Source organism: Crinia signifera, chromosome 1, assembly GCF_055691185.1.
Source record: "Crinia signifera chromosome 1, ASM5569118v1, whole genome shotgun sequence".
NCBI lineage: Eukaryota > Metazoa > Chordata > Amphibia > Anura > Myobatrachidae > Crinia > Crinia signifera.
The window spans coordinates 328,471,641-328,539,202 of NC_139217.1; the positions used below are offsets into that span (position 1 = coordinate 328,471,641).

The 67,562-nt window shown below is 44.8% G+C and overlaps 2 protein-coding genes and 1 long non-coding RNA gene across 3 annotated transcripts in view; 2 read left to right on the forward strand and 1 right to left on the reverse strand.

Moving 5' to 3' along the window:
* LOC146029530 (uncharacterized) overlaps nt 1-3,402 on the forward strand; it is an 11,353-nt gene extending 7,951 nt beyond the window's left edge. The window contains exon 2 of the long non-coding RNA XR_014455361.1: nt 2,110-3,402. This is a non-coding gene — a long non-coding RNA (uncharacterized LOC146029530). The remainder of the gene's footprint in view (nt 1-2,109) is intronic.
* A 21,059-nt stretch (nt 3,403-24,461) lies between these two features.
* ABHD4 (abhydrolase domain containing 4, N-acyl phospholipase B) lies at nt 24,462-40,185 on the reverse strand. Its single transcript, XM_083189402.1, has 7 exons — nt 39,987-40,185; nt 34,743-34,831; nt 31,590-31,962; nt 30,750-30,904; nt 29,285-29,396; nt 29,010-29,196; nt 24,462-27,929 (listed from the first exon to the last, which is right to left on the reverse strand). The coding sequence occupies exons 1-7, from the start codon at nt 40,040-40,042 to the stop codon at nt 27,840-27,842; spliced, it is 1,062 nt and encodes a 353-aa protein (XP_083045528.1). The 5' UTR covers nt 40,043-40,185; the 3' UTR covers nt 24,462-27,839.
* A 9,800-nt stretch (nt 40,186-49,985) lies between these two features.
* DAD1 (defender against cell death 1) lies at nt 49,986-58,932 on the forward strand. The gene is made up of 3 exons (XM_083189413.1): nt 49,986-50,272; nt 52,126-52,281; nt 58,745-58,932. Exons 1-2 carry the CDS (start codon nt 50,062-50,064, stop codon nt 52,254-52,256), a joined length of 342 nt encoding a protein of 113 aa, XP_083045539.1. The 5' UTR covers nt 49,986-50,061; the 3' UTR covers nt 52,257-52,281; nt 58,745-58,932.
* Nucleotides 58,933-67,562: the final 8,630 nt, after the last annotated feature.

Sequence of the window (67,562 nt, forward strand, 5' to 3'; positions counted from 1 at the left end):
GGGTACTTGGACCACATATAGAAAGAACACAAAGAGAGAAAAAAACAGACTGTGCTAAAATAGAAATCAAATGTAATCCAAAAATAAACATAAAGGTATCAGAGCAATTAAAATACAAAATAAAATATAACAATATAATTTCATTTGAAGGTCACTATGGCCAGTATTAGTAATACTATTAGAAATCCAATCACATATAGCATCTACCATTCTTATATATGTGATTATATAACTAATAGTAGAGAAACTTGTATGCTGCATGGGTGTATATTGTGTGTAGATATTTTAGCAATTGTCCGCGTTGATCGCCCGTGCGAATGTGGGGCAGAGAAGCGGCTGTCCTGCAAGGCGTAAGACTTACTTTTACAGAGCGAATGATTTTAAGCTCAATCAGTCCGAGCGCTCTCACAGTGGAGCGAAGCCACCGCCCAGCATATGTAGTCACCACCCCAGTATACGCCCCGGTTACCGCCCAGTTGTGCCCTCGCCAATCCATACGCCCACATTACGACTACTCTGCACGAGTTTGTTCGCTAGCGTATTTCTACTCGTAAGGTCGCGAGTGTGCCCAAACCTACACATGCGCCTTGCGAATGGTACGCATTGTGGCCCTATGTGTGTAAGAGCGATCAGCAAAACAAAATCTATTGTGGGAAGCATAGGGCCTGTGAGCCTGGTTCAGAGGTGGATGCTATGTATGTATGTATATACATATATGTATGTATGTGTGTATGTATATGTATGTGTGTGTGTATGTATGTGTGTATGTATGTATGTATGTAAATATATATATATATATATATATATATATATATATATGTACTGTATGTATGTATGTATATGTATGTGTGTGTATATGTATGTATGCAGGGCCGGCCACTGGAGGACGGCAGTTCGCCCCTCGCCCCCCCCTGCAAAGGGGGTTCATGCCGGCTTCTGACAGGAGTCTGCAGTGGTGTCCTTGCTGCGCGGGTACCTGCGGCGCTGAGTATAAAGCTGGCGGCGGTGGGGGGGTCCCTTCAGTGAATAAGAAATAACTAGTGCTATGCGGCGGTGCGGGAAGCACTTCTGTTTTGAAAACACTGGCCGCACGGCGCACGCTGATTGGCTGAGATTCACGCTGATTGTGCAGTTCTTGATTCTTATGTATCTACATATCTACAGAAAGCCAGAATTGGTTCAAGTGCTAGGAGAAAATCTACCCTATATTATTTCTGTGGAAGGCACCGCGGCAATTGACCCTGTGTTCGTCATCCAGAGTGCCAATCCTTCGCTACTGTATATATCTACAGAAATATACAGTTACCATCTCTACTGGCAGCAATGCTGTGTGCAACTGTGCCCGCCATCGTACAGTTAGATTTACGGGTCTGCGGTAAGGGGTTTCCGGTACTTTCATGCATGCGGAATAGCAAAACTAAATATCAATATATGGACCACCTCCGAATCAGGCCCATTGACAATGGTAGATCTCTGCTAAATATGTGAACTAAAAGTAGATCCCGCATACCTCCCAACATGACCCATTCCAGGAGGGACAAAATGCTCTGCTCCTGGACTTGCTGCCAGTGGTAGTTGTAGAGGTGGGACTGCACCAATGTCACAAATTCAAAAAGGGGAGCCACACCTGCCAGTGAGTCCAGACTGTGGTGTTTGGGGTGGCAGTTGGTGGGGCTCCCCTATCTGAATTGTGGACTGTGCTGCAGCCCTGCAACTGCCACTGACATGAATGTCCAGAAAGAGAGCATCTTGTCTTTCCTGGAATGGGTTATGATGGGAGGTATGATCCCAGGACACAAAAATCTGGCCACCCCTGCTAGAAAACAATGTAACTAGAGTGAAAATTGTGTTCATATAAAACCTCACATTCCCAAAGATTTATAGGGAAATCCTGCCATCAAATAATACATTAGATTCTGATGTGAATGTAATATTTAAAGTGAGAAGTGAAATCACATTTGCCTCAGGTCAGCCATGCAAAAGTTAAAGGAGCTGTGATGTCATAATGGGCCTCAAACCACAAACTGGCCAATCAGGTGGGGTCTGTGAGGTCATAGTGATGTCATAATCAGGGCTGTACTGAGGCTGTCTCACTCATTCACCTCACAGGACTCCGGGCAGTGCGCAGCTCACCAGCAGGAGGACATACTCACATAAGGTTAGTGACTGGACAGAGATAAGGGCAGGTTAGTGCGATGCGGCGGCAGACTCGGAGCGCGACTACTGTAATATATGACTGATCACCTGACCGACAGGACAGTATTGGATAAAAACAAATCTCCCACCTAGGGGGGCAGTACTAAGCAGCCACTAGGGCTGTGCCTGGGACACCTAAGGGCGGTGTCTGGATGATGCTGAATAAACCCTGTATGGAGCGGTTAGGACGTGTCGCAAGGCACAAGGTGTCCTATGCTGCATCAAGTCCCCGTACGGATCCCTACTTATTAATGTGCAGAGGTGGGAGAGATGTATACGGTGCTGTACCCATTACTTTGTTATTATCTGATACTGTTGTTATAGTTATATCATAGTTTGGGCTCCATGTAAGAGTGATACTAAATCCTGGCAGCATATTGTGTTAGTGTCCATGTGATACACAGGATATGCCGCTGGTATTTACCATCACACACAGTATCTTTCCAGCGAGGACCAGCGGTGTCCCCTCCTCCGCTGTATCCTCTGCTGTGTTGCCAGCAGCCTGTTGGCAATGGGTTACTGACTAATGCACATACATGACGGCCGTCTGTGTATGTGTATAGAGATCAGACCCGGTGGGGACATAGGAAACAGAGTTAGAGCTGTCCTATATATATCATTGCAGCCCTAACCCCTTATAGGACCAGAGACGAGTCCTAAAGGGGTTCTGGCTGATTCTTACATGGAGTCCTAATACTAATGGGTAGCTAGCTACCTTGTCTCTTTCCCCCTACCTTGTCTCTCTCGCCCCCTACCTTGTCTGTCTCGCCCCTTTACCTTGTCTGTCTCTCCCCCCTACCTTGTCTCTCCCCCCCATTACTGTGGACATGCGCGTGCCCCCCGGTGCCATCGGGTGCGTTCTTCATCATCTGGGAAAAAAGTTAAAATACAGATTTGGGGTGACAGAAGGGATGACGGGTTATATAAGGTTAGTGGGTGGGTGGTTTGGGCAAACTCTGCAAAGTCTCTTAATGCCTAGAGGGACAGGCAGTCCGTCAGCCATGGGTCCCCAGAGGTTTCCCCCACAGGGGGTTTTTCCTCTCCTGAGTGCTGATGGATGACTCCACCATCTTGTTCCTCTTATAGGACAAGTGTGTAAGAGTTCTGGAACAATCCTGTTCCAGTATTCCCTATTTTATAATGCAGAGCAAAAATAATATATACATTTTACTTAAAATAAAAGTTTGAATTTATTTATTAAATATATTTTGTGTGAATTTGTCTTTATTTATAGTAATAAATGCTCCAAAAGGTCAGGAGGTCGCAGTGAGGGCTGGTGGGTAAATGAGATTAGAGGTGGTAATGGAAAGTAAATGGAGTAGGCTTACACCCTGATCTCTGAGGTAACCATACAAATGGGAGGGGCGTATGGAGTAGGCTTACACCCTGATCACTGAGGTGACCATACAAATGGGAGGGGCTTATGGAGTAGGCTTACACCCTGATCACTGAGGTGACCATACAAATTGGAGGGGCGTATGGAGTAGGCTTACACCCTGATCACTGATGTGACCATGCAAATGGGAGGGGCTTATGGAGTAGGCTTACACCCTGATCACTGAGGTGACCATACAAATGGGAGGGGCGTATGGAGTAGGCTTACACCCTGATCACTGAGGTGACCATACAAATGGGAGGGGCTTATGGAGTAAGTTTACAGCCCGATCACTGAGCTGACCATACAAATGGGCGGGGCTTATGGAGTAGGCTTATACCCCAAACACTGAGGTAACCATACAAATGGGCTGGGCTTATGGAGTAAGTTTACACCCCGATCACTGAGCTGACCATACAAATGGGCGGGGCTTATGGAGTAACGAATCAATGCCTCCGACTAATATGTGCTCAAGGTTTGGTAGGGAAACATTATATTTGTATGTGTTGTATGTGAATAATGCAAGTCGGTTATATGATATATGGGTTATTTACTCCTGATAAATAATAATAATAATAATAATAATAATAATAATAATATATACAAATAAAAACAAGATTTAACAAAGGAAGAAGAAGAAGAAAAAGAAGAAGAATTATATTTCTACAATATTTTCTCCAATTCGGCACAGGACACGTTACAGATAACATGAACGTATTACAGAAGTTTAGGTTTTCAGAGAATACAGAAACAATGAATAAAATACAAAGTTGTGACAGACATTTTGTGTTATCGATGCCAAGGATTATTCCTCCTACGAACATTGGGATTAGGAGAGATCATTGCATAATTATCAGAACCAGTCACGGCTCTTTCTACACAGGAGAGTCCCAGGCGAGGCGGCCATCTTGGACGCACTACGTAGGTTAAAATGTGCAATTAGCAATACATGACAATAGGACATACAATGGTAAAATAAAAAGCAACCTATACCCCTTTCCCATCGCACCTACTGTGATTACCAGGTTCATGCCGGTTTCTTGCCGGTTCGACCCGGTAATTGGTGCGATGTGAAAGGGGTTACTGGGTCCTGCAAAGCGGTAGCAACACTGCAATATGAACCAGTAAAAAAGAAGGGTTCTTACCGGTTCGTTGCCGTGTTGCTTTGTGGTGTGAACAGGTTAATAGGATCGAGTGACTTGTTTCCCGTTCACACCGATGGAGGAGGCAGTGCTTGAAGCAGTGCCAGCACTAAGCGTTGCCTCCTCCACCTCCCCCGATGATGCTCTGCCACGCCCCTGGGTAAGGTCAGCGAACCGGCAATATTGGCAGTTCGCTGAGGGGATGTGAACAGAGTAAAATGCAGGGTTGTCCAGGGACTGAACCGTTTCAAAGTCCCAGTGCGACCCTGCATTTTGTGATGTGAAAGGGGTAGAACAGGATTCACACTGCAGAGGTTCCAATCACAGACAATAATTACATAACTGACCGAAAGTAAAAAAATAAATAAGAAAAACGATATTAATTCCGTGTTACATTTGGAAGATGTTAAACTCTGAATTGCATATACAGGTTGAGTATCCCTTATCCAAAATGCTCGGGACCAGGAGAATTTTGGATAACGGATTATTCCGTATTTCGGAATATTTTAATATTTCATTTATGTATTTTGAAGTATCTTGCATTTATGCTGTATAAACATATAAAATACACACATATATATTTTATTACCACATAAAATACACACAAATATATTTTATTACCACATAAAATACACACAAATATATTTTATTTGTTCAAAAAACAAGGTTTCAAAACATGAAACAAAATGTGTGTACTATCTCAGCACTGAATTTGAATGCCAAGCAATCATTGTCTTGCACATATATAGTGCCAGTTACATATCATGTCCCCAGTGATGCTGTTACAAATGTCTCCAGTGAGTTTTTAGCAAAAAATAAATAAATTTTCACTTTCTGGAATGTCTGGTTTTCGGAATAATTCGGATAACGGATATTCGGATATGGGATACTCGACCTGTAATATAGGCATGACAGGGTATTGTCTAATCGCTGTGCCCAATTATCCACCCAAAAATGACATGACTCTCTTGTTGGATAAAATTGGCCACAGCAGCCATCTTTATTGAAACAATACAAATTTAACAATAACCAAAACATTCCCACGGAAGGTGGTCCCCGAGGCCCTCAATAAATCTATCCACACCTCTAAGCACTTCCAGGAGTTCTTACCCCCAGCCGATAGCGATTGGCTCGAGGGCACCAATTGTCAACACCCAGTGCTCATTAATTAACCTCACCCAGGGGAGTCCAGCCCCCTCATGGGGCCCTCCCCGCCGCATAATTAAGCCTCAATGCCACTAACCTCGAGGACCCCCCTCCGCACAGGCCACTGTGACAAAAAGACATCCTATCAATTATTCTACCTAAAAACTATAAAAAACAGGGAGGGTGGGTGGGAGCTGTTGAGAAAATTCTCCCAGTGACCCCTATTTCCCGCCTGAACCCTGCTCATAAACCCCTCCAACACCCCGTTAAGCCCCTCCCCCTATGACCCTCTCCTTAAACACTCCTCCTATGACTAACCTGCTAGTCAGCTCCCTACAAACCCTGTCAGGGGAGCCTACCCCCAGGCTTTGCCTCCAGTCCGGCTCCTACATGACAGGGTATTGTCTAATCGCTGTGCCCAATTATCCACCCAAAAATGACATGACTCTCTTGTTGGATAAAATTGGCCACAGCAGCCATCTTTATTGAAACAATACAAATTTAACAATAACCAAAACATTCCCACGGAAGGTGGTCCCCGAGGCCCTCAATAAATCTATCCACACCTCTAAGCACTTCCAGGAGTTCTTACCCCCAGCCGATAGCGATTGGCTCGAGGGCACCAATTGTCAACACCCAGTGCTCATTAATTAACCTCACCCAGGGGAGTCCAGCCCCCTCATGGGGCCCTCCCCGCCGCATAATTAAGCCTCAATGCCACTAACCTCGAGGACCCCCCCTCCGCCACCAAGCACGTGGTTAAACCCTTAACCCCGTGCGCCCCCCCCACATCCGGAACGCTGTTTCTATTCCCTCTTGTAGTCCCAAAGACCAAACATCTATCCCCACAGCATTCAGGTGCACACCGTCCCCTCTCCAAAATGCCCCGGCACCCGACTCAAGTTCCCTGTGCCTCACCACCACAGCCCCGTTCCTGGCCATAAAGCGCCCAATCGCCCTGTTAACTTTAATCCGTGCCTTATTGAGCTTATCAGCCGACCGTGCATCCCTCCAATAATGGCGTGGCACAATATCCGACCAAACCGTGATCACTTCCGGAAACATTGCCCATAAACGTAGGAGATCAAACTTGATATCCCGTATCAACTCCCTAAATGGTCTGCCCCCAAGATCATTCCCACCCACATGCAACACTAATATGTCGGGGGCCCTATCGAGCCGAACAAAACGGTGAAATTCCTGCAACACTCCACTCCATACCATACCGCGCTTCCCCAGCCAGCGAACCACTGCCTCCTCTCTATCCAAACCTAGCTGGCGGCCGTTCGGTCTGACATCAGCCCGTAAAGCTCCCCAAAAGACATATGAATGTCCTAAAATCCAAATCAGGCACGGAGGCTGCCCTAAAACAGAAAAGAACACAGTCAACCTCAACAATCCCCTAAACGAACATAAGAACGAAAACGAGATGATTCCCACCGCCCAATACGCTTAATTAACTCATCCCCAAATCCCATTCTAGCAGCCTCAGTTGCAGCCCCAATGCGGAAAGAGTGACCCGCGTATTCCTCCCCCTTGAGGCCCAACGTCCGTAGGACTGCTCTAAACACACTTGTGAACTGGAACCTTGATAGAAAGGATCCATTTGCATGCATCAACAAGGGATCCCTTTCCCTGCCCACCCTGACTTCCTTAAATATCCTCAGGCGTGCCACCGGGCACATATCCGACCCCGGTACAGAGAAGAGAACTACCTTCTTCCCCTTCCCTAACTGATCCGTCTTAGACCTCCTTACCACTAGCTCCACCCTATCCGCGTATAAATCCACATCCTCCTCTAACAAGCCCCCCGGCCTGGACACGCTTGGACTCACTAGCTCACCTATCCGCAGTGCCCCGAAGAAGGCAAGCGAAAAGGCTACCCCGAACAACCTTTCCTCGAAATTGGAACTACAGACCTCCCTTAACTTCATGCCCATATTCTGCAACAACTGGAAGGACACCGGCCTTCTCTGATCCTGCACCACATGTCCTCTCCTCCAACCTTTTAAAGCTTGCGCAATCAGGAAATTCTTAGTGACATCAGGCCTGCCGCCTGCACGAAACCCAAAAGCCAAACCCGCCATGCAGCGCGTGATTTTTGCCACTGACTAACCAATGTCCTTACAATGGCCTATATATAGTAAGACAGCCAACTCGTCATCGTCCTCTTTCAAACCTACTACCTCACGCCATTCCAACCAGCTCCGCCATTCCTGATTATATGCCGACCATGTATTCGGGGCCAAAGATTCCCTGATGAGCTGATCGACTACCCGTCCAGCAGAGCCCAGAGCCGAGTCGGGAACCCGGTCCCCTCCCTGTCCGCCTCTGGTGCCAACTCCCGGAAACGTTCCCACTGTGAACGAGATAAAGAATCCGCAATGCCGTTAGAGACACCGGGAACGTGCCTAGCCACCACCCACAAATTCAAGGCCAGACATTCCAATACTAACTGCTGCAAAATAGTGACCACTGGCGGTGAAGATGCCGACAATTGGTTAATGGCCATGACAACCCCCAAATTATCGCAGTGAAAACAAATCTTCCTATTGCGGAACAACTCCCCCCAAACAACTACTGCAACCAAAATAGGAAACAACTCCAACAATGCCAAGTTTTTGACCATGCCCCTATGCACCCAAGACTCCGGCCACCGGCCTACACACCAATGTCCCTGGCAATATGCCCCAAAACCGCCACTCCCGGCCGCATCTGTGAAGAGGTCTAGCTCAGTAGCCACGCATGTGTCTGACATCCACAAGGCTCTGCCGTTAAAAGCTTCCAAGAAAGTTGCCCACACCCGCAAGTCCCCTTTCAACTCACTACCTAATCTGACAAAATGATGAGGAAGAGCCACCCCTGCTGTCGCTGCTGCCAACCTCCTGCTGAAAATGCGGCCCATAGGCATAATGCGACACGCAAAATTCAATTTACCCAGCAAGGACTGCAATTCCCGCAATCTAATCTTCTTCAACAGCAATGCCCTCCCTACCTCAGCCTTCAAACCCAGCAATTTCTCCTCGGGCAAGCGGCACTCCATATTCTCGTTATCAATGACAATACCCAAAAAACTGATCACAGTCGCAGGGCCCTCCGTCTTACCTGGTGCAAGCGGGACCCCAAAGTCTGCCGACACCCTTTCAACAGTCCTCAACAATAAGTCGCAGACACCGGTCCCCCCAGGACCAATACATAAGAAGTCATCTAGGTAATGAATAACTGAACTGCACCCAGAGACATCCTTAACCACCCACTCCAAAAAAGAACTAAAGGCCTCAAAATAAGCACACGACAAGGAGCAACCCATCGGTAAACATCGATCAACAAAAAACTCCCCGTCCCAACAACATCCCAACAAACGCAAACTGGTTGGGTGAACCGGCAGCAAACGAAATGCCGATTCAATATCAGTCTTTGCCAACCGAGCCCCTTTCCCAAACCGCTTCACCCACTGAACAGCCGCGTCAAACGATGTATAGACCACCGAGCAGATGTCGGGGTCAATGCCATCATTGACCGACGCCCCTTTTGGAAAAGACAAATGGTGTATAAGACGAAACTTGTTCGCCTCCTTTTTAGGCACCACCCCCAATGGAGAGACTATCAAATCTGGCCATGGTGCCGACCCAAAAGGTCCAGCCATACGACCCAGCTGCACCTCCTTAAGCAGTTTTTCCTGCACCACCTCTGGATGCTCCCTTGCAGACTTCAAATTCCTCCTAAAACCCCCTGAAACCTGCACGTCGGAAGGTATCTTAAAACCTTCCCTAAACCCCTCCTCCAACAACACGGCTGTCTGCTGGTCAGGATACCTACGCAGATAGCCCAGCATCCTTTCCAGCCGAACTGGTGTCTCCCCCTTTTGAATTACCGTCCCGTGACTTCCCCCTGAAGCATTTATTTGCACCATGGGTCCCTCCACACGAGGAACATTCGTGCTTAAATTTGCATTTTGCCCCAAACCGGCATGACCCGTCATTGAAGGCAAAGCAGAGTCCCTTCTGCATGGCCGTCCCATTAGTGGCCTCCCTCGCCCCCCCCCCTTCCCCACGAAAGGGCTGCCCGCTTTTCATGGGAGCCGTCACCTTTAACCATAAAGCAATATCTTTATGGTCCCAACGTATGTTAGGGCGCACAGCCTTCCTCTGTCTAAACTGCTCATCGTACCGGAGCCAAGCCAGGCCCCCATACACACGGTACGCCTCCCCTATCGCATCCATGTAACAAAACAAACCTGAACAATTGTCAGGTGCCTTCTCCCCAATCACACTAGCTAAAATAGCAAATGCTTGCAACCAGTTCGTGAATGACCGCGGTATCAGCCGATACCGCCGCCGTTCCTCCTCCTCCTTCTTCTCCTCCTTACGGGGCCTATCCAGATTAAAACGCTCTAAAGGGAGCAGTGAAAATATATCCACGTATTCCCCTTTCCAAATCTTCTCCCTCACCTCCTGCTTCAGGTGGGCCCCCAACGGCCCCTCAAAACATACATACACCTCCCCTTTTGCAGTGTCACTGAGCCTCCCACTCTCCTCCTGCGTCCCCACACTGCCCCCTTCTGCCCCCGCACTACTGCTGCTTTGCTCACCGCCAGATACCGGCACCCCGCTGCTCACCGGCACCCCACTGTTAACCGGCACACTATTGCTGACTGGCACACTATTGCTAGCTGGCGTGCCCGAATTCTGCGGCGCCCACGCCGCCGCCGGGGACGGCCCCGCCCCCTGCCGCAAACCCACCAACCAATCTGCAAAACCACTCAATAATTCAGTAAAGCCCCTGCTCATCTCTCCTTGGAGGGCTAACCCTCCCCCCCCCTGACTCTGCGCTAAAGCATTAACAGACATAGAGACAGACTCACCAGGCTGCCTGGGGGCTGTGAACCCAGCAGCCGCAGGTCCAGTGTCCGGACGAGCCCCAGCCAATGAGGATGGACCAGGTACTTCTCCATCCTCTGCTGACGCTGACATCTCTCTTCTCCTGTCCTCCCGACCCTCAGGTACAGCGCCAGCCGGCGTGACCTCGTTGGAGGCGGAGCCAGCTGTGCGCCGCTCGCTCCGTGTACCAGGCCTGCGTTCCTCAGCCTGTACTTCTGCCCCCCTGGCACGACTCACCCCGCGCTGGGCAGCAGCATGCGCCGCATGCCCCACCGCTCCAGGTCCAGTACCTCGCACCGCCGGATCTTCTTGCACGGGGGGGGGATCCCCCCCGCGCGGAGGGTTCCGCCTGCTGGGTGGATTCCTCCCAGACCTGGTCCTGCGGGCGGAAGGTGCCCGGCCCGCAGCCCGGCCTGGAGGGTCCCTAACGGGGCTCCGTGAACGGCGCTGAACCCTGGGGGACACAGATGGGCTGAAGCGCTCCGGAGGCCTAGACCTCCGAGGCCGTGCACCCGCTGGAGCAGCCTCCTGCGTTGCTGCTCCCAGTCCCCCCAGCAGACCTGACATCTGCTGCTGCAGCCACTCAGCCCCTCTGGTGCCCGCTGCCTCCCTAAGGGCAGCAAGCGCAGCGGATACCTCAGCATCAGCGTTGCCCGGGGAAGCCATGGGAGATGCCAGCGCTGCTTAGCTGTTGAGAAAATTCTCCCAGTGACCCCTATTTCCCACCTGAACCCTGCTTATAAACCCCTCCAACACCCCGTTAAGCCCCTCCCCCTATGACCCTCTCCTTAAACACTCCTCCTATGACTAACCTGCTAGTCAGCTCCCTACAAACCCTGTCAGGGGAGCCTACCCCCAGGCTTTGCCTCCAGTCCGGCTCCTACATGATCCCACGTGGATTGCTGACAGCTCAGGAGTGATAACTGTGGGCTGTGGTAATGGTTCCAGTGATACAGACTGTTCGGTAGGTTGTGTATGTTAGCAGCCTAGCGAACATATGTATGTATGTATGTATGTATGTATGTATGTATGTTTGTGTATGTATGTGCAGTTGCTGATTCTTATATATTCATATCTACAGAAATATACAGTTACCATCTCTACTGGCAGCAATGCCATGTGCAACTGTGCCCGCCATCATACAGTTAGATGTACGGGTCTGCAGTAAGGGGTTTCCGGTACTTTCATGCATGCGGAATAGCAAAACTAAATATCAGTATATGGTCACCTCCGAATCAGGCCCATTGGTAGATCTCCGCTAAATATGTGAACTAAAAGTAGATCCCGGGACACAAAATTATGGCCACCCCTGCTGTAGGGGGAACTGGCAGCCGTTGGAACCGGGTGGAGGTCGGAATTAGCGGGTCCCATGTTATCTTATGGGGAAAACGTTCCAGGTTTGCCTGTCGGTATCTCCGGTTCCCGGGGGGCTAGCGACGCGGGGCTGGTCTCGTTGGAAAGCCCTGACCCTCAGCTACAAAATGGGCCTATTTGGAGAATGGACCTGGAGCTATAGCTCCATCAGGCCCATTGTTAATCCGGCTCTTGCTGTACTATTATCTGAATGGAGGACCTATATGTATGTAATGTACTATATGGGGTGCCTATGTGCTGTACTATTTGAATGGGGGGACCTATGTAATGTATTAGCATTAGCCGGGCAGAAAGAGCTGTGTGCTGCCCGGCTGCTAGATCTAAGGAATTGCTTGTTGCCAAGGGGGATGTCTCACGCCGCTGGACGCACCGAATTGAAAGAAATGACAGCCAGGCAGAGAGCGATGTAAAACTAACAACTAAGGTTGGAAAAACCAAACCAATCGGGCGCAATGAGTAACCTCACCTTTTATAGAAAAAGGGGAGGAAAAACAGGGATGGTATTAGAAAAAGGGAAATTGCACACAACTTATTAGATTCTTAAATGGTATTGATACCAATATCAATGTATATATAGAAGCGTAGTTGGCTGCTCCCAATTACAAATTGGATGGTTTGTAGGGGGACAAGTATAATAGAATCAGATATATGTGATCACTCACATATATCTAGAGAGCGCCACACCAATGGATGTAATCAATATAGATTTATTACTTTTAAAATTATTATAAATCTCTCAATAAAATGTACAGTTTAATAAGTACTCACAAAAATATATAAAAACACAATGGAATAACAATAGATTCGCATACACTCCTGACAAAGTCAATTTAAGGACTGTGTTTAAACAGTAGTATGTCCTTTGATTATCCCTTGATAGGGACTTAGAGCTTTTTATACAATGATAGTTTCATTAAGAGTGATAGAACAGACCTCGATTTCTTTTACTAAAGCCGATGGAATGAATTGTTGGCAATCTCTATTCTGTGTGATTAACAGACAGCTCAAGCTCCCCTGTCAGCGGTCGCCGCCTGTTGACGATCCGCTTATGTGATGTTTGTACAGGGGGCGAGCCGTCCGTCTCCAGCAAGCTGTATAGATTAGCTGTGTGCCGGGAATCACAATTAGTGACACGGTGCGGGACTCACCCAGGTAGATGGAATTACCAGTCGGACGCCGGCTGTTGGTATATGCTGGAAACACTGGGGAGATCACCGCAGGAAGGCAGAAGGAAAAAGCGGCTTGAAGAATTTTGGAGGCAGGTGGTTGTATCTATCACTCCAGTAGTAGCTGTAGGAGGTGTATAGCAATCCTTTACGCGTTTCTCCGCTATAGCAGGGCAGCGGTTTCTTCTGACTTGTCGGACTTGTCCGTATGAAATCATGTATGGGGGCGGGCAGCTGACATCCGGCGATGTCAGCTGCCCGCCCCCTACACATGCGTCACGGCTTTATTACCATGCATACGCCCAGCGTTTGCATGGGAACGCCCATGAAACGCGGGGCGTATGCATAGGGTAATGAGGCTAAGTAGCCCCTCACGCCCCTCTCCGCCCCCTGTGCGGCGTCTAAAAAAAACGTACGGCGAAACCGCTTGCACATGCGCAGAGTGACCTCTGCACATGCGCAGACGAAAAACATCGGCGGTACGACCGCAAGCGGCAAACACCGCACCAACCAGAATAAGGGCCCATATACCCCTTATACAAATCATGCAACACAATAGTAACCCCTTATACTGTACTTGCTTCTTACACATTATGCCACATGGAATGAGACAAAATTCACACCGATTGAGCAAAAATTCACGATATGCCACACAGATTACACACTATACCAGGCATGTCCAAACAGTGGCCCTCCAGCTGTTGTGAAACTACACATCCCAGCATGCCTTGACATAGTTTTTAATTGCAAAACTGTGACAATGCATGATGGGACTTGTAGTTTCACAGCTGGAGGGCCATAGTTTGGACATACCTGCACTATACCAAACAGATTGAGCAATAATGCACAATATGCTTCATAAATAGGGGCATTGCGCGCCAAAGGCGCACATTAAAAATTTACACCATAATGCTCATTACATGTTAAGCCTCACACCATAATCTCCATTACGTATTATGCCAAACACCATAATGCCTATTAAAAATGATGCTACATAAGTGTTGCATACCTACATGTTCATCGCCAGGGGTTCCATGCTCATTGACAGGGGTTCCATGCTCATTGCCATGTGGGATTACATGCTCATTGCCAAGGGGGAATACATGCTCGCGGTAACTGGGGGACAGTCGCCACTGGGCAGAAATGACAGCCATTAACAGCCGGGCAGAGAACAGGGGGCTGCCCGGCTGTATTCAGAGCACTGCATGTCCCGGCTATTTAAAAATAATACCCCTTATATACCAGAAAATGCAGCGAATATGGTCCCAAGATCTTGCAGGGACATTCTGGGACTGGCCCCTTTTACACAAGCCTAGTCCCTGCATTTTCTGGTGTGAGGGGGAGAGAAAACCACCCCCGCCCCCTTTTAAACAACCAGCTAAATCTTCGGAACCAACTGTCTCATTTACATGTAGCCTTCAGATGATTTTGGTCCAGTGAAACTGGCCCGTTTGGTTCCAGAGAAATCTGCCCTCAAACAACATGAACAGCCATAAAATTACATTTCAGAAATGAAAAAAAAATTGTTTTACCTGCAATATCTCTAGAACCAATTAACCCATGTGGACCAGGTATCAGATTGAAGGCCCAGCGATTTGGGTTTGACTTTGACAACCTCAAGTTTCTGTGATGCTGTAGGGCAGACCTGGCCAAAAGGTAGATCACAGCCAAATTAACAAAATACACGTGAACTTGAACATCTGACGTTTCATAACGCCAGCTCCCGGTAGTGCCCCTGATGTCATGACGGCACCGGAGTGCTGTGAAGAGCCCTCTGCAGCTGCTATATATCAGTCTGGCCCCACACCCACATATGCTGGGCTTACCGCTCTGTACCAGCACAGAGGCTCCTCGCAGCACCAAGTACATCCTGAGTGACTCCTGGATGTAGTGTGTGGGGTGTAATTGTCTGATATGGGTGGTACAGTGGCTGCAGGCTGATGCTGCTGGAGTACAGCCGCCGCCTGCTCCGTTAATATGATACAATACCCGAGTGGTTCCGTGCTTGCGTCCTGGTTATCATCGCTGACTAATAGATCCTATAACAGAAGAAAATGGCTGTGCGCTGTCGGACCACAGTGTAACAAATTATGAGCAATCACAAATATTCTGTTCAGGCAGCAGTCAGATGCGGGTACTTGGACCACATATAGAAAGAACACAAAGAGAGAAAAAGACAGACTGTGCTAAAATAGAAATCAAATGTAATCCAAAAATAAACATAAAGGTATCAGAGCAATTAAAATACAAAATAAAATATAACAATATAATTTAATTTGAAGGTCACTATGGCCAGTATTAGTAATACTATTAGTAATCCAATCACATATAGCATCTACCATTCTTATATATGTGATTAAATAACTAATAGTAGAGAAACTTGTATGCTGCATGGGTGTATATTGTGTGCAGGTATTTTAGCAATTGTCCGTGTTGATCGCCCATGCGAATGTGGGGCAGAGAATCGGCTGTCCTGCAAGGCGTAAGACTTACTTTTACCGAGCGAATGATTTTAAGCTCAATCAGTCCGGTGCGGCGGTGCGGGAAGTGCTTCTGTTTTGAAAACACTGGCCGCACGGCGCACGCTGATTGGCTGAGATTCACGCTGATTGTGCAGTTCTTGATTCTTATGTATTTATATCTACAGAAATATACAGTTACCATCTCTACTGGCAGCAATGCCGTGTGCAACTGTGCCTGCCATCGTACAGTTAGATTTACGGGTCTGCGGTAAGGGGTTTCCGGTACTTTCATGCATGCGGAATAGCAAAACTAAATATCAATATATGGGCCACCTCCGAATCAGGCCCATTGACAATGGTAGATCTCTGCTAAATATGTGAACTAAAAGTAGATCGCGCATACCTCCCAACATGACCCATTCCAGGAGGGACAAAATGCTCTGCTCCTGGACTTGCTGCCAGTGGTAGTTGTAGAGGTGGGACTGCACCAATGTCACAAATTCAAAAAGGGGAGCCACACCTGCCAGTGAGTCCAGACTGTGGTGTTTGGGGTGGCAGTTGGTGGGGCTCCCCTATCTGAATTGTGGACTGTGCTGCAGCCCTGCAACTGCCACTGACATGAATGTCCAGAAAGAGAGCATCTTGTCTCTCCTGGAATGGGTTATGATGGGAGGTATGATCCCAGGACACAAAAATCTGGCCACCCCTGCTAGAAAACAATGTAACTACAGTGAAAATTGTGTTCATATAAAACCTCACATTCCCAAAGATTTATAGGGAAATCCTGCCATCAAATAATACATTAGATTCTGATGTGAATGTAATATTTAAAGTGAGAAGTGAAATCACATTTCCCTCAGGTCAGCCATGCAATTGTGATGTCATAATGGGCCTCAAACCACAAACTGGCCAATCAGGTGGGGTCTGTGAGGTCATAGTGATGTCATAATCAGGGCTGTACTGAGGCTGTCTCACTCATTCACCTCCAAGGACTCCGGGCAGTGCGCAGCTCACCAGCAGGAGGACATACTCACATAAGGTTAGTGACTGGACAGAGATAAGGGCAGGTTAGTGCGATGCGGCGGCAGACTCGGAGCGCGACTACTGTAATATATGACTGATCACCTGACCGACAGGACAGTATTGGATAAAAACAAATCTCCCACCTAGGGGGGCAGTACTAAGCAGCCACTAGGGCTGTGCCTGGGACACCTAAGGGCGGTGTCTGGATGATGCTGAATAAACCCTGTATGGAGCGGTTAGGACGTGTCGCAAGGCACAAGGTGTCCTATGCTGCATCAAGTCCCCGTACGGATCCCTACTTATTAATGTGCAGAGGTGGGAGAGATGTATACGGTGCTGTACCCATTACTTTGTTATTATCTGATACTGTTGTTATAGTTATATCATAGTTTGGGCTCCATGTAAGAGTGATACTAAATCCTGGCAGCATATTGTGTTAGTGTCCATGTGATACACAGGATATGCCGCTGGTATTTACCATCACACACAGTATCTTTCCAGCGAGGACCAGCGGTGTCCCCTCCTCCGCTGTATCCTCTGCTGTGTTGCCAGCAGCCTGTTGGCAATGGGTTACTGACTAATGCACATACATGACGGCCGTCTGTGTATGTGTATAGAGATCAGACCCGGTGGGGACATAGGAAACAGAGTTAGAGCTGTCCTATATATATCATTGCAGCCCTAACCCCTTATAGCACCAGAGATGACTCCTAAAGGGGTTCTGGCTGATTCTTACATGGAGTCCTAATACTAATGGGTAGCTAGCTACCTTGTCTCTTTCCCCCTACCTTGTCTCTCTCGCCCCCTACCTTGTCTGTCTCGCCCCTTTACCTTGTCTGTCTCCCCCCCCTACCTTGTCTCTCCCCCCCATTACTGTGGACATGCGCGTGCCCCCCGGTGCCATCGGGTGCGTTCTTCATCATCTGGGAAAAAAGTTAAAATACAGATTTGGGGTGACAGAAGGGATGACGGGTTATATAAGGTTAGTGGGTGGGTGGTTTGGGCAAACTCTGCAAAGTCTCTTAATGCCTAGAGGGACGGGCAGTCCGTCAGCCATGGGTCCCCAGAGGTTTCCCCCACAGGGGGTTTTTCCTCTCCTGAGTGCTGATGGATGACTCCACCATCTTGTTCCTCTTATAGGACAAGTGTGTAAGAGTTCTGGAACAATCCTGTTCCAGTATTCCCTATTTTATAATGCAGAGCAAAAATAATATATACATTTTACTTAAAATAAAAGTTTGAATTTATTTATTAAATATATTTTGTGTGAATTTGTCTTTATTTATATTAATAAATGCTCCAAAACGTCAGGAGGTCGCAGTGAGTGCTGGTGGGTAAATGAGATTAGAGGTGGTAATGGAAAGTAAATGGAGTAGGCTTACACCCTGATCTCTGAGGTAACCATACAAATGGGAGGGGCGTATGGAGTAGGCTTACACCCTGATCACCGAGGTGACCATACAAATGGGAGGGGCTTATGGAGTAGGCTTACACCCTGATCACTGAGGTGACCATACAAATTGGAGGGGCGTATGGAGTAGGCTTACACCCTGATCACTGATGTGACCATACAAATGGGAGGGGCTTATGGAGTAGGTTTACACCCTGATCACTGAGGTGACCATACAAATGGGAGGGGCGTATGGAGTAGGCTTACACCCCGATCACTGAGGTGACCATACAAATGGGCGGGGCTTATGGAGTAGGCTTATACCCCGAACACTGAGGTGACCATACAAATGGGCTGGGCTTATGGAGTAAGTTTACACCTCGATCACTGAGCTGACCATACAAATGGGCGGGGCTTATGGAGTAATGAATCAATGCCTCCGACTAATATGTGCTCAAGGTTTGGTAGGGAAACATTATATTTGTATGTGTTGTATGTGAATAATGCAAGTCGGTTATATGATATATGGGTTATTTACTCCTGATAAATAATAATAATAATAATAATAATAATAATAATAATATATACAAATAAAAACAAGATTTAACAAAGGAAGAAGAAGAAGAAAAAGAAGAAGAATTATATTTCTACAATATTTTCTCCAATTCGGCACAGGACACGTTACAGATAACATGAACGTATTACAGAAGTTTAGGTTTTCAGAGAATACAGAAACAATGAATAAAATACAAAGATGTGACAGACATTTTGTGCTATCGATGCCAAGGATTATTTCTCCTACGAACATTGGGATTAGGAGAGATCATTGCATAATTATCAGAACCAGTCACGGCTCTTTCTACACAGGAGAGTCCCAGGCGAGGCGGCCATCTTGGACGCACTACGTAGGTTAAAATGTGCAATTAGCAATACATGACAATAGGACATACAAGGGTAAAATAAAAAGCAACCTATACCCCTTTCCCATCGCACCTACTGTGATTACCAGGTTAATGCCGGTTTCTTGCCGGTTCGACCCGGTAATTGGTGCGATGTGAAAGGGGTTACTGGGTCCTGCAAAGCGGTAGCAACACTGCAATATGAACCAGTAAAAAAGAAGGGTTCTTACCGGTTCGTTGCCGTGTTGCTTTGCGGTGTGAACAGGTTAATAAGGTCGAGTGACTTGTTTCCCGTTCACACCAATGGAGGAGGCAGTGCTTGGAGCAGCGCCAGCACTAAGCGTTGCCTCCTCCACCTCCCCCGATGATGCTCTGCCATGCCCCTGGGTGAGGTCAGCGAACCGGCAATATTGGCAGTTCGCTGAGGGGATGTGAACAGAGTAAAATGCAGGGTTGTCCAGGGACTGAACCGTTTCAAAGTCCCAGTGCGACCCTGCATTTTGTGATGTGAAAGGGGTAGAACAGGATTCACACTGCAGAGGTTCCAATCACAGACAATAATTACATAACTGACCGAAAGTAAAAAAATAAATAAGAAAAACGATATTAATTCCGTGTTACATTTGGAAGATGTTAAACTCTGAATTGCATATAATATAGGCATGATCCCACGTGGATTGCTGACAGCTCAGGAGTGATAACTGTGGGCTGTGGTAATGGTTCCAGTGATACAGACTGTTCGGTAGGTTGTGTATGTTAGCAGCCTAGCGAACATATGTATGTATGTATGTATGTGTTTGTATATGCAGTTGCTGATTCTTATATATTCATATCTGCAGAAATATACAGTTACCATCTCTACTGGCAGCAATGCCATGTGCAACTGTGCCCGCCATCATACAGTTAGATGTACGGGTCTGCAGCAAGAGGTTTCCGGTACTTTCATGCATGCGGAATAGCAAAACTAAATATCAGTATATGGTCACCTCCGAATCAGGCCCATTGGTAGATCTCCGCTAAATATGTGAACTAAAAGTAGATCCCAGGACACAAAATTATGGCCACCCCTGCTGTAGGGGGAACTGGCAGCCGTTGGAACCGGGTGGAGGTCGGAATTAGCGGGTCCCATGTTATCTTATGGGGAAAACGTTCCAGGTTTGCCTGGCGGTATCTCCGGTTCCCGGGGGGGCAAGCGACGCGGGGCTGGTCTCGTTGGAAAGCCCTGACCCTCAGCTACAAAATGGGCCTATTTGGAGAATGGGCCTGGAGCTATAGCTCCATCAGGCCCATTGTTAATCCGGCTCTGCCCCCCCCCCCTTCCCCGGCAACAAGCATGTATTCCCACATTGCATTGAGCATGAAGCCCCCTTGGCATTGAGCATGAACCCCCTAGCAATGAGCAAGCGGCACTTACTGTATGTGTAAAATATGTAATTGGCATAACGTTTTGTTATATAATATGTAATGGGCATAACGTTTTGTTATATAATGTGTAATGGGCATAACGTTTTGTTATATAGTATGTAATGGGCATTATGGTGTGTGGCCTTATGTGTAATTGGCATTACGGCATGTTGATTTATGTGTAATGGGTATTACGGAGTGTGGTCTAAAGTGTAATACCACGCCCCATTTTGTTATGCCACGCCCCATCCCATGAGGCCACACCCTTTTCGCCGCATGGCTTCGCCGCGCAAAGGTACCATCTGCCTGTAACTTTGGATTTGGGACCACCCTTTACCGTAATTCTACATTCGCCTATGGGGGGGCCTATGTGCTATACTATTATCTGTGTGGAGGACCTATGTGCTGTAATATCTGGGGGGGCTATGTGGGACCTATGTGCTTTATTATCAGGGTGGGGGATTTACGGATCAGATGTCACACACCTGCGATTTTGCCCTGATATTGCCCGATTATCGGCCCAAAGTGCCGAAATCGGATGAAATTGGCCCAAAATTGCATTGTGTAAAGTCACCCCTCTCTGGTCAGGTGAATACACCCCCTTCAAAAAGACCACGCCCCTTGGCGGGCCCCTGTGAGTGCATTTCCCTGGTGGGCCCTTCATGCCCCAGTCCGACACTGTGTGTCCATGTTGTCATTCGTGTAAAAAAAAGTGAAAAACCCCATGTCGACATTTTGACTGTCGACCTAATGCTTGTCGACCAACATACTGTAGACCAAATGATCCCAACCCCACCCAGTGACCAGCTCAAGGAGAACCCCAAATATCTGTTATGTAGTTATTATTAAGCCTTTTTCTTCCCTTTCCCAGCAACATATCACCATCGATGCCTTGTTTCTGGTTGCCCGCTGCAGGAGAGGGCAGACAGGTTAGCACAGTGGGGTGCAGTGCAGGGGCTGAACTAGACAATAAGGGAAATGTGGGGTTGTAGTTGAATGATCACGTCATCATACCCACTGCTATATAATGGCAAGAATACCAGCTTTGTACAGCTTGAGTGAGGCTACAATGACACAATTCAGAATGAATCCCGCTATTGTTTAGCCAGTCCACCCATTTCACTTTGTAAGAAGGCGGCTGGGTAGTGGCCTGCTCAAGAAGACTTACCCACTGTTATGCATTACACAGATGCAGGCACGTGTTATCAGGGTAGGGGCATATGCAAGATCTATGAAATGCCACCCCATTGTGATGGCCTATGCTCTAAATACATGGCCAGATACCAGGCTTCAAAATTTAATAAAGTGGACAGTGATAAACAATCAGCTCCCAACTTTTTCAAACCAGCCTGTCACATGACAGGTACAGTAGGAGCTGATTATCCACTTGATCACTTTTTTGAAGCTTTGTGCATCTGGCCCTCTGCCACTATGCCAAAGTCTACTGCTCGCGTACAATATTGCCTGGAAAACAGATCTTTTTCTGGTGCACCATTTTATGTTCAATATGGTTATTATATTAAAACATAACTTAAATCATAGAATTGAAAAAAACGTAAAGCTGGGTACCCACTAGATCATGGGTCTTCAACTTGTGGCCCTCCAGATGTTGTGAAACTACATGTTCCAACATGCATTGCCACATTTTTTCCTTTCAGAGCATGCCAAAAAACCTCAGGGCATGCTGGGACATGTAGTTCCACAACATCTGGAGGGCCACAGGTTGAAGACCTGCGCACTAGATTATATTCTGATAAACTAATTCCGACAGACCAGAATGACAAATCATTAAAATCAACAAGTGTGTACATACTATGGACCTTATTCTGATTGACTTACAAGGCTGTGAAATGAGCAGCCTTGCGAGTCCACCAGACGCCACCTGCTGCCTGCAGTTCTGGCCGCGCACCCTCCTCACGCCTGAGAATGGATGATTTACAAAATCATCCATTTGCAGGTGGGGAGAAATCATTCGATGGTCGACGCATGCTGTTCAGAGACACTTATATGGTGTCTCTAAACTGTGGGCGCCCTGTGCGAGGACAGGGCGGGCAGCTAACAACCGGTTATGTCAGCTGCCCGTGCCCCACACCCACGTCAGGGCCTCATTAGCATAACGGGAATGCCCATGAAACTCTGGGCATTCCCATATGCTAATGGAGCTCCCTGGCGCCCTCCTAGGGTGTATGCACCCGGTGCACAGAATGTTCGCCGTGGGTGCATAAACCCTGCATCTGCACGCAGCCTGAATTTGCACATGCACAAAAATGCGCAATTACAATAAGGTCCTACATGTGCTCCCACTCTATTGAAACTTATCTTCAAGTCCCCTCTGCATGCAGCTCAAACTGAAGATCTAATGGTCTATTTCACATAAATTATGCAGTGTGCCCGCACTACCTACAAATACAGTATATGTACAGTGTATTTTAGGTAATATTTAGTACTGTCTGATCTATAGAACCTTAGTACAGTATTCCAAGGTTGTTCAAACACACAAATGATTGTGTATTTACAAAGCAGCAGCCTTTGCAAGACACTGCTTCTCAGAGAGTTTGATCTGATTATTTAATGTAAAAACACATGGCCCCTTAAACAGGGTTGCCGACTTGCAGAAAATCCTCTCCGGGAGGAAGCTTTCATTACGAGTTTTGGGGGGGCTTAACTGTGACGTCATTAAGCCCCACCCCCATTATGGCAAATAGCCGAAATAACTGATCTCCATCGAGGGGGCGGGGCTAAAATGACACGATTGTGCCATTTTAGCTCCGCCCCCTCCTCTGAGACCCGCGGATTGCGTTTCGGGAGGGTGGACCCGATTTTCGGGAGACTCCCGCTAATTACATGAGGGTCGGCAACCCTGCTCTTAAATATACCAAGAACTGCAAGTTAAAGAACACATATGTTATCACAAACCTACCTTAAAATATCTTGTTATAACAGTTCCTGAAACGTAACCTGTAAATTAGGGAGGTCTATGCCAGCCCATTTTTTGTAATCCCAAAATTTGGTAAATCCTGGGACTGAATTATAAACATACTGATAGGTGGGTGCTGGCTATGTTCCAAGGAATAAAACTAGCACCATCTTCTAGGCACACACCATCTCCGCTGAGAGTTACCTCCAGTCCTGTCCCACTCTTGCTGCATAAACAATATATAATGATCCACAAATATCTCCAATATACTGTACATGGCACAATGGAGTTATTTTTAAAACCTTGTTCACCAGATAGTAGGGGCAATCTGTGATGCGGCTGCTCTCAGTCACTGATTGGCTGGAAGAACTTCACACAGTGATGATGTCACCGCGCAGTGCACGAACAGCCTATCTGTGACTGAGCGCAACTGCCGTTTTGGATACATCTATTCTATGGAGAGCTAGAGAGTACTGAAACCAAGAAGGTATGTTTTATCCTACTATCCCCCGAACCAGTGTGCTTTGAATCTGGACATATCCTGGTGTATAATAATTAAATCCTGGCTCCATTTGGGACTCAAAAACACTTCACTAGTCTAAATTTAGCAAGACACTTTATAAATTAAATCTAATTTGGTATTTTCTGAAATATTTACACCACACTGTATTACACCATTTATTCAGCATGTAGGTTTTCCATGATGGCATTTGTAAATACAGGAAATGATTTCCTAAAACCATACGCCCTAATCTGCTGGACTTTTGGAGTGTATGACATCATTGCCAACATTATTTGTTTCATTTTCCCAGTTTAAAGCAGGCATATCCAACATGTGACCCTCCAGCTATTGTGAAACTACAAGTCCCATCATGCCTTGCCACAGTTTTTCTATTAGGGAATACTAAAACTATGGCAAGGCATGCTGGGATGTGTAGTTTTACAACAGCTGGAGGGCTGCAGGTTGGACATGCATGGTTTAAAGGGAAAAAACTTGCTGTCCGTCAGATTTTTCTTACATTCTGTACAGGCAATGGATTATATTAGAAGTAGGTGTATAGTATGTCTACAGAAAACCCACTTGACAAATATCTTTACAAGACTTTATTTTAAGTAGAAATGAGTATAAAGTTAATCAAACTTTAAAACGCACCGTTAGTTCTTCAGATTAGAAAGAAAGGAAAAAAAAATATGACAATATATTTTGTTAATCAGATACAAATATTACACTTTGTGCAATACCAGTAACACATATACACTGTATAGCAAATATGTGGTCACTTTCCATACTGGCCTTGTGCGTTTTGTCAACAGAAACTACAATTTAAACAAATATAAATAATTTAATGTTGAGACATAAGTATAACTCCATTAACTGTTCTTGGCAAGTGCTTGTTTTCTGAATTAAATACAGTCCTATGTGCTGCAATGATTTTCCATTGCATATCAAAAACACTTCTGGAATATCCACAATGTACCATTTAACCCTATTTTTCGCATAAAATGAGTCTCAATCTAACCATAAAAACAAACGACTGAGAAAGGGGGAGAAACCACACCCAAACATTAGAACCAATAGCTAAAGTGCTGGGGCTGTGTCCTTTGAAGACAGTTACATTTGTCATAACAGAGTTTGTACAAGTAGCCAATGTGGAGGCAACATAAAGGTATGAAATGTACAAGCTTCTCTGGCAATTATTTATTGACTATGGATGGCACATGATTATCTTGTGGCTAGTATTTTTACACCTATATAAACTCAGAGGGCCAGATGTATCAAGCTTCAAAAAGTGATAAAATGGAGAGTGATAAACAGCCAGCCAATCAGCTCCTATCTGCCATGTTACAGACTGGGGGCCAGATTCTCTAAGCTTCAAAGGTGATAAAACGGAGAGTGAAAATTGTCAAGTAGGAGCTGATTGGCTGGCTGCTTATCACTCTACATTTTATCACTTTTGAAGCTTAGAGAATCTGGTCCTGGGTTTGAAAAATGACAAGCAGCAGCTGATTGGCTGGTTGTTTATCACTCTCCATTTTATCACTTTGTGAAGCTTGATATATCTGGCCGAGAGCGAGATATAGTAGGCCAAATGCACTAAGGGGTAGATTTATTAAGCTCGGTGAAGTGATAAAGTGTCTTCTTTTTATCACCAGCCAATCAGCTCCTACCTTTCATTTTTCAAACCAAGCCTGTAACTTCACAGTTAGGAGCCAATTGGCCGGTGATAAAAAGCAGACATTTTATCACTTCACCGAGCTTCATAAATCTGCCCCCAAGCTTCAAAAAGTGATAGAAATGGAGAGTGATGTACCACCATTCAATCAGCTCCTACCTGCCATGTCACAGGCAGGTTTGAAAAATGCCAGGCAGGAGCGGATTGTCTGGTTGTTTATCACTCTCCATTTTATCACTTTTTGAAGCTTACTGCATCTGACCCAGTGTGTTTTATTCTGAACATTGGGGACTAAAGAGAAATCCCTTCTCTCCCAAGAGGCACATTTAACATCAAAAAAATAATGAACTGAACAAAGGTGTGTTTAATCACCACCAGCATTGTGTGGATATTCATGTTAAGTACTGCACATGTCAATTAGTTCATAGCACAATAGAGCAAATGGACAGTGCACTAGTTGTTCTGATGTAGGGACCGGTAAAACACAGCTATGGCATTATTCATCTTGTAGACAGAGAGCTACTAATCTCACTTTACAACAAAATGAGAGCGTTGTAAGAAAACATTAGGGAGTAAATAGCATTTCCCGGCAATGGAGTAACCAGTTCTGCACAGATGTAGTGGTATAAAAAACAGAACCTTTGTTTTAAAGAGTTTCTCACATTCAAGGCACTCTGTGACAATATCATGCCCTGAGATAGTAAGACATTGCTGGGTTACCTGCTGCTATACAATAGAAAATAACTGCATTGCAGAAGGCAGAGGTGTGATACTGGGCTTGATCCAACAGGTTTTCATTGTGTCCTTCATGTAATGATAAATAATCCAGTCTCACATTATCTGCTTTGACATAATTGCCATTTTAAGAAGGAAATGGAAGTAACTCTAAATGACAACATATTACACTACAGACCATTTACAAAAGATCGCTCTATAGGGAACCTGCTATTTACTTCAACTCTACCTAAGTAAAATGACATGTCAGTGCAGTCCTAGTGGCTTTATATAGGTCAGCTGGGCCTGAAAACATATGGGGTGAAATGTAATAATGTGAGAAAGTGAGAGATTTGGTAAGAAATCTCCAGTTTCTGATGCTCTGATTCTCTCACCGTTTTCACCCATGGTCTTTTTAAATGATGTATTAACCCTTTGAGTGCCTACATCTATTTGAGCGATGTGCAACATATCAGATAAAAATTCCAGCGTCTCTCACATTTGTTATATAAATTCAAATAAAAATGTTGTGTAAAAAAAAAAAAAAAAAACTATTACATTTCCCTTATAAATGTAAAGATTACAGGTCATTATGATGAATAAAAATGTTAGCTTGTCAATTTTTGCACCTATTTGTTCAAATTCTATTGGCACTCAAAGGGTTAATTTCCAGCTTGTTATCGATTCCTGAATCCGTACTTTACATGGCCACTGGCATAGAATATTAAGTCGACACTCTTCTACCGTATTATCTTGTCTTACCGAGTACTTTTCATTCGTCTACACTGCAGCCCTACCTGCTTTTGGTAGTCTGTAAGAAAAACCTTCAGTGTATAAAAGTAGAAGCGAGCACATAAAGGCAATGCAGCACCTTGTATGACCAGACCAGCTGCTGAGAAGTCAGTTACTACGCTCAATGTTACCCTACAAAAAGAATACATTAACAAACATCTATAAAAACTGGACAAAACAAATATTCAAAACAATGGCACAAAACGCATCACTAGCATTGATTACTACAGTAGACAAAACAGGACAAATCGGATACACATGCCTAGCATCTGAAAGAGGTAGTTCTAACATTTAAGGGTTTTGGGGAGACGCAGTCTCCTATACATGCCTTAACCGTCTAGGAGCAAATTATTTTGTGCTTTTTTTTTCCATGAACACGGAGACGGTTATACTAATATAGTCGTAGAAGAAACATCGTACGGGACCATTTGTCATATTTTGGAAAGATTTCAAAATGCTCCTCTGTTAGTTTGCAAGAGGGCACCTAAATATTTCATATTGGCACCTTAAAGTTTAAACAATCATTGTTTAGGATCCTTAGAACAGCAAGTTAATAGTATCAGTGGTTGAGACAGAATGGAGATATCACGTGTGCAGTGGACCAAGGTTATTACAATTGTGGCACTGTAAGAGACCGCCTGCATTCAGCATGTGCCGTAGTCTATCCTCTCAGAAGTACACAGCTCAGAATTAAGTTAGCCTGGCATTTTAGATTTAGTCTTCCGCTTTGGATGCATTTGTCTATAGCATTTTTCAGACTCCTCTCTGAGTGCTGTGAGAAAATATCAGTCCACAGCATCACAAATCTCTTCCACCACAGCATTGAAGACACGAGGCTGGTCTGCATACACATGGTGAGATGCACCTTTGATGGCCTGTGGAGAAGATAGAATTCATTAGAGTACATGAATTAGTGTAGGATGATATTACCACCACTTGGTCTTGAGCTATAGTGAATTGATTTCACTCTGCAATCTTCCTATGTTAATTGTAATGAAATACATTTTATTCAGTATATTTAATTCTCTGCAATGGCAGCAAAGTGGCTTCTGAAAGTGATGGCGAAAGTACACTGCTTATTTTAATCTGCCACTGTACCTTTGGTGCTCAACCAATAAACATGTTGAAGTGCGAGTCTGAACATCATGGAGTCAGTTGGCCCAATGAATATAAAGTGTTTATAATTTCTCATTGGGGCCAGATGCACTAAGCTTCAAAAAGTGGCTGTTTTTTTTTTTAATCACTCCATTTTTATCAATCAGCTTCTAACTGCCATGTTACACACTGTGGGGCAGATGTATTAAGCCTTAGCAAGAGATAAATGCAAGGGTGATAAAGAGAGATAAACATCCAGCCAATCACATCCTAACTGCCATGTTACAGGCTGTGTTTGAAAAAAGTCAGTAAGGAGATGATTGGCTGGACGTTTATCTCTCCTTATCACCCTTGCATTTATCTCTTGTTAAGACTTAATACATCTGCTCCACAGGGTTTGAAAAATGTCAGGCAGGAGCTGATTGGTTGGTTGTTTATCACTCTCCATGTTATCACTTTTTTAAGCTTAGTAAATTAGATTAAGGAACCAGATGCACTAAGTAGTGAAATGCACAAACAAGTATTGAGAACCATGGTCCAATAATTGCAAAAAAAAAAAAAAAAGGCAGCCTTGAAAATTCAGATTTATGGGCAAATGAACTAAACCTTGACAAGAAATAAAGTAGAATGTGATAACGCACCAGCCACCCAGCTGCTGTCATTTTTTTTTTAAACACAGCCTGTGACATGGCAGTTAGGAGCAGGTATTTTGGAACTTTATCTCCATCCACTTTTTATCACTGGAAAGCCTTAGTACATAGGCCCCTTAATGTTAAATAAAATAGCAGAGTTGTTTAAATAGCATCCAATGCTAATGCTAAGGCATATACATTTAATCCATGTCAGCCACTAGCTCTTACCAGTGTATGTACATAAGAATCAGATCGCTGCTCTTTGGCTTTTTCCCCTGAACTGCGATCAATCCAGGTCTCTGCTCCATAGATGAACGTGATGGGGACGTCTTTTGGAATCAAGTGAAATCGGGACATCATTGGACGCTTAGCCCAACCGAACTTCTCCATCATTGTTTTAAAGGCGCTTTCACCACTATCAGTAACATAAAAAGTAGACTTGATTAATGAATAATAGACCAAAAGCATACATTGAAAGTAACCTTTTATGAAGTTCTGCTTACCTGGGTGTCTGGGCATTGCAGTGATAGATATATTCCATAATGGTGTCATCTTCAAAGAACTCCTCAAATTTCCGCTTCAGATCTGGGCGAAATCTCTGCACCAATCTGGGACCTGGAAATCACACACAAATCTTATAATAGGAACTACAAAACAAAAACAAGTGCCTAGGTGAGGAATATCCCAATATACATATGACTCATATGCACAGAAATCCTGTGCGGAGTAGACATATGACCTGAATCAGACCTTATCACTGCTGAGTGAATGCGCCCAGTGATGAGGTAGACGCCGCCCGCTATACTGAAATCCCGCTTGTGAATTAATGTGTATGGCTGAGCAAAAATGGGAAAATTCCATCAAAAAATCATGGGTGAGATTTAATAGGATGAAATATTCAGAAAGTGAGAGATTTGGGAAGAAATCTCCATTTTTTTTTAAAGCGGCAATCATTTACACTTCAAAATCAAACTGGTTTTGCTGTTCAAATGGTTGCCGCTTTAAAAAAACTGGAGATTTCTTACCAAATCTCTCACTTTTTGAATCTCTCATCCTATTCAATATCACCCTAAATGTCTATTCTATTAGTAAAAATAATTACTAGTTACTACCCATTTACAGATAACCCATATATTTTTACCAACAAATAATTTTTTTTTTTTACATATAAACAATACGTATTGGAAAAAAAAGAAATGTAACCAGTTCAGGGAGGCTCAAACAGAAATCCACAGTATTGCAGGTGCAGTGAATAAGTTTCCCCATAGCTCTACGTACTTTTCTTAGAATACATGGGTGAAAGCTCTTTAGCAGCAAATTAACTGCACAAGAAAAAAGGGTCTGTAATGGAGTAATCTTTGGCGTAAAAAGCACATGGCTGCAACCCTTTTCCATGTGGCTAATTTAATCTGGTCCTATAGAGACTAGAGTTCAATCAATCATCCTGCATCTTTCAAAACCAGAGCAGTTCCTCTCCCAGGCCTGGGGTGTCGCTCTCTGCTGTAGTTCTTATAGCACAGGTCTGATAGGCATTCAGTGCTGAAATACAGACCACACTATGCTAAAAGCACCAGAGAAGAGAGCGACACCCACTGGCAGGAAAGAGGAACTGCATGGGTTTTGGAAGATGCAGGGAGTTAGAATGAACACTACTAGACAATAGAACTGTGTTGTCAATTGTAGTGGCTGAACCAATTATATTACAGTAACAAGCAGAAATGTTCTGGAAAGAATAGGTTTTCCTTCTTTGCCTGATCTTTCTTATTATTATTACTAAGAGTTATCTATATAGCGCACACATATCCCACAGGGCTTTCCTGAGAATATTTGGCCATGGTTAAAATGTTAAAATTAAGATATTTGTTTTAATCTGTTGTCATTTGCTACACATTGTTAACCCCCACAAACCCCTTTAATGATGGGCTTTAGATAATACAACATTTCAGAGATAATACAAAGTAAACTAACCCCAAGGTCCTGCTGCTCTCACAACCGCCAAAGGATTGGATCGTCCAAGCACCGCAGCCACAGCTTTCACCCATGCAGGGGGAGAACGCACCTCACTGGGGTCTGTAGGTAGGAGAGGGAAGCCCCAAGGATCAGCAAGAATAAGATGTTTCACTCTGAAATAGGATGAATAAAACACATTGGGAAAACAGCCATTGGAGCAACAGCCGCCAAAGACAAACTGCAGCCAGGAAATATCAGGAACCAGTTGCCTAGTAGACAGTTTAATAACGTTTCAGGTCAATCCACTTAACATAAAATATACAACAGTCCTACAAGTTTTTGAAGGCACCTGTACCTGTTAAACCTGCACTACCACCACCAGAACATGTATTAAATTGCCACTCCCTTGGTGTCTGGCAGCTAATCAATTTAGCTAAACATATTTAATTGTGACCTGTGAGCAGTCACAAGCTGCAATCTTGCCATTATATTATGTACATTTTATACTATGAAATATGCATGACTCAGACTCATTTATAGATTCAAATCTGAAATATCTGTGAAACATTCTGATTAGTCATATAAGTTTCCCTATACTTAATAAGACTACAAGTATATGTCATAGGGCACGAGTTTACCAGATGGACAATTTCTGATGTTTTTAAAGCGGCAATCATTTACAAGGCAAAACCCTTGCCTTGTAAATGATTGCTGCTTTAAAAAAAAAAAAAAAAGGCTGAGATTGGCCCTATTACATTTTCCCCTGATTACCGTATCTACTTTTCTCATCATGGTTTAGAAACAAGAACATGTTCAGTTATGTCAGCTGGAGTTGCCAACAAGCTTTCGCAGTCCTACCTCTGGGGGTATTTGATTGAATAGGAGGCAGCTAGGAATCCACCTAAACTGTGGCCCAGAAGAATCATGTCCTTGATTCCCATTTCTTCTCTCCACTGCTCAATGGAAGAAACAAATTGCTCCTCTGCTCCCTCTGGATCGCTTGGGAAGGTTGGCCGGGAGCTACGGCCAAATCCCAACAAATCAAATGCATGGAGAGCTCGGCGTGAGCTTAGGGGGTCTACGTTTTGTATCCATAGTCCCACTCCCCCTCCAAACCCATGGATCATCACTAAAGGTGTCTTGTCCTTGAGCTCAGGGCTCACTGTCAATGTCCAAATCTTGCTTTGATCGGGGAGAGAAACATAGCGAGCAGAAAACCTGTTCTGGATACCTGAAGAGATGAGAAGAATAATGTCACTGGGGCATTCAGACACATTTACAGATTTGCAGGGGAGGTTTCAAATAATTTATTTATTAACAATTTCTTATACAGCGCACACATGGGGGATTATTCTGGTTCATTTGCAAAGGCAAATTCCTTCTCAAATGGACTAAACCATGTGCACTGCAGAGGGGTGGAGATGTAACATGTGGGTGAGTTATTTTGTTTCTGTGCAGAGAAAATACTGACTGCTTTATTTATACACTGCAATATAGATATTACTTTGAAGTAATCCCCACCAAAATCTAATTCTCTCTGCACACGTTACATCTGCCCCACCTGCAGTGCACATGGCTTTGCCCGTTTGAGGAATGTGCCTTTGCAAGTGAACTAGAAAAAGGGCCATATTCCGCAGCGCTTTACAGAGAATATTTGAACATTCACATTAGTCCCTGCCCCAGTGGAGCTTACAACCTATATTCCCTACCACATGTACACGCACACAGACATTCTAGGGTTAATTTGTTGAGAGCCAATTAGCCTACTAGTATATTTTTAAATATAACATAATATAATAATATAATATAATATAATGAAATAACATACATCTATAATGATACTATATTGTAGCTGAAAGGTCTCCATGTTTAATGCTTTTAAAAACTAAATCTATATAATAAATATTATTATTACATTGTATTTCTAAGTCTAGATATATGAGCTTTTTAAAATAATTGGGAGTGCTTTCAATACCCAGAGTGGTTGAGGCAGCACAAATATTATGAGGGATCGGGCATGCTCAGAGCGGGCTCCTCTGCACTCTACCAAAATGATATCATTCGATCTTTCACTATCTATATTATACTTTCTGTGAACCTCATTCTGTCACGTATATGCAGTTGCCAAATCAGGTCAAACACAAGAATAAATACTAAGTACATATCTAATGCTTGCCAACCACCTTTGAGAACTAGACAAGACATTTAAGGGAAAATATATATATAATTGTCTTCTGTTTTTTAACCCTTCTCTGCAATGTGTAAGGAGTTAAGATGGACAGCCTACATTCACTTTCTGCTACACGAACATACTGCAGTGTAGGCAGATCGAATTGACAGCCCAAGACTGGCCAGACTGGTCTGAGGTCCCATTCTGTACTTGGACAAGGCATATGTTATGCACATATAGTTATACAACTAGAACAACAAGCATATCCTCTCTTACATTATGCAACTAACAACAATACTGTTGTGACGCTTAGTACACAAAACTTTCAGGATTTACATTATAGGCACTAGTGAGCTTTACACAGTTTCAATCTTGTGTAAGCATTGTGCATGTATGCAACACAATCAGATCAAAACCAGTGGCTAACTAGATCTGATAATACATCTATTTAGCTTATACATATGTACATTATTCATATGCAATATACAACATATGGAGTAGACCACAAAACAAAAATATATACTCATTCTATACTGTACTTAGGGCCTGATTCTGGTTGGTTTGCAAAAGCAAACTCCATCTTTAATGGACAAAACCATGTGCACTGCAGGTGGGGCAGCCAGCGAGACACAAAGGGACACGATTCCTGACTGCATGCTACTCCTTAATAGAAGGACACGCATACCGCTCACTTTCACTCCACTCATAAGTACTGTGGATATTTCAAATTGAGAAGAGGGGGTACTCATAAATGAAAAAGTCTAATCAATGGGGTACAGGAGAGAAAAAAAGGTTGGGAGCTACTGTTGTATATCAACCGTCATTGGGCTAAAATGGAGTGTCCTACATTAAGTCTACCCTACCGAAAACAAATTATTTCTGCATGACCTTCCTTGGCAACATCTGTGATTTTAGAAAACAAACTGAACTGGCATCTGACAGCATGGGTGTATAGGTTGTGTATCGCTTTGTGATGGAAAGTTCAGAATGTACCTGAACCCATAACAGTTACATTTAAAATATAAAGTGCTGTATAAAATAAGCAATAATATATACAGCAGCAAGTATATTTATTGTTAAGGGGACTGTAAAATTATTCTTCACCAGGTTGTCACTGGGATCAGGGCAGTGGCATAACTTCCAGAGGCAATGGAGACTCCTGCCTCCGGGATCCAAGTCCTAAAGGGTAAAAGGGCACCTGCTGGTTCAAAGTAGGATCTAACTGTGACTGCTGCTCTTCCAATGGAGCGTTATGGTGCACCCTCTGCTTCTGCACATTTAATCAGCACTGTCCCAGGAGCTCTGCTATCACCTACAATAGGGGAAAGGTCAGTTCCTGCCTGGTACCGCTCAGCCTGCACTGAAGCAAGCAACAGTTCGCCTGCTGCCGCTACTGGACTGTGAGATAGCGTTCATTGGTGCGTTCTGATTCATGCTGCAGAAGGCTGAATTTGGTCAGTGTGACCCTGACCCTACAGCCATTGGCACGTGGTTTTTTTTTTAGGAGAGGGAGGCACCAAATTGAATCTTGCCTCCGGAGGACTGGGATGAACTTACACACCTGGATCAGTGACACCCGATGCAGTGAAAATGTGCAAAAATAGACAGATACTTAATTTAGTTGAAAACAGGGGGGGGGGGGGGAAGACACATAAGAGGGTGCACAGAATAATAAGGACCTGAAACACCTTGCACCCTGGAGGAGAACAGATCAATAAGGAATGTATATTTGGGCAAACTAATTTGGGTTCTGTTCTGCAAAACCTAGAGCTACAAAAAGAGTGCAGAGTGGATTATTTTTATTGTACAAAATCAGAATATACAAAATGGATGTTACTTACATTGAAATATCCTTGACTCCACAGCCTTTAATTTGGACATGGATGTAGGACACCAAGATGGGATCCAGCCAGTTAACCAGCTTTGAGATCTGTGCAGAAAAAAAAGGCAAAATAAGTCTAGTGCAAAATATCATTAAGACACTGAACTTCATATAAGTTTGTATTTTACATAAGGTTCATATTTGCAACACTCTTGTCAAGCAAGAAATGTTAAGCTCTGATTGGTTAGATGTTAGCCATGCCCATCCCACTTCACATCTGATGGATACAAAAGAGCTGTCTGGGCTGCAGTACACATAGCGCTTGGGACTTACTGGTTCATCCCTTGCACTGGGTACTGGACACTTTTCTCATATATTGGGCAAAATAGATATTCCCATTTTTATGAAATTTAGTAATTTCAGAAGTAGTCCTCATCCCCTTGAACTACTATTATGGAGAAAATAATAACTAGTAAGCCCACACAAGGGCATGTGTGAGAGAGAAAGATATGTAGTTTCACTCACTGCCAACAGATAGCAGTGTTTTGGAGACACACAAATGGATACTAGACATATATATAGAAGATGATTGATGTTGATTGATCTTAACTGATCAACATTGATGCAGTGTTTGGAACAGCATGGCCCTCATACCGACACAGTGGAAATAGACTGTGCTGCAGTCTATTTCTACTTTCCATTCCGATGCTGCGCATCAGGATTGGGTGCTGAATAGCATGATGTGCTATGCGATTTGGACTATATAGTCAAAATCGATAGTGCAAATCGCACTGTGTAGCTAGAATAATTTATGCTGTTTTGAAGGCAAAGGGTGGTCACACCAAATATTAATTTGATTTAGATTTATCTTATGTTTTCTCACTTTGCAGTTTGTTAGTTGATATAAATAAACTATTTACAAGTCTAATTTTGATAGCATTCATAATTTGCATTTGTCTCCACCTGCTTAAAACTTTTGCACATTACTGTATTTACAATAATAATATGGACACAGACACACAAAGTAAGGCAAATTCTGCTTTTTCGTGGGCATATTTGGTATGGTGTAATCGACTTTTTGGGGGATACTTCCAGGAAGGTGCAATAGGCTTATGTACATTTGGGGGCTGATAAGTAATGTTTGTGTGGTAGCAAATAAGCAACTAAAGCTTGCAATTTTCAGCCAAAATCGCTGGTCGCTGATGAAAAAACAGTACACTGAGCAATATATTGCAAGTACACTGAGCAATATATTGCTGAGCGATTTTAAGCCAAAATCGCTCAGTGACCAAACGCACCATTTGTACTCAGCTTATGTTATGTTTATGTAGGGGCAAATGGGCCTGGCAATTATTTGGTGAAGAAACAAGTGTGTAATCAGTGCCAAGGTGTATAGCTTAGAAGCGTTTTATTACATTCTCTTTACTAAACTTTGAATGCATTTCCGCAGGCTTGCCTTTAAAAATTTGGTCCAAGGTTTATGTGCTGTGCAACATGCCAGCTTCTAGGTACCTTGTCCTTTCCCTATTTTGCAGGTACACAACATGGCAATACCCAATCACATGCAAAACTGCCCTTACTTATTTAATCACTTGAGTTGACAGACCACTGCCCACTGCTCCCAAGGCTCAGGATCAGTACATTTAAATGCTGAAATAATCTGTGCTGCTTTGCAGTTGATATGGCTCTGATTGACTACAGGTTACTCTAGCCCTGTCTACTTCAACACACATAGATGCAGATGAGGAATGAATACAATTAGTGTCAAACGCACCTAAAAAAGAATAGAAAGGAAAGAAATGGAAAATGTAGAAAACAGATACAGTATCGAACAAGCCAACCTACAGTATGTGTGCACGAGCCTAGCTGCCATAAAACGCCTGGTAGCACGCTAAATGGGTTCTAGGTACCTCAGTATGAAACAATAAGAATAAATTGCAGAGACTATACCAGTCTTTGGGGTTATTCTGGTTGAGGTGCTCGGATGAGAATTCACACCCTTGCGAGTCAACCGTAACCCGCCCTGCGAACGTTGGTTCTCCGGCCCACCATTGGCATGCCAGATTCATCCGCACAGCATGAGAATGGATGTTTTACATAAACATCCATTTGCAGGCCAGGGAAACCTCCCACATGTTTTGATGGTCGCCGACTCTTAGGTCACTTATATATGCGTGCACATTGGGGAGGAAATGGGCGGGCAGCTGACATCCGGTGATTTCAGCTGCACACCCACAGCATGTGCCATGCAAAATAAAGGATATAGGTAGTGTGTGTGCAGGTCAATATAAAAATGCAAAAAGAGTACAGATTTTACAAATTATAACTCATAAGCAAGACCTGTGAATAGTGTTAACCCTTTGAGTGCCAACAATGCTGTGAGAGATCCTCAAAATATCTGGTAGAAACGGTTCTTTATTTGGGTGCAATATTTAACTAAGCTTCAATTAATTGACTTGGCTGTATGTGTATTTTTTTTTAATACTAAAAGAACAGTCGCAGTGAGTGACGCTGGCATTTTTGTCTCTCTCAGCAATGTTGGCACTCAAAGGGTTAAATATCCAAGCACAGAGAACACTACAACTGGTGCCATGTAGTTATCGATATACAAAGTATGTGAACAAAGGTTGGCTCAACAAATTTAGAGAATCTCTGTTTCCTAGTTTACAGGTTCTCAAACTTGGTCCTCAGGATCTCACACAGTGCATGTTTTCTTCTCCTCACAGCAATGCAAGTAAAATAAGTAGCTCCAGCTGTGGATCTTTTAAAATGTGTCAGTGAGTAATGAGTGCACCTACACTGCTAGCTGACCTGGAAAATGTGAACTGTGAGGGGAACCTACAGCAGGAAAGCTCCCATAGATTGGGGTGGCCCTTCGGTCCACTCTGGAAAGGTAGCCAGGTCTTTTGCATCCTCTCCAGGCCTCCGCACCCCCCTTGGCTGCCAACACAAATACCAGCAATCTCTGCGCTTTGGGTAAGGGCTACAGGGATGACAGTTATGAAAATCACATAATCTGATGACATCAGAGTCAGTTCCCAGCCCGTGCACATCACCGTCTCCACTACAGGCTCTCCCAGAGAGAAATAAAAAAAACAAAAGTAGGTAAGTATGGTGTGAGGGCCCGAGTTTGAGAACCACTGCCCTAATTATGGTCATGACAAAATTAAATAATTTAATTTTAACGTCCTAAGATTTTATCTGATTTCTAAACATTTAAGTATATCGCAGAGATTCTGCAAGGGGATGTATGCAAACTTATATTTAGCCACATTTCTGTATTTTAGGACCACCATTAAGGAATCTTGGTTTATGATTGATTTAAAGAGCTACATTGTGCAGCTACGTATTATCCCAACATGACCCTCTCCAGGAGGGACACATTGCTCTGTTTCTGGACTTCTCCCATAATTAATGATTGCCTTACCTGTGTTGAATCACCTTTCTTATCAATTAACCTGTGTGAAACAGGTGATGGCAATCACACATTATGAGGGAAGTCCAGAAACAGAGCAATGTGTCCCTCCTGGAGAGGGTAATGTTGGGAGGTATGCGTATAGCAGACTTGAAGCTAAAGTAATTCTGCCAACACATGCTGAGTCACCATGACTTGTCAAAGGAAACTGCGATACAGTAGGTCAGGATTAGTGTGGATATTTTCCCTTTTGCTCCAGTGTCCTGTGTGATCGGTGCTTCACCAACAACACACCTGACCAGCAGTTACACAATTATAGCATCACATTCCTGAGGAAGATATCTAGGCATCTACATAGACACTTCTGCTTTCCAGGTTGAGAGAACGCAAGGTTTCATTTCTCTATGTGGGGCCTATTTCCTTAAATAATATTTATGAGCTATTTCCAGAACACACCATTACCCACAAAACTAGGGGCCTAATTCAGACCTGTTTGTTAGGCTGCATATACTCACACCTTAGCTAACAGGTAAGGGCAGCCTGCCGCCCCACCAAACGCCTGTCCAGCCGAATCCCCTCCCCAGCATGTGAGGGGATGTGTACTCAAACACATCTCCTCCCATGCAGCCAAAGGGGAGAGAAATCATTCGATGGTTACTGACTATCAAATGATTTTTCTCCAAAACTGGCTGTTATTTCCACCATTGATTGCCAAATATGGGACGGGCACTGATGTCATGTGACATCAGCCGACTGCCCAGAGTAGGCAACACCACACCTGCATTCCCGGGGGAATGGCCAGCATTTTTATGGGGACACCCATAAAATGCTGGGCGTTCCCCTACCCCATCCCCCTGGCTGCCCCCTCTTGAGCAAACGGCACGGGGAGTTTGAAACTATTCAAAGCCATTCGCTCCCAGGGTCTGCACAACCCCTAACATCTGGGAAGGGGCTGAATCAGCCCCTAAGCCTCCATAGGTTTTCATGTGGGCTGCAAAGCTCAGATTTACTAAACATTCTGAAGTTTTGCCCCGATAGATAATGTCATCTCCAGATGGTGTTATTCTATAGTACTCTATTAAGAATATTCTGCAGAAATCACCATGATGGTTCCCCAAACCGCACAGAACGTCACCAGCTCCTGAAGTAGAAGTAGAAGTGGAACGATTGCTTCTGTGATTACTGTATTTCAATTCTTTACACATCACATGGATGGCTTCTTTCTCTGCATTTGATGGCAAGTACTTTCGGGGAAAAAAGTTAATTTCCTATTGCCACGAATAGCAGTGATAAGAAAATCTAATTATCTGGTCTAATTAGATGATGGGTGCACATTGCGTCTGATTGGTCGAATACATCAAAGTCACATCCTTCAATGCAAATTAAGTTAAACTATTGCAACTGTGTTTTTAAAGCAAAATTACATTGTACTGAACACTAGAACAAGATTCTGGTTGCCAACCCTGTAGATAACTTTCTAGAACCACTGAAACATTTTAATAGTATTATCTACACTAAATAACTATATATAGAGCGTATTTGCAATGAGATGTAAATAAGTAAATAAAATCTAATTAAGGTAAGTCCATATGAACAACTGTGTTCCTGGTAGTGTTGTAAATGAACCACCTGTAGCTGTGCGGAAATACATGTTACAGGACAGACAACTACAAGAAGGCTATAAAAGCAGATTCCACAAGCTAAGCATTATATATCCGTATAATGTATTAATACTGTGAGAGTTCCATTCCATCAGCTTGTTTAGATCAATCTGTTGTGTAACGGAGGCCTATCCAGTCCTGCCTGATATATAACTCATCCCCCACTATAAATTAAGGCACCACTTACTGTTCGTCCTCCAGCTGCTCGGCCATCACAGGATCTGTGTCCTGAAGTCCGGGCATTACACAACTGGGAAGAGACAGCTGATCGATTACGGAGAAAAGATAAAAAATTAAGAAAGAGGGCGGGGATAGAGCGCTCAGAATGATTGTAGGCGGCGATAGTAGGTGGGAAAGAAAAAAAGGCGGGGACAAGGATTGATTGACGTGTCTACGAGATACGCCTGCTGTAGTAGGCAAATGGAGTAGGAGGGGGGAGCTGTCATCTGAGAGGGCCCGACCATGGGAGGATCCAGGTACTAGTTATACAAGGGTGTGAGAGGGCGGCAATACTGTCATTGCTTCCTCTTACATCATTACCTGGTAGCAAATCATGCTGTGTCACTCACCGTTCTGCGTTCTAGTGTTTATCTCTGTGAGAGTTCTGACGGACGTAGAGTTATGGAAGTGCACTAAATGCATATAGAAAGTACATTACATTACACACATAACGATACACGATATTCTTGTCCAAACAAAAGATTAGTTTCAAGGTATTGCTAAGGTATTGCTAAGGTATTGCTAAGTTAGCTAAGGTATTGCTAAGAGTATTTGCTAAGTAATTTGGGGGATGATTTAGAAATTCATTATAAAGGGGGAATTCAATTAAGGGTGGGTTTTTTCCTCAGAAGTGGGTATCATCATATAGGGGCCCATTTATGAATGACTGGGTGGAAAATTACCACCCAGGATCGCCAGGATTGTAAAAGGCGAGCCTGTCATCCGAATGTATTATTCCCCGGACGCAGGGACAGGGCTCCGAAAGGAAGCCGTCCATGCGATGTGCTGAACCGGGAGCCGGCAGGTCTACGCATACGTGGTTAGCAGTGACCTTCCCGGCAGCAATGCGGTATGTAGCCCATAGGCTGCAATGGGCTACCGCCATCTCAGAATGGAGATGCAAAGCACCACTGCCAGATGTTGATACATCGGCCAGCTTCGCATCCCCATAGAAACCTATGGGGGATGCGGCCGGCGTCAGTGCAGGAGGGATCGCATTAGGGACCGGAGATTCCTGCTGCTGGACCTCCGTCTTACATTCGGGTGATAGTTAATATTTGCAGCTAACCCCCAAAAACCAGTGTTTTTGAGGATTTTAATATTAAATGATAAATGGGCCCCTTAATCAGGGGACAGAAAGTGAGATGCATTTATATAGAAATCATCACATTTTCCCCATCTATATTTCTTTAGAAATCACTGTCACTTTTTGTTGCACCCCCACAGCAAGTCCGAAAAATTTGCGCTGTCCCTGAAGCAGGTCGCTATGCTCCAGCTGCTCCTCGCACAGCACTCATCTCCAAGTCCTAGCGGGCACCCGCTTTCCGGCCATATCATCTCTGGGTAATTGGGCATACACACAGTTTGATTAAGTCTACTTTTCTATTTGATTTTGCCTATATAAGCAAAATCAAATAGAAATTCCATCGAAATCGAATGCATTCGATTCAATCCCAATGCGCAGTACAGTGGCATCAAAATCGAATAGAAAAATAGACTGTGCAGGCACGACTATATACTATAGTGCAAACCTGTGGGTATTTATTTTTCATAATTTAGTGGTCATTGTGTTGATTCAAAATACCATTTATTAATTGATTTATTTGTGTTATCATTTGCGCCCGATTTAAAACTTTGTCTAATGGTAATGATCTGTACTTACATAGTCTAAATCGAATGCGTACACAGTGCCGTGCGATTCTATTAGGATAGAATTGTGATTGAATAGAAAGTTCATCTCACCATGTGTACACCCTTTGGACATCACCAGCCATCCTTTATTACAGCAGAAAGTGGACCTGACTGCCCTGCAGTAACCAAACTGTGATCCCCAGCACCACTTCGCCACTGTTGAGATTGAATCCATGCATCAGTGCTGGCAAACTCAAAGTGGCCATTAACTACTGCAATTTTGCCCAAATTCAAATGATTCCGACACATTGGGCCAATAAATCAGTTGAAATCGGGCAAATTGTATGCGGTTTAGATCCACTGTCCCATGCATATGGAAGACCCTAGATTGCAAGGTCTGCACGTAGGATCTGTCAGATCATGACAGCCACTAGCAGCACTTGCTGACTTCTCTCATCGGAGAAGCTGCACGAGAGTTTGGGGGCCTCCAGGCTCACATCCCCACCAGAGTGGTTTCTCACTATGAGCCCCTGGAGCTGTCGAGGTACACTGCAATCCAAGGCCACCTGCAGTGAGCTGCTGCCGGTTCGCTGGTGTACCAAATGCCAGTGAGCCCCCACAAGCCTGAAATTCTGAATGACTGGGAGTACACTGCTTACACCTCCCTGTATGTCACAGTCTGGGCATGCAGGTAAATGTTCTCACTCGCTGCCCACCTGAACTAAGGTGTCATGTTACCTAGGCCATTCACTGTCCCTCCACACATGGGACCTTATTCTAGTTGATGCTCTCCCATGCAAATTCGCATTTCTGCACATGTGCATACACTGTGTGCGAGCGGCCACAGCAAATAGATTGTTCACCGGACGCTTGCACACAACAGTGCGGGAGGGGCATGGTGCGGCGGCCCATGTTATTAGCCCATGGGAACGCCCATCTTTTCATGGGCGTTCCCATTAAATAGTTGTCCGTTCTTATGGTAATTCCCCAATGACGTGGGGGACGTGCAGCTGACATCACCAGATGTCAGCTTCCCGTCCTGTCCACTCACTGGATGCACGTAAAACTAAGGCACCGGAGAGTGTCTTAATTTTTGCGTGCTCCTTCTATGTCATTCCATGGTCAATGACCATCAAATGATGTGGTCCACCTCCCATAGGTTGAATGGATGTTTATACAAAACATCCATTCACAGCCATGCGGGAATCATGGCATGCAAGGGGGGGAAGGTATCCCTGAGGGCGGCGGGCTTAAAAAGACACGCAGCGCTGCGAACTTCAAAGCGCTGCATGCTGACCAGAATAACCTCCATACTGTATTCATTGTGCTGCCTAATAGATTTACTAATAATATTTTTTCTTTCCACTGTTCCTCTAATTTCATTTCTATCCTATCCCACATCCCCAGTCTTACTCTGGGTATCTGTACTTCTCCCCTGTACAATGGAGGTTATTGTAGTTGATTCATACGCACGCGCCTTCGCACGCAGCCGACTGAACGGAACCCACACAGGCAGCGGATGCTATCACACGTGAACGCATTCGTTCACAACAACCGACAATGGGGAGTGGCCTCAAACTGCACGCACACTTAACTGTGCGAAGTTTGTATATTCTCCCCGTGCTTGCGTGGGTTTCTTCCGTGTACTCCGGTTTCCTCCCACAATCAAAAAATATACAGGTAGGTTAATTGGCTTCCAACAAAATTAACCCTAGAATGTCTGTGTGTACATCTACATGTGATAGGGAATATAGATTTTAGCTCCACTGGGGCAGGGACTGATGTGAATGTTCAAATATTCTCTGTGAAGCGCTGCGGAATATGTGTGCGCTATATAAGAAACTGGTAATAAATAAATAATAAATAAGTGCTCGCTCGCACATCGCCATGTACACAAGTTCAACCAGTGTGAATGCGAACAAACAGGCTGTGCGAGTGATTTCATTCTCCTCTCCAAGAATACGCTTGCAACTCATTCTCAACCCATTAACTAACATGTTTGTGTTTGCATTCATGGAAGACAGTTGACACATGTTGACTAGTTATAATTGTGTGTACTATTGGTCCAACATGACGGGCACACTTGTGTGTTAAGGTAGCAGATTTAGTAATGGTACATAAGAGCAGTAAAGAATAATGGTGCAATTGGGTATAAAAACAATTAAACATATAATGTATATGAAGGCACAACAGTGGAAATGTTTAAAAAGCAAAAGTGTGCTTCCTCTCTACATGCATTGAGTAGATGTGGTTAGTTAATTGGTTAATAAGAGAAAGGTATATGGTGCATGGTGGGTATTGTGTTCAGCTGGTTGTGTTTTACCAATTGCGCATGTTAATTGGGGGGTGCGAATGTTGGCCCGGTAAGAGGTTGCCCTGCGAGGCATGAGACTTGTTTTTTTGGTTCAAATGATTTGGAGCTCGAACACGCCAAGCACTCTCACAGTGCTGCAAAGGGATGCAGTTAAAATCCCGGCTGTCGGGATCCCGGCATTCAGAATCCCGACGCCGAAATCCCGACACATTCTCCCTCCGTGGGTGTCCACGACACCCCTGGAGGGAGAATAAATTAGTGTGCCGAGCGTAGCGAAGCACCGGGCCCGCTGCGTGGCGAGCGCAGCGAGCCCGCAAGGGGGGGCGATCCACGTCCCCCCCTTGTCGGGATTTTGGCTGTCGGGATTCCGGCGTCGGGATTCTGAACGCCGGGATCCCGACCGCCGGGATTCAGTACTGAATCCGCTGCAAAGCCACCACCCAGAACTTGTAGTCACCACCCATGTATATTGCTCGTAAGGTCATGTTACGTGGGCGGTACGCACGCGCACTAAGCTAAAACTCACGCTGGGTGCTATTTGCACCGGACCGAGTCAACCAGAATAAGGGCCAATGTGTGTATTTCTGCTTATACAGTAGGAGTGAGAGAGGGAAGAAGGAAGGTCTGATAGCTGCAGTGGGGAAGAAGAGAGCAAGGGAAGGAAGGGGAAAGAAGGGGATGAGAGGTGCAGCTGCTAAGAGGGTAGGAATAGAGTAAAGGAAAGAAGTGGAGAGAGGTGGAGCATGGCATTTTAAAAAAGGATGCCCCCTCTCTGCACGGTTCAGTTGACTCTGGCAATGCCCCCGAGTCTACTACGCATGTGGAAGTCTCCAGAAACATGGCACCCATCATGCTCTGGAGACAAATTTCACTACTGCACATATGCAGAAGTCATTTTGGTTGTTATTTTTGCCGCAGATGCAGCGTCTGATGTGGGACTTCGGAAATGTAAACATGGGTGTAGTGTGGGCCCATTACAAAAAGCCTATGTGCAGAGTGATATGTGGGAAGGAGAGAGTGAGGAAAGAAGGGGCTGATAAGTGCAGCATGTAAGAGGGCAGTAGAGAGTGAGGGAAGGAAGGTGTGAGAGGTGCAGCCAGTAAGAGGGAAGGAGAGAGTGAGGGAAGAAAGGGGTGAGAGGTGCAGTATGTAACAGGAAAGTAGAGAGTGAGGGGTAAATGTATGAAGCAGTGATAAGGGAGAAGTGATAAAGTGCCTGGTACTTTATCACTGGCCAATCAGCTCCTTACTGTTCCTTTTTAAATGAAGCCTGTAACTTAAGTCGGGAGCTGATTGGTCAGTGATAAAGTACCATGTACTCTATCATTTCTCCTCTGTTATCACTGCTTCATACATCCACCCCTGAGAGAAGGAAGGGGTGAGAACAGCAATGGGAAAGAAGGAAGGAGAGAGTGAGGGAATGAATAGGTAAAAAGTGAAGCATATAAGAGGGCAGGAGAGAGTGCGGGAAGTAAGATGCGAGAAGTGCAGGACATAAGAAGGAAGGAGAGAGTGAGGGTAGGGGCAGGGCTATTTTTCAGTAGGCTCCAGCAGGAACTGAGGCCCTTATTCTAGTTCACTCTTTCTGACAAAATATTTCTTAGATGGACAAAACCATGTGCACTGCAGGTGAGGCAGGTGTAAAACCCCACCCAAATCTAATTATCTCTGCACAAGTAACACCTGCCTCACCTGAAATGCACATGGTTTTGTCCATCTAAGAAATATTTTGTCAGAAAGAGTGAACTAGAATATGGGCCTCAGCAGACAAGCAGGTGGCAGCGGGGACTCCCAACTGCCCCCTCCCACGCCGTGGGACACTGCTGGCCCCGGGTAGCCCGCGGGAACATCCCCAAAAACTGGGACGTTCCCACGGTACACAGTATGAGAAGAAAAAGGGGATGGAGAATTGTGGGTGCACTCTGAAAATATACCTGGAAGACATCCAACTGATAATTCAACTGATAATTCACAATCCTTAAAATGTAACTTTTATTATTATAATTTAAAAAGAGGTGTACGATTTAGAATCAATAGAATAGAATAGAATCAACTTTATTGGCCATGTATGCTTGCGCACACTAGGATTTTTTTGCGGATTACAGTGTAGCATCAACCAGGGCGGCGGGCGGGCTTAAAAAGGGGAGGGGACATTACATACATTGCATTAAGACATTACATATGGGGAACACATACCCATTGTGCTTCACAGTGCCTAGGCAGCCATCAGCGGCACCACTGGTCACTGCAAGAGCCAGGTAGGTAACAATACAAATAGATACAGTAATTTTCACACAGGGAGCACATACCTGCTGAGCTGCACAGCGCCTAGGCAGCCATCAGCGGCGCCAGTGGTCATTGCAGCAGCCAGGTAGGTAGCAACATAAGCGGGGACAGTAAAGATATCACACAAAGAACATATACCTGCCGAGCTGCACAACGCCTAGGCTGCCATCAGCGGCGCCACTGGTCGTTGCAGCAGCTAGGTAGGTAACAGCTATAGCAGAGACACTACAGTTATCACACGGGAGACACAGGGTTACTTATGGCTGAGTGCACAGTTCCTAGGCAGCCATTTGCGGGCAATGAGGCTGGAGAAGAGTCAATGAGGCTAGGAGAGTGTCTCTGACGCTGAGCCGGTGCCTGCAGGGGGAGGGGGGGGGGAATCCTGTTCATGGTCGGGAGTGGGCGGTGATCCTGCTGGCCTCTGGGTGTCATGCCGGGGCCCCCATGGTCAATGTGCCCCCTGACCTGGCCGGATGATAGCTGGTGTGATGCAGGTCCTGCCCTTCCCCCACCTGCATTGTTCTGGCATTTCCGCAAATGCAGTGTGCAGGGTGATGGTGCTGCCAGGGGGGGGGGGGGGGCCCGCAGTGCTGCCCGATGGTGCTGCCGCAGTGCTGCCCGATGGTGCTGCGGGGGGAGCACAGCACCGCCCGCCTCTGGCCGGGTGTCGCTGCATCCTGCGCCAAGGACACAGCGCTCGCTTCCTCGCCGTCTCCTCCCTCAGATTGCCTCCTCCGCTCTGCTCCCTCTGACCGCCTCCTCTGCCCACCGCCGCCGCTTCCATCGCCACACTGCTCCGGAGGCCGGGGATGATGGAGCTCCGTGGATGGGAGATCGGAGCTCCACGTGATGCGACCATCCCCGGCCCCACCGGAAGTAGATTTGCCCATCACCGGCCCCACCGGAAGGTGTACTATTTGCACCCTTTTCAATAAGACAATAGTAAAGATGTGCAAAAAAAGAATAAGCAATTGTGATTTAAAAACTAGGATGTGGAAACTAGAATGAACCTTTTGGGCTATTTCAACCACTCCGGCTCCTGCCCGGCGGCGAAACCCTGCATGGCGAAAAGCCGTGGGACACTGCTGGCCCCGGGCGGGCTGCGGGAACATCCCCAAAAACAGGGACGTTCCCACGGTACACAGTATGAGAAGAAAAAGGGGATGGAGAATTGTGGGTGCACTCTGAAAATATACCTGGAAGACATCCAACTGATAATTCACAATCCTTAAAATGTAACTTTTATTATTATAATTTAAAAAGAGGTGTACGATTTAGAATCAATAGAATAGAATAGAATCAACTTTATTGGCCATGTATGCTTGCGCACACTAGGAATTTTTTGCGGATTACAGTGTAGCATCAACCAGGGCGGCGGGCGGGCTTAAAAAGGGGAGGGGACATTACATACATTGCATTAAGACATTACATATGGGGAACACATACCCATTGTGCTTCACAGTGCCTAGGCAGCCATCAGCGGCACCACTGGTCACTGCAAGAGCCAGGTAGGTAACAATACAAATAGATACAGTAATTTTCACACAGGGAGCACATACCTGCTGAGCTGCACAGCGCCTAGGCAGCCATCAGCGGCGCCAGTGGTCATTGCAGCAGCCAGGTAGGTAGCAACATAAGCGGGCACAGTAAAGATATCACACAAAGAACATATACCTGCCGAGCTGCACAACGCCTAGGCTGCCATCAGCGGCGCCACTGGTCGTTGCAGCAGCTAGGTAGGTAACAGCTATAGCAGAGACACTACAGTTATCACACGGGAGACACAGGGTTACTTATGGCTGAGTGCACAGTTCCTAGGCAGCCATTTGCGGGCAATGAGGCTGGAGAAGAGTCAATGAGGCTAGGAGAGTGTCTCTGACGCTGAGCCGGTGCCTGCAGGGGGAGGGGGGAATCCTGTTCATGGTCGGGAGGGGGCGGTGATCCTGCTGGCCTCTGGGTGTCATGCCGGGGCCCCCATGGTCAATGTGCCCCCTGACCTGGCCGGATGATAGCTGGTGTGATGCAGGCCCTGCCCTTCCCCCACCTGCATTGTTCTGGCATTTCCGCAAATGCAGTGTGCAGGGTGATGGTGCTGCCAGGGGGGGGGGGGGGAGGCCGCGGTGCTGCCGGGGGGGGGGCCCGCAGTGCTGCCCGATGGTGCTGCCGCAGTGCTGCCCGATGGTGCTGCGGGGGGAGCACAGCACCGCCCGCCTCTGGCCGGGTGTCGCTGCATCCTGCGCCAAGGACACAGCGCTCGCTTCCTCGCCGTCTCCTCCCTCAGATTGCCTCCTCCGCTCTGCTCCCTCTGACCGCCTCCTCTGCCCACCGCCGCCGCTTCCATCGCCACACTGCTCCGGAGGCCGGGGATGATGGAGCTCCGTGGATGGGAGATCGGAGCTCCACGTGATGCGACCATCCCCGGCCCCACCGGAAGTAGATTTGCCCATCACCGGCCCCACCGGAAGGTGTACTATTTGCACCCTTTTCAATAAGACAATAGTAAAGATGTGCAAAAAAAGAATAAGCAATTGTGATTTAAAAACTAGGATGTGGAAACTAGAATGAACCTTTTGGGCTATTTCAACCACTCCGGCTCCTGCCCGGCGGCGAAACCCTGCATGGCGAAAAGCCGTGGGACACTGCTGGCCCCGGGCGGGCCGCGGGAACATCCCCAAAAACAGGGCCGTTCCCACGGTACACAGTATGAGAAGAAAAAGGGGATGGAGAATTGTGGGTGCACTCTGAAAATATACCTGGAAGACATCCAACTGAAAATTCACAATCCTTAAAATGTAAATTTTATTATTATAATTTAAAAAGAGGTGTACTATTTAGAATCAATAGAATAGAATCAACTTTATTGGCCATGTATGCTTGCGCACACTAGGAATTTTTTGCGGATTACAGTGCACCATCAACCAGGGAGGGAGGGGACATTACATACATTGGTGTCGCACACCATAGTTAATAATGGACACAAATGTGTCCATTCACACGGGACGGCCACGGCCCGGCCTCCCGGTTGCAGCTGGATCCCACCACAGGAAGGGACGGCTGCTGGGATGCGGCCATCCCCACCATTGTAAACTGCCGTGTGCGGCACGGCTTCCTGGCCGGAGCCGGACCGTGTGAAATAGCCCTTTGTGTTTTCTATGTTTATTTATCCCCTATTCTATAGGATGTTTCTCTTATATTCACAGGACTAGTAGTAATATTATTAAATATTGTCACAGCGGTTGATGTTATTCAATTAAATTTGATTAAAACACTTGTTCCCGCGGTAAACAGGACAGTTGGAAGGTATGCCGAGCCGAATTCACACGATTTCTCAGGCGATCCGCTGGTACGTGGTAAAATCTGTCTCAAATTGCATAGTGTATGGGGGCCTTTAGCTTTTATTATGTGCGGACACCACACCACAGTATGGCAAGCCTATTTATATTTGAGCCCTGCAGTCACACAATAGAGCTCTGGCCAATACCAGATGAAGACAGTATCGTGTGGGATTATAATTAGACTGCCTCTGTCTGAGAGATGTCCCTGACCCAGGACACACGCGCTCCGCAGCCTATATCCATAATCCCGGTAACCGGACCCTGCATTACTGTCTCTGAGTAGCTATTCTATGCGGCAGCTGATGGTGGCCTTTTTCCGCCCTATGTGCCGGGTGCGACTGACAGTGACAACCAGTGACGCGCGCCTGCAGCTTCCGGCCAATAATGATGACGTCAGGTGTGTTATAGCAGCGCCACGTCCGTCTTTCCTGGACTGGTATCCGGCGTCTTCTCCTCCCTGTCCTCCTGTAGCAGTCATGTCAGTGTCTGTTCTGTCAGTAGTCTCCCGTTTCTTCGAGGAGTATGTCAGCTCCACCTCGCAGCGGCTCAAGCTGCTGGACGCCTACCTGTTGTATATACTGCTGACGGGCGCCATGCAGTTCCTGTACTGCCTACTGGTGGGCACCTTCCCATTCAACTCCTTCTTGTCCGGCTTCACATCTTGTGTGGGCTCCTTCATCCTAGGCGGTAAGGCAGAGGCTACCCATACCCATTGTATGAGCTGCCTACCTGTACTACTCCGAGATATGGGCTCTCCAATCACATGTTTACATGAAATCTCTGTACATTTAACATAGGTGTTGGGGGTCTATTTATTAAGTGTTGTGATTCTGCCTTCAAAGTTAGCATTCTTTATAGCATATCAATGTTTTGTGTGTGTGACTTTTTCTTAACCGGCTGTCAGGTGCACCTCTGGGACTCCCGGATTCAGGCACTTGTTAAAATTAACTCAATTCTAATGCTCTTAAAGTGATCAATGGCCTCCATTAGGACATGCAAAGAATATGCGAAATCTGATCAAAAGTAAAAAAACCGGGCACCCAAAATCCCATTCCCCCCCCCCCCCCCCCCCCCCCCCCCAATCGCCAGAGGTGAGGAGGGGCGGGGACAGCAGAGCGGCCACTGGGGGAGGGGGGGTGCCCGGATAGGTGATGTGCCAGTGGGGCACACCTTCATTTTAGTGATATGCCCGGAAATTTTCTGGGACAGCCAGCTGAGCCTGTAAAATTTCCGGGCATACCACTGAAGTTATTAAAGGGCATATGCCAGGACATGGGGGTAAATGTATGAAGCAATTGGAGAATACATCGTGCTTTATACATCCCCCATAATTGGAAGCTATGTCACCCGTTTAGCCACAAATATTAATTATCCCCCACATTTAGCACGGAGGGACCATGGCAGGAATCTCCTCTAGGTTTTTATGGGGGATGCAATGTTTCACAGTATTCTAACAAACGGCATAACATTTTTTATTAAAATGTTAATCCAAACACCCCCCCCCCCTTCTTTTTTTTTTTTTTTTCTAACCCTGTTGGACAACATTGCATCAGGACCCAGGGCTACCATAATTCTGAGATGGCTGTAACCCATTGTAGCCTAAGAGTTACAGACTACACTGCCGGCGGGGCTGTGCAGTCAATGCATGTCAGTGTCAGCCGGGTATTAGCGATAACAGCACATGCACAGACCCCCATCGAAGCAGATCACAGGGACGGGCTCTTTTTGAAGCCTCTGCAGGAACATACATCCCTCTGATAGAATTGCTTATTACAATGCGATCCTGGGCAATAGATCTCATTATATCGCAGTGCATATGCGGTCAGGGGCGAATTTAGGGGTCAGGCCGCCCCTAGGCACAAAATATTTGGCCGCCCCCCCCCCCCCCCCCCCCGTACATACATATACTATATATACGGGGCGGATTTAGGGATGAGGGCGCCCCTAGGCACAACAATGTTTACTAAGTAGGACAGTTTATAGGGGCAGTACCTGCATGTCCTATCCATTTACACTCTATTTAAGATGGAATATAGTACAGTACAGTGGATATTTTGCAGTTATTGGTACATTTTGGGCTGACAGTACTATCACAGGCATCCAAGTGCCGCCCCCAAAAATGTGCCGCCCCTAGGCCGGTGCCTCACGTGCCTAATGGGAAATTCGGCTCTGTATGCGGTCCTATGGTAAATGGGCCCATGTGTCAGATATGACCATGTCAGTGAAAGCTCAGCCCGGTGTGCTTGCATCTGATCCGACCATGCAAGGAACTGGTTAAGCACTGGAGACCACATTGAATTATTTTGGTAATTGGGCACCCATATCTTTTTATGTATGTTGCACTTGAATGCATCAGGTTTAGATGAGTAAAGGGACTAAAATTTCTTTAACCTAAATTCAGAGGTTGGTGAAAGTGCGTTTCATAGAGTTTGCTTAAAACAGAGTTAATGGAAGTGTACTTTGACTCTGTCATCACTGCAAATTAGAATATTTAAACCTATTGTTAAATTTAAAAATGAATATTTTTTTCCTCTCCGCAGTGTGTTTAAGGATCCAAATTAACCCTCAGAACAAAGGAGATTTTTTGGGCATCTCTCCGGAAAGAGCATTTGCAGACTTTCTTTTTGCCAACACTATTCTGCATTTGGTTGTCGTTAACTTTGTTGGATGAAGTTTCCTCCCTTCTGTCATGTTAAGTATGTATATTCAAAACAAATGTTGTTTTTGTGTCACATAATTTATGAGTGCCTTACTGATGGAAGATCTATGTAGGGCCATCCTTGTACGTAGAGATCTGATCGTCTTCCCTACATACAACAATTTGCAGGGACATTGGATGACGTAGATGAGGTGTGTTGTGGTACAGGTAACCACATGCCTTATGGGGAAGGATCTGCCGTCAATTGGATGGACGAACTCTGTGCCCGTCAACATATGCTGACATGTCGTACACTGGATACATTTGTAGCAGCCGTTCGGCCGTCGTAGGAAGCTACTGGCACCCTCCGAGATTGTTTTGGAGAAGCCAGTGATTTCATTATGGACGATCCTGTCACATATGTTTTTGCCCCTTGTGTGGCATATCAGTGGAGTTTTCTCCCTTAGCCCACTAAGGGTGGTATCACTCTTCACCATCGGCCACAATGCCCTGGACGCCCTAGGTAGTACATATGATGCTGTGTTAAACCTGGACACAAACGGCAAAGCATTTTCATGTTTAGAATCCTTGCGGGTGTTGGTAGAGAGCAGAGAGTCCCTGGTCATCCTAAGTACTTCTTGCTTCTGTGACTGTAACAGGTCACTTTTGTAGCCCCTTGCCTCAAATTTAAGGACCATATCATCTAGGACTTGAGGTAACTCGGTAGGGTTACTGACGATCCTGGCCGCCCTCATCATTTGCGACCTCGGGAGTGCTTTCTTTAATGAGGTAGGATGGAAGCTGTTGCCCTTCAGCACATTGTTTTTGTCCGTGGGCTTGCTGTAGAGGCTTGTGGAAATGTGTCCCTCTGATAGCTTAATCAAGACATCCAGATAGTTGATACTGGTGTTGGATGTCTGATATGTAAATTTTATTGGCGAATTCCTTTTATTGATGTTACTCATCAGTTGGCCAAATTCGTCACTGCTGCCCTTCCATAGCATGAAGAGGTCATCTATGTACCGGGTTAGTAGGATGATCTTTCCAGCTGCCTCGGGATTGTCAGAGAACATGGATTGTGTCTCCTTGAACATGAAGATGTTCGCGAAGGACGGGGAGACATTACTCCCCATCGAACACCCGGATACCTGTTTGAAGAACTTCCCATTAAAAAGAAAATAGTTCTTGGTAAGGGTGAGCCTGAGTAGATTCAAGAAGAACTGATGATCAAGAGAATGCATCCCGGTAGATCTCAGGAATGCCCCCATGGCAGACAGCCCGTCCTCATGGGGGATGCAGGTGTACAAACTGCTGACGTCCATGACGCACAGCAGGGTTTCTTGAGGTACTGACTCAAACTTTTTTAATAGGTTAAGGAAGTCCGTGGTGTCCTTGATTTAGGTTGGTTGCTCTCTGATCAAGGGCTGTAGAATACCGTCTAGGAATTGGGAGGCGGGTTGGAAGATGGACCCTTGGGCGGATATAATCGGACGCCCCGGAGGGTCCTGGAGGCTCTTGTGTATTTTGGGCAAGGTGAAGAAAATGGGAACTGCAGGGTGAGGTTGTTCCAGGGCTTTCTGTAATTTGGTGGTAATCAGTCCAGAGGTGACAGACTCCGCCAGGACTCCATCCAGCTCTGCTTTAAATTTGGGGGTAGGGTCACAGGGCAGGAGCTCATATACATTGGTGTCCTGCAGTTGTCTCTCACACTCGGTTATGTACTTAGGCAGGTCTTGAATCACAAGGCCGCCGCCTTTGTCGGCGGCTCTGAAGACATCGCGGTACTTGCTCAAGTTCGTGAGCGCTTTCTGCTCAGATCTGGACAGATTGGAGTGGTAGGGATGCTCGGCTTTCCTGAAATTATTTATTGCAGTGTCCAGCAGGCGGGAGTACGTGGCAATAGCTGGATTCTGGGAGGGGGGGTCGAAGGTGGACTTGGTCTTGCGTTTTATAAAGGCAGCGTGTTGGTCAGTGTCCGGAGGAGAGATCTTGTCCTGAAAAAACTCTTTGAGTCTCAGGTTTCTAGTATGTCTGTACAAGTCCACTTTCCAGGACAGGTCATCAAAGGGGGTTGTGGGGACAAAGGTGAGACCATAGTTTAGTACTCTCAACTCATCAGGACTGAAGGACCGCTGTGAAAGGTTATAGACCAGTGTTTCTACCGGTTGTTTGTTTTTCTTGTCGATGCGCGCACACTGCCCGCCCCGGCAGGTGGCCTTCCTCCTCCTCTTTTTCTGGAAGTGGTGGGGGTGGGGGCCACCTCTGAGTTCCCCAAAGGGACTGGATGTTCAGGAGTGTCAGAATCAACGTTAAATTCGCTGTCACTGTTAGAGGACATATCAGTCTTGCGCTGGTGATTCTGAGCCCTCTTAAAGGGGCGATGCCTTTGTGGGCGGCTTCTTCTGGCCGTGTCAGGATCATTGCCGGCAAGCCAGCGGTACACTCTGTTCCCGTCATAATCGTCTTTGACGGTGTAGTACTTATTTTTCTTGAATTTTAACAGGTCTTTCTGGTAATTGTCGCACTGGACCTGTAGCTTGCTCAGCCAATCCTGGGTAGAATCACGGGTGAAGTCATTCTTATGTGCACGCTCGAACTCATTGACTGCTAGTTTGGCTGCCTTCAATTCCTGGGCAGCCTCCTCGATGACAAGTAGGATCAAATCGTGGCTGCACTTGTTTAAAATCCCGATCCATCGGCGGCAGAAGCTGGGATTATGCCGGCCGATGGTTGGGGTATTACGCACACGAAAGCCCCGCGGGATCAGTTTTTCGTGGTGGTATTCGGAGAGGGAAACTCCGTGAAGGAGAAAGTCTGTCTCTCTCTTCTTAAGTCGCACCCATTGTTTGTACAGTACATCTAGATTAGGCTGATCTTCCATCTGATGCAGTCTTTGAGTGAGCAGGATTTTCTCAGGGTCATCCTCAGAATAGCTGAAATGCTCACATCTGTCCACGGTCATGCCCTGAAATCCCGGGGTGTCTCTGGACTGGGACACTGAGTCACTGTTGTCGGTCATAATTAGATCGGAGGTGGTCAGCAGGTGGTTGGTCGACACGGATGGGTAGACGGGATGTCTGTCGACAGAAGTCTTCAGATTAAAATACAAGTGAAAAAGAACTCACTTTGTAAGAATGACAAGCACACTGTCATTCATGTAGGGGTGCCTTGGTTCCAGGGGATGTAGGAGCATCCAATTTGTAGCAAGGTGTGTGTTGACCTGGCACTCCCCCAGCTGGTCAGGGACCCAGGTGCCTTCTGGAACAGTTGTGCAGGAGTAGGCAAAGAAGCAGACAGCGGCACTCTGGGAATTTTCAAAAACGTATATTAGTGCAAAAATAGCATACCAACGTTTCGGGGCATAAGGTACCCCTTTGTCAAGGTGAACAGTGCAGTAACAAAAACAAAAAAAAAATAATATATATATATATAATTTTTTTTTTTTTTTTTTTTGACTGTGGGAGGAAACTGGATTACCCAGAGTAAACCCACGCAAGCACTGGGAGAATATACATACTCCGCACAGTTAGCCATGGTGGGAATCAAACCCATGACCTCAGTGTTGTGTGGCAGTAATGCTAACCATTACACCAGGCATGTCCAAACTATGGCCCTCCAGCTGTTGTGAAACTACACATCCCAGAATGCCTGGCCAAAGTTTAGTATTCCCTAATGGCAAGGCATGATGGGGCTTGTAGTTTCACCACAGCTGGAGGGCCATAGTTTGTACATGCCTGCATTACACTGTCAGGGATGACAGTAAATGCACAGTTTCCGTAATTTAATACTGTATTCCAAATCTATCAAGAAATTATTTTATCCTATGAGTTCCATGAAAAAAATTTGATGTTAGGGTGCCATGATTCAATAAAGTTGGGGAACCCTTGGGTTCGCAGGTGGAGTTAATTATTTCACTTGTGATTCTGTGAGGAGACCTGCAAAACATGCATTGCGTGGGGTAATGAGGACCGAGTTCCCTGACCACTGGGCTATGTGATCCTTTCACATGAGTATTATGGTGGTAGGGGTGGCGTGATTATTTAGTATTTTTCACTATAGAAAGTGATTTAATTTAAAGTTATGTTTTAACATTACAGAGGGATGATAATTGTTGAAGTAGCCTATAGATGGTTTATTTTGAGAATTTTATTTTATTACTTAAATAATATGGCTTTTCTGTGAGTTTTGAGTGCCATAAACACATGGTATAGGATTTAAAGTTGCACAGTCACCTAGAAAACAATTTTATGAAGGTGCCCTTTCCCCTAGCTGGACCCAAAATGCTCATCCATTGGAAAGGCTTCTCCAGTCCCGGTCAGAAACCGGTGCAAGGATGTAATTTTATTTGAACAGTAATAAACAAAACCTGCCCATTTCTGTATAAAGACTATTGGTGAAATTTAATAGGATGAGAGATTCAGAAAGTGAGAGATCTGGTAAGAAATCTCCAGTTTTTTTTTAAAGCGGCAATCATTTACACATCAAAATCTCACATACTATTAAATTTCCCCCTTTATATGTTTTGCTGAACTGTGGCCACTAGGTGGTGGCGGTGGACCGTTTTTTTTTTTTTTTTTTTTTCGGTTGCTGCTTAAGTTATTTATCATAGTGCAGTATTATCATAGTGCAGTATTGTCAGTTTTGCAACACTGGTAAATTCCAGTAGTAAATAAAATATATGTACCAGATTTATTTATTTTTCTTCCTGTTCAGTTTTTAACTTGCAAAACTGACTATATATTGAGGGATGTGGATTATTCGGTCAATCGTGTCTAGGTCAACACAAGCAAAAGGTCAACATGGGAGTTGTCAACACAAAAACTGTGTTAATGTCAACATGGACACAGTAAGCGCGTACCACCATGTCCCATCACATGCTTCGGGCACACTATTATATACCTCCGCTGAAAGCTTTAGGAATGCGATCTTCCTTTCAAGAGCACGCAGATATCTCAGAGCCTTAGAAATGACTGCAGACGGTCTCTTTCAAACAGGTTTATTCACCATACCGTACCTTCCTTAGCTCGTTGGTCATATACTTATACCATGTAACACAAATAATTCCTCCCCCTTATGGGAGGGGATATTACCAAATACATACATGTTCATATGCTACACTCCCCTAGTGTGGAGTTACAAAGTCTATAACTGGTTTGACGTAACTTTACTATGCCATCTCCGATGACATAGAAGAGTGTATTTCCTCATATGGGTATCATTAGTAACCTTGAGTTATCTACAGAATCTGAAACTCAGAAGGAATATATCTTTTAACCCATTCAGCTTCCTGTACACAAGATAAGTATATATAATGCTAGTACATATGGGTCTTTATAATACTCTGTACTGACAAGAATTATGCTATGGTATAAGTAATATAATGTTGAGTAAGATAAACTCTATCACCGCTATGCCCAATTGGGGCGTGAAGTAAGAACAAGTCCATTTAAAATAACATAATTAAGAAAAACTTGTTGACCTTATCATGTGTCAACCATGGACATGTCGACCTTTTGACAATGTGGACTTAGACCATGTTGATCTTTTTTATGTTTTGACCTAGTGGTTGGCCTGTTGACTAGACGGATACCATATTGAAAACGTAGTATTTTTGCTATTAAGTTAGTGGTAAATTGCAAGATCACCAACTTCTATAATATTTATTTATATAGCACACACATATTCCGCAGTGCTTTAGAGAATATTTGAACATTCACATCCGCCCCTGTCCCAGTGGGGTTTACACATCTGTGCTGCCCAATAAATGAACTGTTTAATTCTGTGATGCGTTTGTACTACAAATTGTCATGTACAGCATGTCGGTTTATTCTGTTGATTCATACAGATGGGGCAGGTCCCATCTTGGCAGGGGATGGCGATGGCGAGAAGGGGACGCGCGTGCACGAGAGCCGTGCGCGTCCCCTTCCGACAGCGCTTCCAGCCGCTCCCCCGGGTCACCGCAGCCTGCCCGAACCCCCCCCCCCCCCCCCCCCCTAACCCTGTCCGTCTCCCTGAGGCGGAGACGGATAGGGTTCCCGTCGCCCCTCCGTCGGAGATTGAGATGCACGCGCGTCTCAGTCGGATGGTTAGGCAGGCCGCTGGTGGATCGCCAGCGCTGACGTTCTGGCGATTCGCCAGCAAGGAAGAGGCCTGCCCCATCTGTACATAATAAAATGGGCTTGTCAAAGTATTGTTTTTGTAATCCTTACATCTAAATGATTAGTACTTTTCTTTATTAATATAGCGCACATTCTCCAACAGGACTCAAGGCGCTTTACAAACATAATACATATTATTTGGGTAGTACAGCAATGGATAAGTCACACAGACATAAAAGATAGCCTTGAGAGCACAGTAATCACACTGCAGTGTTGATGCAGGCATTTTGGATATCCACTACATGTTTTGCCATGGTTACCTGAGCTTAGTAAATGTATTGAAATAAAGTATTTATTTTTCTAGGTCTGCTGTATTTCCTTAATAACAGACTGATGCCTGTGTGTTTTCTTTTTCTTTTATAGTTGCCAGAGCTGCCAATACACTATTGGGTTAAGGAGGTTTGCACATTGCTGGATATCAAGAAACTCCATTGGCATCCTTTTCTTTCTGTGATAATTAGGTTTGTGCCTCTCCAGGATGATGATGACTCTGTCCCATTTTACAGTCTGTTTATGGGTGACTTGGCCAATAAAGATTTCACTTTCTTAAATTGTTGGCTGTTATTTAGTTTTATTTTGAATCTAATTTAAGATAGTGGTATCTGTAGATTACTAATACCGCTTTTACACCAAAGTCCCGGATCTGACCCGGTATTTGGATCCGTGATTTTCCCCACTTACAACGTGGTGCCTACCTAGAATATTACCGGTCTGGCACCGTTTACATTGCACACGGGTGCAGGGTGCGGCGCTTGAAGATGACCCCATCTCCAAGCGCTGGGACCGCCAATTGCCGCGCCCTCGAGGTGAATGGGTTCCACACACAGGCATCCATTAACCTCCTCCCTGCCTCTGCTGCTGTCTACAAAGTCCATTGTACCTTGCTGCAGACTAACAAACTGGTTGCAGATTAAATTTAATCATGTGCTCAACACGAGTGCCAACAGGTTGTGTTTTGTGTTTTTTCTTTAACCCTTTGAATGCCAAGTGAATTGGTCAAAATCGGTGTGAAAATTGGCAAGCAAACATTTGTATTTATCATAATGATCTGTAATGTTTACTTTATATAGAAAATATAATCTATTTTTAAACCATTTTTGTAATTTGAATCTATATAACAAATGTGAGCGATGCTGGCATTTTAAGACAATATTTTGCACATCTCTCACAGATGTTGACAGTCAAAGGGTTAACTATACACAGATGAGTTGAGCTATTTTGTTGGGTCAGTGTAAATCTGAAATCGTTACCTTTTGGTAAACTTAAGCCCCGTACACACGGGGAGATATATTGCTCAGTTTCTCCTTTTCATCAGTGACCAGAGATGGTCGCTGATGAAAGGGAACCTCTGCCGGCGGTGCCGCAGAGGTAATCAGCTGGTCGCAGGAGCAAGCTCCTGCGACCAGCGATTTAGAATGGGGCTGAAAATGTGAGCTCGCACCCGGCGACCATATTTCCAGCGATTTCAGCCCCTATCGCCCCTGTGTGTACACAGCTTCAGAGTTTGAGTTGAGAGCCACTGCTATGGATGGAAACTCCAGTCCTCTTAAGTCCTTTGGTTATCCAGCTTTTGTTGAACTACGCATCCCCAGCATGCCCTGGTACAGTTTTGCTATTTGACTATGCTAAAACTGTTGCAGAGCATGCTGGGGTGCCTAGATCAACAACAGATGGAGGACCAAAGGTTCCCCATCCCTGTATTAAGTGGTATGAACCTTTTCTGCTAAATATTAAGTCAAGGCGAATAGAGAAATCTTTCAGTGATGTGTCAAAGCTTATAGTTATCTACCACATGCTACACCAGTGATTTTCAACCTTTTTACCTTGCGGCACACTAAATAAGATTTAAAAATTGGCAAGGCACACCATGAGATCCCCACAGGAAAAAAAGGAAAACCTATTGGCTGCCATATAAAAAACATTCACACTGGTCCCCACAGGTAACACAAATAAAATACATTGGCCCTTTACATGAAAAGAAGAGACCAGTAAATAACAGTTGAACTGGTGGTGGCTGTAAACTGGTTTGGGCATCTACATCTGGGGGCACACTTGAGAACAGCTCAAGGCACACTAGTGTGCCACGGCACAGTGGTTGAAAAACACTGTGCTACACTGTATTATACTGCTATCTATGTTCTGGATGGTGATCAGTTTTAGTATTTTTTTTTATGTCTGCTTCTTGCTTTTACACTATTAAATAGAAAACTAAAAAAACCTATTGTGCACTAAAGTCACATTTTCTAAATTAGTTGTAACATAAAATCTGATTTCCCAAAATATATATTCACAACCAATATACATTTTCAGTAGCAGTATATAGAAAGTAATATCTGTCCGTTGGATCCAGCATGTATCTGATTTGATATTTTGAGCGTGTCAGGTCAGCTACGTTATGCGATGTATGGCCTGCTGAATGGGAAAATGTCTCCTTCCACGGGCGGAGTGCTGATATCACTATAAAGGTGGCCATACACATGCAGTTTTATCTTCAGATCTGGCTGGTTGGAACAAAAACATGGTTATGGATGAGAGCAAATGACAGGTGACCATTTGCTTGGAAATGCTGGAAAACTGACTGTCACTCATCCATAACCATGTTTTTGTTCCAACCAGCCAGATCTGAAGATAAATCTTACTAGTGTATGGGCACCTTAAATACAATAATAGATCTCCCAGTGTATACCTGTGCAATCTATGGTGGCAGATAAACTGCCTGCCAGTCTCACAAGCGTTTTCACTGCCTGTGTATGTTTGGCATTAGGAAGAACCAGAATGTTAATGTTTACATTTGTTTCTTAATATCACAAGAGGTTTGTGTTCTATTGTGCAATGCTTATCACACTTAGAGGGGTATTCAATCCTTGCCGCTATTTCTGATGGGGGAGATAGCGGTGGGCGCCTCTTTAATGCTGTCTGTCCCCTCAGCTATTTCTGATGGGGGAGATAGCGGTGGGCGCCTCTTTAATGCTGTCTGTCCCCTCAGCATTGAAGAGGTATCTCGGCAGAACGGACTCGACTTTAAAAACCCGTTTTGCATAGAACGGCCGTGGCTTGTCGAGATCACGGCTGTATCTCGACAATCCACGGCCATTACGCGGCCACGCCCCTTTCCCGCTGATAGGCAGGCGGGACATTGTATCCTGCCTGCCGATAAACAGGCGAGTGGGCCAGGGTCACGACTAATGGAACATCATGACATTCGTGACTGGGATTGAATACCCCCTAAAAATGCTCATTACATATTAATCTGTCAACTCTGTGATTGACTGCTGTTACTGTACATATTCCTGTCTTCAATTCCTTTTTCTTTATTATTGTTTAATAATTTTTTTTTTGTACTTAAGTGTAATGTAGGTTATTTTTTGACACTTTTCATAGCAGGGTTTTACATGTTAATAGTATTCTGTTTGTCCATTTTTTACTTCCAAAAGGCATATCATTAACCAACACATTAATTCCAATACTAGAGCCCCTGCCCTCCACACCACTTCCTTAGCTACATGAGCTCAGTAACTGTGATATACAGAAGTGTTCTCCTGCCCGGCTTGCAGCAAACAGGATGCTCACAGGCGTGAGAGCGGTGTGCCTTATTGATGCTAGCTATCACAAGAGCAATCTTCTGTGGTTGGAAGGTGGAAAGTAATCTAGCACTTTATTGTAATGTGAATCTACTATAGATACCTGTCACAACACGTTTCTATCCTGCTCCTGCAAACTCATTGCAGTTTTCGTGTTGGTTTTGGAAATGATGGCTGTTTGTGGAGAGTAACCTAAAAAGAAAAAAAAAAAAATTTTAAAGACGACTTTACAAGTTTTTGTAAATTAGTTAATTGCAGCATAGTTCTTAATATAAATGTATTGTAAATCCACTTTGGTGACTGTTCAAAAATGTGTGGTTACTCTGTGGGTAGCAAAAGAAAAACCCCAATGTCTGCACTAATATTCTATGAAGTGCAATATGACTGAATCACTGTCTCACACAATTTAAATCAATTATTATTTTTAATGAATTATAGAAGGTATAAATTATAAAAAATATCAGATTCTTTAAAAAAGCTCACACTGGAGTGAAACGCGTTAAGGGATCCGGCACTCCTGGAGAGAAAAATATCCTTGGAGTCCACTAGCATCTCCACATATGCGCCCCAACTTGGCTGATTTCGCCAGACGCACTGGACATACAAGCGGTACTACACGGACACTGAACTACAGCTTTATTGTCAACAGCGGTGCAGCGGGTGAGAGACGCGGCATGGCCTGACACACAGGCACTCCGTATAAGCTGGAGGTGAGACCACCCACTGCTGCGTGTGAGAGACGCGGCAGTACCGGACTGACGTTACACTGCTGGACTTAGGTGGGTCTCTTTCCCGGCACCTCACTTTGCACCAACACCCTGAACGAGCAGGTAGCAGTACTGAGGGCAGTGGAGTCTACACGGAATAGTCCCTCAGTCTCCCTGCATTCCCTACTCCGTTATACATCTTACAATTGGAGTTCGTGAGTATCGCATTAAGTGGAGCACCTTTTCCCTCCATTCAAAGACACTTGGATAACATCCTACTGGCATTTTAGTGGACATTCCTTCATACATAAAAAAATGGAATAGTATAATCCCGGGGTATATTTATTTTATATATTTTTATCATTAGTTACCTGGTATCACAGGGTATAGTACCAAGTTGTAGAATTTATCTGGTTCTCCCCTAGTGATGAAACAGGGGAGACACAATACAACAAAAAATAGTGCAGATCAATTGGATAAAAAGAATTTAATACAATAGTTGCACTTACAATAAAGTGACTTTGGTAAAAGCACAAGACAAGTGATCCTTGGGGCAATACAGCAGACAGATGGATTAGAGTCCTCAGGTCCTGGGTTCCCCGTTTCCGGAAACAGACAGCCACAGTCCTTCGGGTCCACGCCACACATCCCTTCACGATACACTGGTCCAGGAATAAAACTTGGTAGCACGCTAGACGCGTTTCGGAACAAAGTCCTTCATCAGCAGCGTGCTGAAATAGTGTCCAAGTACAGGTGTATATATACCTACAAACAGCTGTACACAATCGCCGCTAATCGGCGTGTGATTTCCGACTTCCGGGTGAACCAAAATGGCGATGCGTTCCAAATACCGGATACGCGTTCCAAATGGCCGGATGTGCGTCACCAGCGGTGACGTGAATAGACGGAGCCTCCTGTAATCAGATCCCCTGTTACCCGCTCTGTAGAATTTAGGTTCCTAGTAACATTAGAGGGTGTCAGGCTTCATTGGAAGATCTTTAGGCTTCACACCACGCTACAGATACCAGAAGTATCTGCGTGTCACTCGTTACCCAGGGCGCTGTTTGCGTTCCAAGGTAAAAAATACCAAAAATAAGAGGTATGTTCATTCGGAAGTCGGATATCATTCACAGCGGAGAGAAATAGTTAAAACAAGATGTCTTCAATAAAATCTGTAGAGAAAATAAAAAACAATTAAAATATGCAATGATCAACAATTTTGCCTCCACCAAAATAGAGGAATAAAAAGAGGGATAAAGTGCAATACTAAGAGAGAAAGGGTTTCAACTCGAATTCAGTATTCAAACCCTTTGGGACTTGTGTCCCAAGGCGATGTATCCAACGCATCTCCGTTCTGGAGAGGCGTTTTGCAAGGTCATTTGAACGAATTTTGGGTAAGATTAGTTGAATACCACAAAATTGTTTAATATGGCACTCATTTGAATCATGCTTAATTCTAAAGTGCTCTGACACAGTATGATTTACATATTTCTTGCGAATATTATAAATGTGCTCTGATGTCCTAGTTTTGAGCTGTCTAGATGTCTTGCCTATATAGGCAAGACCGCAGCTACATTCCAGGGCATAGATCACATTGCGAGAATGACAAGTAATGAACTGTTTGATGGAAAGTATTTGGCCATTCAGGGTCACCTGGTCAAATTTTCTGTCTTTTGACTTGACTGTCCTGCACATAAGGCAGGAGCCACAGCGGTGAAACCCTATCGTAGTTTGGCACAGTTCACCATCTGTGGAGCTATGTACAAGGTGATCTTTAAGGGATGGAGCTTTTTTATATATAAATTGGGGTTTGGAGGAAAGTTCCAATCCAATGATGGGGTCACCTTGTAACAAATGCCAATTTTTTCGGAAAATCTTTTCTACGTCTTTATGTACATTACTGTATTTACTAATGAAGGCCCATTTGAACCTTTCATCATTTCCTTGTTTGGGTTTAACCTCCAATAAGGTCGATCTTTCCACAGTCTCAATTCTTTCTTTTGCTTTCTTTAATAGACTGTCGGAGTAACCCTTCACACTAAGACGTTCAGATAATTCATGTATTTGTTCATCACATGTAGATGGATCCGTACAGTTACGTTTGATGCGTGAAAATTGGCCAAAAGGGATGGCATCGAGCCAATTTTTATGGTGCTGGCTCGTAGTCAGAATAAAACTATTAGAATCAGTTTCCTTCCTGAAAGTTTTAGTTTTCAACAAGTTGTTATCTATATACAATTTGAGATCAAGGAAGGAAACATTATCTTGGGTACAATCAAACGTTAATTTAATTTTGCGGTCATTTTCATTAAGCCTAGTGCAAAAGGCATCCAAATCATGTTTTTCACCTGACCAAACAAAAAGGATGTTGTCTATGAATCGACTCCAGGACACCAGACCCGCCCCCAGCTCGCCATCTGGCCACACTATTTGTTCTTCCCAGTGTGCCATGAATAAATTTGCATAGCTGGGAGCGAATCTGGTGCCCATTGCAGTCCCCACACATTGAAGGTAATAGGAACCCTCATGCAAAAAATAATTATTCAAAAGTATGAATGAGATACTATCCAACAAAAATGTTTTAAGAGGCTCAGATAGATCACCCTTATTTAAAAAGTATGTGACGGCATCAAGACCCCTATTAATGTCGATAATCGTGTATAAAGTTATTATCGACATTAATAGGGGTCTTGATGCCGTCACATACTTTTTAAATAAGGGTGATCTATCTGAGCCTCTTAAAACATTTTTGTTGGATAGTATCTCATTCATACTTTTGAATAATTATTTTTTGCATGAGGGTTCCTATTACCTTCAATGTGTGGGGACTGCAATGGGCACCAGATTCGCTCCCAGCTACACGAATTTATTCATGGCACACTGGGAAGAACAAATAGTGTGGCCAGATGGCGAGCTGGGGGCGGGTCTGGTGTCCTGGAGTCGATTCATAGACGACATCCTTTTTGTTTGGTCAGGTGAAAAACATGATTTGGATGCCTTTTGCACTAGGCTTAATGAAAATGACCGCAAAATTAAATTAACGTTTGATTGTAGCCAAGATAATGTTTCCTTCCTTGATCTCAAATTGTATATAGATAACAACTTGTTGAAAACTAAAACTTTCAGGAAGGAAACTGATTCTAATAGTTTTATTCTGACTACGAGCCAGCACCATAAAAATTGGCTCGATGCCATCCCTTTTGGCCAATTTTCACGCATCAAACGTAACTGTACGGATCCATCTACATGTGATGAACAAATACATGAATTATCTGAACGTCTTAGTGTGAAGGGTTACTCCGACAGTCTATTAAAGAAAGCAAAAGAAAGAATTGAGACTGTGGAAAGATCGACCTTATTGGAGGTTAAACCCAAACAAGGAAATGATGAAAGGTTCAAATGGGCCTTCATTAGTAAATACAGTAATGTACATAAAGACGTAGAAAAGATTTTCCGAAAAAATTGGCATTTGTTACAAGGTGACCCCATCATTGGATTGGAACTTCCCTCCAAACCCCAATATATATATAAAAAAGCTCCATCCCTTAAAGATCACCTTGTACATAGCTCCACAGATGGTGAACTGCGCCAAACTATTAGAACGATAGGATTTCACCGCTGTGGCTCCTGCCTTATGTGCAGGACAGTCAAGTCAAAAGACAGAAAATTTGACCAGGTGACCCTGAATGGCCAAATACTTTCCATCAAACAGTTCATTACTTGTCATTCTCGCAATGTGATCTATGCCCTGGAATGTAGCTGCGGTCTTGCCTATATAGGCAAGACATCTAGACAGCTCAAAACTAGGACATCAGAGCACATTTATAATATTCGCAAGAAATATGTAAATCATACTGTCAGAGCACTTTAGAATTAAGCATGATTCAAATGAGTGCCATATTAAACAATTTTGTGGTATTCAACTAATCTTACCCAAAATTCGTTCAAATGACCTTGCAAAACGCCTCTCCAGAACGGAGATGCGTTGGATACATCACCTTGGGACACAAGTCCCAAAGGGTTTGAATACTGAATTCGAGTTGAAACCCTTTCTCTCTTAGTATTGCACTTTATTCCTCTTTTTATTCCTCTATTTTGGTGGAGGCAAAATTGTTGATCATTGCATATTTTAATTGTTTTTTATTTTCTCTACAGATTTTATTGAAGACATCTTGTTTTAACTATTTCTCTCCGCTGTGAATGATATCCGACTTCCGTATGAACATACCTCTTATTTTTGGTATTTTTTACCTTGGAACGCAAACAGCGCCCTGGGTAACGAGTGACACGCAGATACTTCTGGTATCTGTAGCGTGGTGTGAAGCCTAAAGATCTTCCAATGAAGCCTGACACCCTCTAATGTTACTAGGAACCTAAATTCTACAGAGCGGGTAACAGGGGATCTGATTACAGGAGGCTCCGTCTATTCACGTCACCGCTGGTGACGCACATCCGGCCATTTGGAACGCGTGTCCGGTATTTGGAACGCATCGCCATTTTGGTTCACCCGGAAGTCGGAAATCACACGCCGATTAGCGGCGATTGTGTACAGCTGTTTGTAGGTATATATACCTGTACTTGGACACTATTTCAGCACGCTGCTGATGAAGGACTTTGTTCCGAAACGCGTCTAGCGTGCTACCAAGTTTTATTCCTGGACCAGTGTATCGTGAAGGGCTGTGCGGCGTGGACCCGAAGGACTGTGGCTGTCTGTTTCCGGAAACGGGGAACCCAGGACCTGAGGACTCTAATCCATCTGTCTGCTGTATTGCCCCAAGGATCACTTGTCTTGTGCTTTTACCAAAGTCACTTTATTGTAAGTGCAACTATTGTATTAAATTCTTTTTATCCAATTGATCTGCACTATTTTTTGTTGTATTGTGTCTCCCCTGT

Coding starts and splice junctions, on each gene's coding strand:
- DAD1 (XM_083189413.1), top strand. CDS start 50,062: ATGTCAGTGTCTGTTCTGTCAGTAGTCTCCCGTTTCTTCGAGGAGTAT. Junction 50,273..52,125: donor GGGCTCCTTCATCCTAGGCG/GTAAGGCAGAGG, acceptor TCCTCTCCGCAG/TGTGTTTAAGGATCCAAATT.
- ABHD4 (XM_083189402.1), bottom strand. CDS start 40,042: ATGCCCGGACTTCAGGACACAGATCCTGTGATGGCCGAGCAGCTGGAG. Junction 29,397..30,749: donor GAGAGCAGCAGGACCTTGGG/GTTAGTTTACTT, acceptor TGTGATTTCCAG/GTCCCAGATTGGTGCAGAGA. Junction 27,930..29,009: donor ATTCTTATGTACATACACTG/GTAAGAGCTAGT, acceptor TCTTCTCCACAG/GCCATCAAAGGTGCATCTCA.